The following is a 72,089-nucleotide window of genomic DNA, read 5'->3' as shown; positions in this document are numbered from 1 at the left end:
CACACACACACACACACACACACACACACACACACACACACACACACACACACACACACACACACACACACACACACACACACACACACACACACACACACACACACACACACACACACACACACACACACACACACACACACACACACACACACACACACACACACACACACACACACACACACACACACACACACACACACACACACACACACACACACACACACACACACACACACACACACACACACACACACACACACACACACACACACACACACACACACACACACACACACACACACACACACACACACACACACACACACACACACACACACACACACACACACACACACACACACACACACACACACACACACACACACACACACACACACACACACACACACACACACACACACACACACACACACACACACACACACACACACACACACACACACACACACACACACACACACACACACACACACACACACACACACACACACACACACACACACACACACACACACACACACACACACAAAGACAAGATGAGTTCCTTCACGGTATCACGGCATCTCATTGCATAGAAACACCTCCCACACATACTTACGTGACTGAACACCCGCGTGGAGAGTAAACTTGCATTGGTTGTTTGGTAGATACCCTCCCTCATCTCAAACGCCACGCCCTGTTCCCTCCACCGAACATACTGTTGTTTGTTGATGACGCCACACTGTGGTTACAGAATAAAGAGATAAGAGTTGCCATGTCAAAACATCTAAGTCTTCATAGAATTTCTGAAGCAGTCGGTTTTTTAACTCTTAACTTAACTTCCTAACAGAGTTGTTTGAGAGAAACTGTTCAAATTCACTGAATTTAGGAGGATTCTGCTATCCATGGAAATTAATTGCTATATAAAGGTCTATAATGCATCCCAACAGAAAATACGCTATTTCAGCTTTTTAGTGGATCTGGCAGGTCATTGGACGAGTGGGCAAATGTAGAAACAATAGTCTGATACCCCTTTCTGGTGCAGTTTCATGATGAGGTCCCAATCGAAGCAGCCCTTCCTGGAGTCGTAGCGCGTGCCCAGGTGCCGTCTGACCCGGCCGTCCCAGGCCTTGGTTATGGAGAGGGGGGCAGCGCGCCCAGGGGCAGAGGAGGAGGACGGAGGTTGGACCCACAGCTTGAATATCCTGTCCAGCTCATCTCGCTCCTTATACTACAGAGATATGCACATTTGGGTGAGATTAGTAATGGAAATGTAGGAGTATTTGAAGTATACCCACCTCTTTCATATAGCCACCCCCCCTCAGCCATCAGCTATAACAGACCACCTCCTCAACTACCACTACACCACGACTGGATGATTTACCGAGCTTTGTGAAGCCATTATGCTTATGCAGCGGTAGAATTGTCCCTTATATGCAATAACATGTGCCCCATGACAGTTCAGTCAGTATTTGTGAACACGCACCACTCTCTCTACTAAAGCTAGAAATCAGAGATCTGGGGCTGCTCCATAGACGATGAATAGGGCTCTGAGTTTGTGGGGCCATAAAATGTTTGTGTGAACTCTCTGTAATGTTCTGGCCATGGACTGTTCTCCCCTGCTCTGCCTCTCCCTGTGTCCGTATGTGTTCTCCTTGTCTCTCTGTCCCTCTGTGTTATTTTTCTCTCTCTCTCTCTCCCCTTCTCTCTCTCGCTCTCCTTCGTGTTCCCCTGTTAGTTTTTTGTATTTTTTTTTTTTATTTTTTTTTTAAACAAACACATAAACAAACATGACAACACACGATAAGATATACAAGCATTATTTGTCAGTGCACATCCAATGAAATGAAATCACATTTTATTTAATTGTCTTATATAATAGGATATACCCTTAATACCTGTTATCTAAAAACCTACACACATATGCTCCAGCTCGTACCCCCCCCCTTCCGGACCCCCCATTGGATAATCCATCCATTTTCCCTTGCTCCTAACCAGACACTACCATTATATGCTAGCTTTTATTTTCTCCACCACTTCTAACCACAGTGTCATTTTGGATTCATTGAGACCCAAAATTCTTGCTGTAGATATTTCTTGATAGATCACATCGAGATATGTAATAATCCAGACCTTTCGGCAAATTTTTTCCGGTTGGAACCATCGTGATGCTATCAGCTTTTTAGCCACTGTGATACCCGATAAAACCAATCTCTTTAGCTGTGGATGTACTGCCCACTCAAAAACATCATTCAGCAGTAGTACAGAGGGGTGTACAGGTATATTCCAAGTTAAGAGGTTTGATAGTTGCTGGGTCACCTCTTTCCAGAATATCTTAACTGGTGGGCAGTCCCAGTACATGTGCATAAATGTCCCCTCGTCCCCATTTGTACATAAGGAGCATTTGGAGTCTTGTATAAGACCCATTTTTTTCAGTCTTATAGGAGTCAAGTATGTCCTGTGAATATAGTTAAGATTGATTTGTTGATGGTCCGGGTTCCTTGATGTGAATCGAATATTTGCCCAGGCTGCTTGCCAATCAAAGTCGCTTTCCAGGTCTGGTATATCCCTCCTCCAGACAGAGTCTAGTTGGAGGGTTTCATACGAGGACATTAGTAATTGATGATAAAAATCTGAAACAAAACCACTCGATGTCTCTCTTTCATAGAAGAATTTGTGGTATCTGTGGTGTTCAATTGGTATGTCTAATGGAACACCGTGAGAATTCAAACATAGCCGTAACTGTATGTAAAAAAGCCATGTGGACTTGGTGAGATTAAATTTTTTGCATATTTCTCCATAACTACACAAACCCTGTTTGTTAAAAACATCCCCTAATGAGTGTATGCCTTGCTCTTCCCATATAGGGAATCTTATAGGTCGTTTTTCAATCAAGAGTGCATTGTTATTGAATAAGGGAGTATGATTGTGCCATTTATGTGGGTTAGGATATTTTTTTTGTGTTTCGCGCCATATCCGGATCGCATGAGTGATTATGGGGCCAAATTTCCGTTCGCATTGCTTAATTGGTAATTTGGTGTATACTAAGCCCTTCAGCTTATGTGGAGCTACTATATTTTCTTCTAAATTTCTCCAGGATACTAATGCTTGGGGATCAAACCATGTTGTTAGTGGTCTTAAAGTGTACGCCTTAAAGTAGTGGTAGAAATCTGGAAATGCCATACCTCCGTCTGCTTTGTTTCTCTGTGCGGTGGATCTTTTTATACGTGGTGGTTTTTTATTCCAAATAAATTTGTATGTGGAGGAGTGTAATTCTTTCCAGTAACCCTTTGGAGGGGGTAACGGTAGCATTGAGCTGAAAAAGTTGATTCTAGGTAGGACGTCCATCTTGATTATTGATATACGTGCCTGTAATGAGTTTTTAAGTTTCGACCACCTGACAAGGTCGTATTTGATTTTGTTTTGGATTTTTATGTAATTGTGCTTCACCGTTTGGCTTATGTTGGGGAATATCTCAACTCCCAAACATCTAAATTGTTTTACCATCTGTATCTCTTTTGGGAGGGTTATATTTCTTTTTGCAGGGGCGTTAAGTGGGAGGAAGGCCGACTTCGGCCAATTTATCCTAAATCCCGATAGATCTCCAAAGTCCTCAATCAGCTTGAGAAGATGAGGCAATGATGTGTTGGGGTTTTGCATGAACAGTATTACGTCGTCCGCATATAAACTAATTTTGTGTTGTGTGCCCTTGATTATGATTGGTTCTATGGATTGGGATTGTCTTATATATTGTGCTAAAGGCTCTAATGATAGATTGAATAGTCCGGGACTAAGAGGGCAACCCTGTCTGGCTGAGCGTGATACCGGAAAGATTTTGGAGATGATTGTACCTGTTGTAATCATGGCCGATGGGTCTTTGTATAATACTTTAATCATATCGATGAATCCTTTACCTAACCCCATCCTTTCTAATACTGCCCATAGATACGACCATTCCAACCTGTCAAAAGCTTTCATTGCATCCAGGGCAGTGGCGGCCGGTGGGTGCTTCGCCACTAGGGGGCGCTATACCAAACAGTACAGTACAGTACCACGCAACAGACTCATGGCAAGACGTGAGCGATTCGACTCACGCTCACGGCAATGAATCGGCTCTTATGAACGAGTCGCTCAGCTGTTACTACAACAACACACAACCAGTCAAATAAAGTATAGTCTAGACTAGGGATGGGTATCGTTAGGATTTTATCGATACTACTACTCTTATCGATACTGCTTAACGGTTCGGTACTTTATCGATACTCTTATCGGTTCTTTTTGGTTCTTTTTTTGCAAGAAAAAAAGACAATTAATTAAGAACAGAATCAACATTGCTTTATTATTTATAAATACAACTTTATAAATAAGTATTATAAATAAATATAATTTCTTCAGCAACAGCAGCAGCAATGTTCTTTTATATAACTTTATAAATAAATATAATAAATTAATATAATTTCTTCAGCAACAGCAGCAACAATGTTTTAAATGTGTCTGACTCTGAATTATAGACTTTTTATAATAAACAACAAATGCAAAAGGCTAACAGAACTGTGACACTCATTCACCCTATCCTCTGTCATCCTTCCTCTAGCTCAGTGATTCCCAACCTGGGGTCCGCGGACCCCCTGGGGTCCGCCAGGGGGCGCAGGGGGTCCGCCAGACCACAGATGATTTGAGGTATTCTTTTTTTTATTTTTATTTTATTTTTTTTATTTTTTTTTTATCATCAGAAGCATGAATAGTCTCTCCACTACAATAAAAAATAAAGATAAATAAATAAACATCTAGACATGATTTTTGAACGTTAACAGTAGGCTACCGGGTAGCCGCTAAAACGCGAATCAGTTGACTGTATCACTTTCTGTAGCTAGCCTAGCACGCTAGTTAACTTTCTCGGCTCGTCTGCAGTCAGCCGCCAGAGGCGAAAATGTGTGACAAACGAAAAGGAGATGACGGCAGCTCATCTGCAAAAAAAGTTAGGACCTACAGCAATCGCGAAAATTACATCACCATGGGCTTCACTGAGGGACCAGACAAACGACCTGAGTGTGTGATTTGTGGAGAAAAGTTGGCAAACTCGAGCCTGAAGCCCAGCAAGCTGAAGAGACATCAGGCGTCTAAGCACCCAGAAACCGTTGGGAAGGATCCAGACTTTTTTCGGAGGAAAGAACAGTCTCTCAAGGCGAACAAGCCTGTTGATGTTAGAGTAGCGTGGAGCAGGGGTGGCAGTGATTTACAGAAGGCTACCGAAGCCTCCTTTGAGTGTTCGCTTTTAATTGCAAAAGCAAAGAAACCGCACAATATTGGCGAGCAGCTCATCAAACCAGCCTGCATCAAAATGGTTTAGAAACTGTGCGGCCCACAGGTGGCGGATAAACTAAAATCAGTACCACTCTCGAACAATGTAGTGAAAGACCGAATTGATAAGATGTCAAGTGATTGCGAGCAGCAGCTGTCAGAAAAGCTTAGAAAGGGTCCATTTGCCATACAACTTGATGAAACTACAACTGTCGCAGACGAGGCTGTGCTCATCGTTTATGTGCAATATATTGAAAATGAGGATCTGAAGCAGGACATTCTCATGTCAGTCAACCTTACTACCAGGATATTTTTACTGCAGTGGATTCTTACTTCATTCAACATAAATGCAAACCGTTCACCATTAGGGCCTGATTTGAGAGGATGAATACAGGATTTGAATATTGGCCAAAATTTTGAAATACATATGGTGCAAGATTAGATTTGTTGATTGAAGGCACAAGTCAAAGAAGCATAGTGGGTCTAATTATGATGCATATGCCTGTGTATAAGCAGTTTGTTATTAAAATGACAAAAAAAGGTATTAAACCCAGCTAGGACAGATTCTCTCTGCTACTGATTGGAATTTCCTGTCTCATATTTAGTTTAATTTGTTGCATTGATTTGTTCCATAAATGCAAACCGTTCACCATTAGGGACTGATTTGAGAGGATGAATACAGGATTTGAATATTGGCCAAACATTTTGAAATGCATATGGTGCAAGATGAGATTTGTTGATTGAAGGCACAAGTTAAAGAAGCATAGTGGGTCTAATTGTGATGCATATGCCTGTGTATAAGCAGTTTGTTATTAAAATGACAAAAAAAAGGTATTAAACCCAGCTAGGACAGATTCTCTCTGCTACTGATTGGAATTTCCTGTCTCATATTTAGTTTAATTTGTTGCATTGATTTGTTCCATAAATGCAAACCGTTCACCATTAGGGCCTGATTTGAGAGGATGAATACAGCATTTGAATATTGGCCAAACATTTTGAAATGCATATGGTGCAAGATGAGATTTGTTGATTGAAGGCACAAGTCAAAGAAGCATAGTGGGTCTAATTGTGATGCATATGCCTGTGTATAAGCAGTTTGTTATTAAAATGAAAAAAAAAAGTATTTTATGGTATCTTATTAGGAGGGGGTCCGCGAATTTCATCAGAGATGTTTGTGGGTCCCTGGGGGGAAAAAGGTTGGGAACCACTGCTCTAGCTGCTAGGGAGAAAGGACTTTGGGTGGTGGAGGGAGGTAGAGGGAGGATGTGTGGTGGGCCTGGGCTCACTGGGCTGGGACATAGTGGCTGACGCCTCAGCTTGACGATCTATAAAAGGTTTAGATTGTAGTATTTGTAGCTAAACAATTATTTTGTTTATTAGCCTATTTGTAATAATTCGTTATTAGCCTAGGCAACTCCGTATCTTGGCTTACGGCTGCAGTGTTGCTTTGGATAGGCGGTGTCTTGTATTAGTCAGGCTTTTGTCCCAAACGGCGCCTCATAGCAGTGGACGTGGATGCAGATGGAACACTGCGCGCAAGGCAGTCGAATACGCGCATTTCTGCACACTAATATCATGTTTTGCCAACAGATGTTTTGATAAATTGCTCGTATTGCCACCCTTACTGGCAAATGTTTTGTTGCACTTGTGGCACCAACGTGCGTTGTCGGCATCGACCCTTGTAAAATATATCCATACTTTAGAACGCTTCGCTCTATCCGCCATCACGAGTCACGACTCAGTGCATGCAGACTCAGAGCTGTCTGTGTCTGTGCAGCGCGCTTCAGCACGGAGACAGCACTTTCATTAAGGAGTACCCGTATGTAGCACTACTAGCGAGCGACTCGCGAGGAGTGTGTGTAATAATGACTCGCTGTGGCTCGCTTCTCGTGCAGAGACAGAGAGAGGATAGATCGTTTGCAACTTTTAAATAATAATAATAATAATAATAATAATAATTTCTCTAGAGTATCGATAGCAGTACCGAGGACGTCGGAGCTTATAAATACTCCGGTATTTTCTAATATAGTACCGGTTCCCGTTTAAAACCGGGGTCCGGGGGGCATCCCTAGTCTAGACTCTAATTCACAACTTGAAACACAATATATAAATAGAAAAGTTAGAAACAAAACTCGCCCCGTCTCCAAACACAGGCAGATCTCTCCCTCTCTCCTTCTCTCTCACACACAGCGCGACGTGGAATCGATTCGTTACACAATCAGACCTATTATATACCAAGAATAACTTCAGTATGAGTACAGGGCTGTACACATATTTTGCATATTGTTAAACGAGCCAAGGCTAGCTATTAAACTATCGATATGAATCGAAAATCTGGGACCCTGATGTAAACAAGACAAACGTCTTTCTCTGGTCTGCATCCCCTTAACAATTGTGTGTATTGAGCCGTACTGTATTGTACCCATTCTGCAATCTGTTAATAAAGTTTTCATTCATTCATTCATTCAAACATAGACGATATTAAACAAGCCATAATCCACGTATTTTCAATCCGAGAGAGCTGCAGTAGTTAAATCAATGAGCCATCGACACAGTCAGTGTGGTAACGTTATTATTGCATCCAAGATTGATACACGGCTGGCTAGGCAGTTGGTAGTCATAGTCTTGTGTTATAAAATAAATAAACAATCAGCAATGTCTCGCTTCATGAATGGCCAGCAGTAGCCTAACAGTACTGCTCCTAAAAAAACTATTTACAAACGTTAACGTTAACCACAGAGAGAGAGAGAGAGAGAGAGAGAGAGAGAGAGAGAGAGAGAGAGAGAGAGAGAGAGAGAGAGAGAGAGAGAGAGAGAGAGCGAGAGAGAGAGAGACTCACTGTTTAGTTGACACGTCCAGGGCTTGCCTTGATAAAGTGTATAATCCACTGTCCACTGTGTCCAGACTGCATCCGCCATATAGCTTGTTAGCCAAGTGTTAGCTTGTTAGCAGTTAGCAGCACCACAACACAAGTACTTCATTCCTTTGTCCATTTCCGCTCGAACAGACTGCAAACTACCTGGCGTTCTATCGCCATGCTCTAAGACAAACTCTAACCTTAACCAACTTTGAAAGAGTGCCTAAGCTTAACAGTCTAAAGAACTTGCAGTCACGGCATGATCTAAGACAAACAACCTAGGACCAACCTAGGAACCAACGTAGGAATAAGCTAGAATTGGAACATTAGAAATTGGATTCGGCCAATCAGAGATCGTCTCTGTGAAATTCTGCTACGGAAAAAAATACTGGCGTCGGCCAATCAGAGAGCGTCTCCGCGAAATGCGGCTACAGAAATTCTTGACGCTACTGGCTAGACCGCTTCAAATCGCGCCCGGATTCCAACATAATAGTCATATTTCAACGCACAACGCGTTATGCACTGATTGGCTGTGACGGATACAGCGATCAAACTGTGACGCGCACTCAGAGCGCTATCGCGTCTAGCCCGGGCGGAAAAAAAAAAAAAAAAACGTGATGTCACTTCCTGCTCAGGAAAACGAGTGTTTTTTATTTGAGATAAATACATTATATTGTGCATTGGAAATACAAACATACTTAAAATGAGTAAATATTATTCATTTTAAACATGTTTATATTATTTATAGGGCTATAAAACAAAGAAACGAAAAAGTTTTATTTTCTTCTTCTCTGATTTAACAGCAGCTGGCAGCAGGTGGGTCGGCGCCCTTGCGCCCCTAGTGGCAGAGCCGCCACTGATCCAGGGACAGTATCGCCTTAGGTGTGTTGTCTTCCTTATTGGCATCTAGTACGTGTAGTAATCGTCTTATGTTATCGGTGATCAAGCGACCTCTTATGAAGCCAGTTTGGTCCGGGTGGATTAAAGATGTCATATGTTTTTGTAGTCTGATGGCTAATACCTTAGAGTACAGTTTGATATCGGTTCCGAGGAGGCTTAAAGGTCTATAGCTACCGCACTCGGTGGGGTCTTTGTCTTTTTTAAGGAGGACTGTTATGTACCTTAGAGTACAGTTTGATATCGGTTCCGAGGAGGCTTAAAGGTCTATAGCTACCGCACTCGGTGGGGTCTTTGTCTTTTTTAAGGAGGACTGTTATGAGTGCAATATTGTCATTCTTATGGAAGTTCCCCTCCTTAACTGAGTATAAAATCATATTTAGTAATAAGGGTCCAATTATGTCCCAACAAGAGAGGTACATTTCTGGTGGGATACCGTCCCTTCCAGGAGCCCTACCACTTTGCATTTCAGATATGGCCTCCCTAAGTTCATCTAGTGTGATCGGTGTTTCTAACTGTTTAGCGTCATCCTCTGAAAGTTTAGGGAGAATAATTTGATTAAGATATGTGTCCATTTTGTTTTGATCGAAGGTCGTTTCTGATTTATATAAGTCGGAGTAGAATTCTTTGAATGTATCGTTTATTTTTTCAGGGTCTGTTTCAAGTACTTGTTGTGCTCTAATGGTAGTTATATCTGCAAATTTTGCATTAATTCTTAATCGCATGGCTAATAGGTGACTAGGTTTAGAACCTTGGGAATACTGCTGTTGTCTTGTGCTACGTATTTGTATTTCCGATTGTTGTCTGTATATGGCATTGATCTCTTTTTTTAGTACATTAACTTGATTTTCTAGTCGAGTTGAGTTGTTGTATTTTAAAGAATTAAATAACGCTGAGTAAAGCGTTTCCAATTCAGATCGTTTTTTGCATTGATTCTTGCGCATTTTGGAGGAAAAGCTATCAGTGAAATCCTTGATCATTCCCTTTACCGACATCCATATTATTCTGGGGTCTTGCACCGAGTTTGCATTCTCCTGTAGGAATACTATAAGAGCTTCTTTGAGTTGTGTAATGAATTCCTTGTTATTAAGCAGCATCGAGTTAAATCGCCATCTTGGGGCTCGGGAAGATAGTATACCAAATGTTCCTTTTAGGAGTAAATAACAGTGATCTGATAGTGCATTGGGTATCATTTCCACTTCATAGTTACCAAATAGTCTCGGGGATGCAAAGACATAATCTATTCTTGATAATGTGTTATGTCTCGCAGATCCCCTGTTAGTTTAGAGTTTTTTTACTGTCTTGTATTAGGTTCACTGGAAGACTACAGAGGGCCTCACAAGCAAGATCCAGGTGTTTGTCAACAAATGCCTGCACTACATCCTCAAGCTGTGGTGGCCCATCAAAACCACAAATGAAGAGCTGTGGAGGATAACCAACCAGGACAGCATAGCTACTACGATCAAAAGGAGAAAGTGGAACTGGATAGGGCATACCCTTAGGAAGGACTCAAACAACATCACTAGACAGGCCTTGGACTACAACCCGCAGGGGAAGAGGAAAGCCGGTAGGCCGAGAAACACCTGGGACTAGATCCACAAAGAATGGATTGCACGGTGGGAATTCCACCCTTACTTACAATTCATTATGAATTGAAAATGGGGGACCCTGATGTAAACAAGACGAAAGTCTTTCTCTGGTCTGCATCCCCTTAACAATTGTGTGTATTGAGCCGTACTGTATTGTACCCATTCTGCAATCTGTTAATAAAATGTTCATTCAATCAATCACCTGCGCTGCACCATGCATGCACCATGTGACCCTGAAAGTGAAAAACCACGTCTTATCCATTCTGCCACCTGTAAAGGTTCTAATTGAGGTGGTGAAGCAGGGTTATCTAACTTAGGAGAGTTTACATCAAGGGGCTACTATTGCACAAATACTGACTGAACTGTCCTGGGGCACAGGAAGAACATAATGTGAATTCTTACAATGGGCGACATCCCCTTTTAATGTGTGATTTTTAGATTTAACAGTGACAGCGCTGCAGACAGGAAGATAGACCGACAAGGTCTTGTCTTCTACCTTGAGTAGTGTTGTGTCCAGGCAGGGGTGTGTGGCCGTCTCCAGTGTGTCGGTGACGGACAGAGAGAGCTGTGACGCCACGTGTCTCAGGTTTTCCTCCGTCTGGCCACGGATCTCACTGTTCCCAAACACCTCCAGGAAAACCTCGGTCTTCTCTGTGGAGACGCCATGGTGGTGAGATGAGCTATGAGTCATTATGCAACGAGCCACGTGATACAAATGCTTAAACTATGCTATAAGCTCATAATGTAGTTTTGTAAATGACGAAAGAATCATAAACACAGACCACATTTTACAGGCCCAATTGGTAAATCTAGATTTAAACTAATGAGCCACCAAAAATAATAACTAAGAATGGACTCTTTGTTTTGTCTTCTGTTTAGTAGTTTTGATTTGTTTATCTTATTTATTATTTATTTTTGTTTTATCTGTATCTCTTATTTCTATTTATTTTTAGTTTGTTTTGTTTTTTTCATTTGTGTGTCAGCATGACGGCACTAGAAAAGAAACAAAATGTTTTCTCAAAAATGTGTCTGAATAATCCTGTGTAAAGGATGGGCCGCATTGGAACGACCAGACACCAAAATAAAATCATTCATTCATTTAAACTGACAAGAATTTTCCCATGATGCCCATTGTACCAGATGTCTGGCCCCTCTTGGATCTTTGTCCTCCTTTAGTCCAAATCCATCTCACTACATATTCTAATTGTTCATCTCCGTTCAAATCGTGGTCACAAAAGCAAATATTGACGGTAATATTTTGCTACGTGTCATGATTCAGTCTGATTTCACTTAAAATATCAAAATAAGGTTATTATCAACCACAGGAAAAGGGTACATATTGTACGTTATGTTATAGCCACAAGTAATATATTGACATATTTATGATATTTTTGTTGGGGAACGAACCCGGGATGCTCGCATGGGAGGCAAGTTACTTAAGTATAAATATGACTTATACAATAAGTCAATATATTACTTATAGATATAACATAACTTACATTATGCACCTTTTTTCCTGTGGTCGATTAGTACTTTATGTTTTTTGATGAGACGGTGTTGCAGCCAGCCTGATTGGGTAACGTTATAAATAAGCCACCATCCTTGTGGCCCATTGGGTCTTAGGTTCATTGCAGACAGTGTGGACCTACCATGAAGTCCCATGCTTTCCTGAGGTGTCAGAGCAAGATAAAGGAGCAGTAATTGTCTCGCCACCACCTCCATACAGTTTTCTATCACCCATATCTGTCAGGGAGCAGAAAGAATGCTTAAGTAAAACACTGTACACACAATAGAACAATCTATCCTGTCTAACTATCCTCAGCACTCAGAGACTCACATGAAGGCTATCCGTGTCCCTCAGACTGGCAATGGTCTTCAGAATGTGTCTTGGGTCCCCACTGCCTACCAGCAAAACATTGACTGTCCCCTCCTGCCTCACAGGGCCTGAGAGAAAGAAAGAGAGAGCGAGAGAGAGAGAGAGAGAGAGAGAGAGAGAGAGAGAGAGAGAGAGAGAGAGAGAGAGAGAGAGAGAGAGAGAGAGAGAGAGAGAGAGAGAGAGAGAGGCTAGAGCAGTGGTTCTCAACCAATTTCATGTAAAGGACTCCCAAATGTAAACACATTCGACTGTGGAGCCCCATAAGACTTTATCTCAGGGACCCCCATTTGAGAAGATCTGTGTTGTTAAAAATGATTATGTTCAGAATTCCATACTACACTCACAATGGCCAGTGGAAGTGCACAACATTTGCATGTGAGTTGGATCAATCTGATTTAATATCATCTATATATTTCAAGAAAAATATTAAAACTCTATTTCACAAATAAACACATGGGTCAACTGAGGTAAATGGTTTACATTTACATTTGGTAATTTTAGCTGACGCTTTTATCCAAAGCGACTTACAAGTTTTGTACGACAAGTCAGCAGGAAGTGTTTACTCTCTCTATTACATAGCTGAACAAATTACATACATAATCCATCACCATATTAAATACTACCATTCTCGCGAGTCGCGAGAAGGAGGTTGTCAGATCCTGGTGCGCGTGAGCCTCACCTGTTCCCAGGAGGTCGCGCGCTGGACTGAAGCCCCACCAGGCGACACAGCCCGCGCCCTCTAGTGTTCGTCCAGCGCTCATCCTGTGAAGAAGAAAGTAAAACGAAGCCTTGTTGCGGTTAGCTTTCAGGGTAAGCCATGTTTCTAACTAATGTGTTAAGTCGTTGCAACCAACAACAACACAACGTTTTCACATTCAAGAATGGTGCTGACGTGAGATAGCCAATGTCAACGTTGTTAGCCTAAATGAGAATAAATGAAGCATAGGGCGGACTCACTATGAATTGAAAATTGGGGACCCTGATGTAAACAAGACAAACGTCCTTCTCTGGTCTGCATCCCCTTGGCCTTAACAATTGTATGTATTGAGCCGTACTGTATTGTACCCATTCTGCAATCTGTTAAATAAAGTTTTCATTCATTCATTCAGCTCTGGTTAGCCCCTTTCGTGAATGTGACTGATGCACGCCAAGGTTTGGCCGAGTGAAACCTTGTTGGCGTGCATCCGAGTGAAACCTTGTTGGCGTGCATCACAGTCACGAAAGGGCCTAAGCTCTGGTCAGAACAAGCGACAAACACTTCAAAACGTTAGGTTATTCATATTTTACCCACTTAACGTTAACGTTAACTGCATATCACATAACGTAACACGTAACAGATTGTTATTGTTATACAGATTGTTAATACACTCACCTGCTTTGGCTGCTTATACTGTATGTGAACTCAAAGTTTGGCGTGTGTTGCTAAGCAACAATTAGTAAATGAGTGGGTAGGGGCGCCCTCTGCCGGTGATGAATGATCTTGCAGCATGATTAACCAATGAACATTATTTTATTTATATGAATTATATTTTAATAGGTATCAGTATTAATGCATATTAGTCAGGGGCGGTTCTAGCATCAGACCTTTAGGGGGGCTCAGCCCCTAGAGCAGTAGCATAATTTCACTAAATGCCATGGTCAGGCAAGGAAGGGTGCGGGGTCGGGGAGTCCCCCCCTTGGTGGATTTTTTTTGGCAAATCAGTTGTGCAATAGTCAATTTTGGTGAGTTGTTTCTATATAATTCACTTATGACATTTAGGTAACATTAGTGAACAACTACAGTAATAAGCAGACAACTACAGTATGTAAGTAGTAAACCTATTATTATCCACTGGCCCATTTAGTCCACTCCGATCGGCCCAATTTGGTAGGGTAGGGCTGAAAAAGTTAGATGTAAAAATGAAAATTGCCACAGAAAGATGCTTAGAAATAGCCTACTAGCTCTTGCAGTGATTTCAGTCATCTCCCAGGCTACATGGTCTGTACGGGGGGCCGGTGTGGGCCAGTGTGAGTTGGTATGTGGGCCGGTATGTGGGCCGGTGTGTGGGCCGGTGTGTGGGCCAGTGTGTGAGTCGGTGTGTGGGCCACTAATGTGGGCAGGTGTGTGGGCTGGTGTGTGGGCCAGTGTGTGAGTCGGTGTGTGGGCCGGTGTGTGGGCCAGTGTGTGAGTCGGTGTGTGGGCCACTAATGTGGGCCGGTGTGTGGGCTGGTGTGTGGGCCAGTGTGTGAGTCGGTGTGTGGGCCACTAATGTGGGCCGGTGTGTGGGCCAGTATGTGGGCCAGTGTGTGGGCCGGTGTGTGGGCCGGTGTGTGGGCCGGCAGTGGCGCTGGCAGGATTAAATTCCATAGTATGCATGCTCGCACAGAAAAAGTCCGTCCAGATGATGTAGCCTACACAGCGCTCTACTACAGATACACTACCCAGAGCGTAACGACACACATAGGTGACAATAGTGCGTGTGTGCGTGCGGGCCGGAGTGACTCTGAACGTCTCAGGCTGAATTTGTGTCCCCTAGCCTATCCGTGACATCGAACGAGAGAAACTCAATGCCATTTGGAGCATACCGTAGCGTAGCCTAATTCTCCTAATTCTCTGACACCGTAGCCTATTCTCTGACAATATAAGCCTTCAGAAACGTTTTTTGTTGTCCTTTTAATGAAGGAATACTCTCCAAATCAGATAACACGGACGATTGCTTCTACTGTGCGAGCTGCCTGCCATTGCTGTTTGAATGAAGATTTGCTTCTGTGTCGTCTAAGGCTGACCCTATTAGTCGACTAATCGATCAAAAGGAGCCGTAGTCGACTGCCAACCTCTTAGTCGAATGCAAAAATGAAATAAAAAATTATTCGAATTTTAAATTTTTTGATCATTCTTTCCAAAAGAAAAGAGGCCTAGAAGCGTGGCTAACACTAATGGCACGCATACCAGAGGCTAATTGCCTAAGAAAACAGGCACAGAGGCACTGAAAGAGGATTTCACCCATCTAATGAACACACTAGACTAGACAAATATCAAGATGTATTCATCAGTGGACCAATTGCATGCTTTTGCAGAGGACAAGAAGCCTTTCGTCGACTCCTTCAGACATTAAGCACCCCCACAGCCCAAATGGAATGATACAGTAGACTAGGGCTGGGCGATATGGCGATAGTATATAAATATCGGGTACAGTTCATTAACGATACACTTTCTTTTTATAACTCTTTATTTTTGTTCATTTTCCTCTTTTTTTCTTTCCAAAGTCACATTTTCACATCATTTTCACATAGACATTCTCCCTTTCCCTTTCACAGTAACTTTTTCACATTTTCCATTAGAAACTTTTCTTTTGCAGTGTTTGCATAACAACTTTCCCATGTTTGCATAGGAAAACATGAAACGTTTTCAATATTTTTATTTTATTTTTTTTACCCTGGTGTTTACATTTCTGTGAAAATTGTTCTCACTATGCACTGTACAATCGTCGTTCCTGTAAATGAGGGAAACCTCAGATGCTCACAAATTTAAATAAAGGTTGAAATGAAATGAAAATTAGATGTCCTACCCTCTTTTTCCCAGGATTCATCATTATTATTATTATTATTATTATTATTATTATTATTATTATTATTATTATTATTATTATTATTATTATTATTATTATTATTATTATTACCATTTTCCTTTTTCCTCCTTTTCCCTTTTTTATAACTTTTCCTTTTTAACTTTTACATAAGCATTGTAACAGTAGTAATATGACAACCACCACCACAGGACAGACAAGACAGACAAGACTCACAGGACAGGACAGTGTTGCATGGTGGGGGGGGAGAGCTGTATTTGCTCTTGGTGTGTCGGGTCTGTTTTGATTGAGCCATGGGCAGTCTTTACACATCTAACGGCTCATATGTTGTCCATTTCGACAGCGTCTGTCGTATGTCTCCGCCTTCATTCTCAACAGGAATGTCATTTTTTCCATATCGCTTATCTCCTCCACTATGCCCCTCCATGTCTCTTTTTCTGGAGCGGCTTCTTTGAGCCAGCTCCTTGTGATGGCCTTCTTACCAGCTATTGTCATGATTTTGAACAGGTACAAATCTTCATTGTGTATGGTCTCCTCTGTGATCAAACCCAGGTATATCAGCTGGGGTTCCATGGGGAATTCATAGCTAAGAATACTGTACATTTCCTGTGTAACACTCTTCCAAAATGGTTGCACTTTATCACATAGCCAAAATATGTGAGAGTGGTTGGCATTCATCTGTCCACACTGTCTCCAGCAGGGTTGTTGCCCTTTTAATTGTTTACTCTTAATTTGCGGTGTGATAAAAAATCTCATCACATTTTTCCAACCGAATTCTCTCCATCCTCTAGAGCTAGTGGATGAGTGTTGTGTCTCACATATAGAATGCCAATCATCCTCCATCAAGATTATACTCAGTTCACTTTCCCATTTCTTCTTCACATTATATGAATCACAGTTGTTGCGAGCTTGTAAACTTTTGTACATTTCCGATACTATTTTCACTGGAGTTCGCATATACGCTATTTCCATCATTCCCACCACCCCGTTACCACCTACTGATATCCTATTCTTGACTTCTTCTGTATCATAGAAGTGTCGCAGCTGTAGATATCTAAACAAATTGTCATTTCCCAAGTCGAATCTTCTCTTAAATTGCTCAAAAGACACGAAGTTATGATTCTCTAAAAGTGTACATATGGCTATATATACATCTATCTCTCCACCCGTCAAAAGTGGCGTCCAGTGTTCCCGGTCTAAAGCCTGGGGTCTGGGAAGGCCAAATCAGAAGTCTACTGTCTTCTTTTGATTTGTATTTCCTGACCACCTCATTCCAAACCATCAGTGTGTGGTCCACTATTGAATTATTTCCCTGTTTAGTTGTGTGTTCTTTCCCCCCCAATCTGGCCTGAGGTTGCACACGTCCTAGGTGGGTCTCTCTCTATGTCCTTCCACCTGGCCCTGTATGCTCTTGAGCACCAGTAAACTGCATACCTCAGCTGGGCTGCATAGTAGTATTCCTTTAGATTAGGTAGTGTCAGGCCTCCTCCCTCTTTTTCAATTTGCAATGTTTTGAATTTCACCCTAGGTCTGCCCCCCGCCCATATGAACCTAGAGATCTGTCTGTCCCATGCCATGAATTGGGAGTCGGGGACCTTGACTGGTAGTGAGAGAAAGAGATACAACAGCCTTGGCAGAATATCATTTTGATCACTTCTATTCTGGTACTGAAATCCATCATGTGTGTGGCCCATCTCGACCAGTCCTTCTGTAATTTATCATTAATCTTATTGTAGTTAGCCTCTTCTAATTTGCGCATATCCTTGGTGATAATCACTCCCAGGTAGGTCATTGATTCAACTTCCCAGTTCAGTTTGTAGTCATTCCTCATTCCACTACTGGGTGAGAAGTTGTAAGTGAGAATCTGGGTTTTCGCGACATTCAGCTTGTATCCTGACATCCATCCATACTCATTTAGTATGGTCATTAACTTGGGGAAGGTCAAATTTGGGTTCTGGAGGTATATTATAATATCATCCGCGAAAAGGCCTATCCTGTGTTCCCCCCTTGCTATTCTAACACCCTTAATTTCTTTACTTTCTCTAATGGCTTGGGCTAATGGTTCTACGAAAATCACGAAGAGGGCGGGGCTTGCACAACATCCCTGGCGCGTCCCTCTGAACAGTTTGAACCTGTCCGACAAGCTACCGTTAATCTTTACTCTGGCATTTGGATTGTCGTATAGAGCTCTTATACAGCTGATGAATTGTTCGTCGAATCCAAATCTTTCCAAAACCCTAAACAGGAAGGACCACCTGACCCTGTCGAAGGCATTTTCCGCATCTAAGCTCACTAGGGCTGCCGGGAGTTGTTGTTTTTCCACCTGTTCTATCACATGCAAAGTGCGCCTAACATTGTCCTGTGTCTGTCTGCCTATTATGAACCCCGTCTGGTCCTCGTGAATCAGGTCAGGGAGGATGTCCTCCATTCTCCTAGTCAGTATAGATGTGAACAGCTTGTAATCCCCATTTAACATCGATATGGGACGATATGATTCGCAATGCTCCTTATTCTTCCCTTCTTTTGGTATAACTGCTATCACCGCCTCTTTCCAGGACGGGGGGGGGTGGGGGGCTTCTGCCTTTTCAAGTGTCCAGTTAAAAGAATCTAGCATTAATGGAGCCAGGTCTTCTTTAAAGATTTTGTACCACTCGTTTGGAAATCCGTCGCTCCCTGGTGTTTTGTTTGCTTTCAGTCTTCCTATGGCTATATCTAGTTCTTCCTTTGTGATGGGGGAGATCAATGCTTTATTCTCTATTTTCCCTATACTCGGGAGATCCAGGGATGCTAAAAACTGTAAAATTTTCTCCTCGTCTTCCATCTCGGGTTGCGAGTACAACTTTTCATAGTATTCCTTGAATATACGTTGAATTTCTTCAGGTTTATAAATCGCTTCTCCTGTTTGGGGTTCCCTGATCTTGTGAATAAAGTGTCTACTCTGCTGGGCCCTGAGTCGTTTTGCTAAGATCTTGGTTGCCCTCGGGCCTGATTCATAGAAGGTTTGTTTTGTGTATCTTAGATTCTTCTCCAGCTCTCCCTTTCCCATCTCCTCAAGCTGTGATTTTATCCCCTTCATCTGTTCCCTGTCGCCTGTAGCTGTTCCGCAACTGTAGCTACTTCCGGGGTAGGCCTGATTGGCCCCGACAGGCACGTGACAGGCGCGGCCACGCCCCGCGGCAGCCTCAGGACGCGCAACGAGGCTGCTGTGGTTCACAGGCGCTTTCCGCCTTCAACGCCGCCCGCAGCAGAAGGAGTTCGCGGCGCCTTTCACTGTCTAATAATATTAATCACTGTTCAATGTACTAATAATATACAATATGGCTCACTTTTCCCACTTCAATGACAGAGCCGCTGTTTAATAATATTGTCGCGGCGGAGCTCCGTCGCGGCAGCATTATGTAGCAGTAATCCCCCCTTCTTTACCATCGACAAACTAGCTCAATTGATAACTCTGCTTGGCTGTGGATCCTATGGTCCTAAGTTCGATTCCCTAAATTTTTTTTGTTTTTTTGATAAATGATAAATGATTGCATGACTGCCGACTGCGGCGCGATTATTATGACTGATGACTGCGATCGCGACGCTGTACATATGTCTCTATACTATTTTATTTCATACAACAATGTATGCCTTTCAAATGTTAAATGATAAATGATTGCATGACTGCCGACTGCGGCACGATTATTATGACTGATGACTGCGATCGCGATGCTGTACATATGTCTCTATACTATTTTATTTCATACAACAATGTATGCCTTTCAAATGTTAAATGATAAATTATTGCATGACTGCCGACTGCGGCGCGATTATTATGACTGATGACTGCGATCGCGACGCTGTACATATGTCTCTATACTGTGAGGTTTTTGTCCTTTGCTCACTTACTCGCTCTGTTCCTTTAAGCCTACTCGCTCGGTTTCCATTTGTTTTCTGTTAATCATTTCATTCCCCTATTCACACGCTTCTTCCCAGAGACGTCGTTGATTGGTTCTCCCCCGTCCACACGCTTTTCAATCACATCCCTCAGCTGTCACTGCTTGTCAATTAAGCATTCCCTTATTATTTATACCCCGTTTCCCCATTCTAGTTTTGTTGGATCGTTTTGATATTTCAGTTGCATTCACCGTTCCTGCTGCCTGCTGTTGTTTCCCTGTGCTTTGCCTCCAGGATATTCAAGAAGCATTCCTCTTGGACACCCTTTCTCCGAGGCGACGCGCTCGCTCCATTCTGTTCCAACGCTCTTTACGCACAACGCCTGGGTGAGTTTTTTATGACTGTCTTTGATCCAATTCCGTTTTTCGTGTGTTTATATAACACTGAAGATTTCCAGCTTTTTATCAGACAGTCACTCACCCAGCGTTTAGCCTTTTTTGGATTGTTTCATTGGGATAATATTTTGGCCTAACATCTCCCACTGTGTGTTTACACACCGAAGATATTATCACATTGGATTTGTATTTTGGGACTTCGCTCACAGTGTTTATTTTGCACCGAAGATATCTATCACTTGGGATTGTGTTTGGAACGTTACTCACAGTGTGTATTTACACCGAAGATTCAGTCACTTGGATAACTCTGTTTTCGGGTACAAGTCACCTCTCCTGTTCACCTGCTCTGTTCCACCTGCACTCTGAGTTAACTCGCTCCCTCTCTCTCTCTCGGTCCCGCAACCACCTCGGAGATTCTGCCGAGAGAAGTCTGCAGAGCGGCTCTGACGTCAGCGTCTGCTTCCCCTGACTACCATCCCGGGAGAAGCTGCAGAGCAGCAACATTCATCCTTGCTTGTATTCCAGTCTTTGTTTGAACTCTTCCAAGTCTGTGCTGTTTATTTAGTCTTAATAAACAAGCCCTTGTTTTTGGCAACTCTGAATCCTACTCTCTTGTGTCGTTGCGTTTGGGGTCGGTGTCAAACCATAACATTTACTATTTTATTTCATACAACAATGTATGCCTTTCAAATGTTAAATGATTGCATGACTGCCGACTGCGGCGCGATTATTATGACTGATGACTGCGATCGCGACGCTGTACATATGTCTCTATACTATTTTATTTCATACAACAATGTATGCCTTTCAAATGTTAAATGATTGCATGACTGCGGCGCGATTATTATGATGACTGCGATGTGAAAGGCGCCGCGAACTCCTCTTCCTCCTCTGCGGGCGGCGTTGAAGGCGGAAAGCGCCTGTGAACCACAGCAGCCTCGTTGCGCGTCCTGAGGCTGCCGCGGGGCGTGGCCGCGCCTGTCACGTGCCTGTCGGGGCCAATCAGGCCTACCCCGGAAGTAGCTACAGTTGCGGAACAGCTACAGGCTTCCCTGTCACCCCCCCCCCCCTCCCTGCACCTATTGCTCGAGTTTTCTCAAGTCTCTCTGTAATTGATCATATTTCATCCGCCTATACTTATTCAAGTGTACAGTCTTTGAGATTAGGTATCCCCTCATAATTGCCTTGATTGTGTCCCATAGGATGGTCGGTTTCACTCGGCTGTCCACATTATTTTTAATAGATTCGGTTATCTCCTTCCTGACCTGATTCACAAGTTCCTCCCCATTCAGAATCCCCAAGTTCAGCCTCCAGAGTGTGTCTCGTTTTCTGTCGTTCAAGTGTATGGTCAGATATACCATATTGTGATCTGAGATATCTGCCGTTCCTATCGAGCAGCTCTCCACCCTGTGTCTCTCTCTCTTATCTATTAAAAAGAAGTCTAGCCTAGAGTGTACCTTGTGCGTCGCAGAGTAATGAGTATAGTCCCTTTCCCCTGCATTTAGGTTTCTCCATACCTCCATCATTCCCGCATCACTAATCAAGATATTCAAGTCCTTTGATCTCTGAGAGTTGTGTCTGAATTTACTTGTTGTGTCTAGTGAATAATTCAATATAGTATTCCAGTCCCCTGCACATATCAGTATCCCTTCCGCCTCAGAGGCTATTGTGTCAAATAAGAGTGAAAAATCTTCTGTCGCTCTCGGGAGGGGTGTATGTGTTCACTAGTGTCATCATTACGTTATCTATTTTACATGTAACTATCGAGTACCTCCCTTCTCTATCCTTTTTCTCTTTTATCAGTTCAAAATTGAGAGAGTTCGAAATCAGGGTTGCCACCCCTCTCTTCCTATTATTTTTGCAAGAACTAGAAAATGTATTTCGATATCCAAACTTTTTCAACTTTTCATGCTCTATTTTTGACATGTGTGTTTCTTGCAGGAAGATCACTTGTGTCTTCTCTCTTCTGATTTTTGTCATAATTCTACTTCTCTTAACTGGGTTGCTAAGACCGTTGACGTTCAAAGACGCCATTTTCAAGTTATGGTTTCCCGACATCCCTTTTCCAGTTCTTGCATACATTAGCGGCTGCCCTTACCATACATTTTCTCCCGACATTAAACATGTAACATTTAGCACACATAGTGACCTCCAAACGAGGGGGGAACACCCACTCCTCTTCGGTATTTATCCCGTTGGTATGTGCGAGGGAAAGCCCTTCGTAGGGAGAGGGCCCATCGCTAAGGGTATACGACGAGGTGACAAACTGAAACCCCCCCATCCCTTAATCCAACGTTAACCAATAAAGAAAACCTACGCTAATAAAAATTACCTCGCTCCTCCCGGGCGCTTATTTGAACATTACCACGGCCGTCATGACCGGTCCGAAGGATTCCACTCATTGTTATTTACGACGTATGTATTTGCTGAGTTTCTCTCTCGCCCTCAGTGCTGCTACTCGACCCGTCTGCCTGCCTGGTGTTGGTGCCGGTGCCTGGTCCCGCTTTCCTCGCCTCTGCGTTCCCTCTCCTCCATCCCTCTCCTTTTCCCCTTCCATTTCTTCCACCGTGATGCCTCGCCTCTTCAGCTCGCTGTGCGCCTCGGTTGCGCTCGTGTAGGTCTTGACTCCGGTGTCCCAGTGGATCCTCATGCTGTAGTATGGGGTCTGGAAGCTAATTCCTTTTATCTTTAGTGCTTTTTTTATACAGTTGTACTCCCTTTGTTTCTTCGCGACTTCAGGTGCATAGTCATGGTCTATATAGATTGTCTTGTTGCCCATTTGTATCTTTCCCTTCTTCCACGCTTCTCTCAGCACCAGCCCCTTGGTCAGGTTTTCCTGGAAGATAACAATAATGTGCCTTGGTGCAGCGCCTTCTGGCGGTCTCGTGGCCTGTGCACGGTGGGCCCCTTGCAGCTTGAGTTCTATGTCCGGTGGGAGCGATAGCTCGTTTTTGAGAAACTGTTCGATAAACTTTGGAACCGAGTCCCCCTCCCTTCCCTCCTCCATCCCAAATATGCGGATGTTGTTCTTCCTCGCCCTGGATTCCAGGTCCACCAACCTGTACTGTGCGACTCAGTGTTCCTCTAGACTCGCTCTGAGTGCATTCGACATCTCCGCCATCCAGTCCTCCATTTTGTCCACTCGGCTCTCCACCTCGTCCACTCTTTGATTTAGGCTCTGTATCTCAAAGGCGATAGTATCGAGCTTTGCCTTTATGTCTTCGCTAACTCTCCTGAGCTCTTCTTTTAAGTCGGTTTTCAGTTATTTTATCGCTTCAACTATGCCCACCTGGTCCATGCTCGGCTTGTGTCCCAACTGCACGCTGGCGGCCTGCTGCTGGTTGTTTATGCTAGCGGGGGCGTTAGCTTCGGTGTTGCGTCCTTTCGTCGTCTCGTTTTCCGAGTTATTGAATGTTTTTTTCCTTTTTTTTCGGTTCTTCTCTTTCTTTCTCCCACTCATCTACCTTTCTGTCTTGTTTGAATGTTTACTTTGAGTTCTTGAGTGTCTGAAATTCACTTTGCCCGGGAGCTCGGCTTCTTATGCGTCTGTGCTCTCTGCTGGCATACCGAAAGTCAACGATACACTTTTTAAACGTATCGTGGATATCGTGATGTTTTGCCCTCGCGTTAGAGGCCACCGCGGCTGAGATGAGACTTACAAGCGCAGTGCTAAATGCTTTCCTCTCCCTCTCGCCTCTCCCTCTCACAGAAAAAAAAGTTAGTCACACACACACATGCCCAAATGACGTCATTTACACGCACGCAAGCGCACACACCTAGCCAGAGACAGAGAGGCAGTGGCTCGGTGCTAGGGATGCCCCCCGAAACCCAGGAGTATTGATAAGCTCCGACGTTAACGGTACTGCTATCGGTAGTCTATGAGCGGATTAGCTACGGAGCTAACAGAGTGTACCATCCATCTGCGACGCAACAGTGGCAGCAACAGTGGACACTGGACAGTACACGGAGTAACGTTAACGTTATGTTGTCGAGTTCATACTACACTACACGTATGAACTCGACATAACGTTAACGTTACTCCGTTTCCATGAAGTGTTTAATTAGCAGCAATCTGTTGTTGAAAATGTAACGTTAACCGGAAAACCGGAAATGGAATGCGAGGACAGGAAGCAGTCATGAAATCGTTGTAGTCATATTGTAGTCTTTTAGTCTTATTAACTAAAAGGCTTTAACAAAATAAAAAGCAGCAGCACTATTGGATAACTGAGTCATGTTTGCTATGCATTTCTTTCTTTAGGGGGGTAGGACATTTGTTTCACAGTTTTAGCATGATGTTTTATAGATGGCTAGGTTAAACACAGGTTTTTGTTTTTAAGAGGGGGAGTTTGATTTGATTTGATTGAAGTTTATTTCAAGTATGCAACACAACAAACGAACATCAAGTACAGATATAGCATTAAGCCGTTCAAATAATAAATGTATAAATAAATAAATAGTTACATTATATAATCTAATAATCTAAATCTAATCTAATATATAATCTAAAAAAACAAAAGGCTAAAATGCTAAATATATAATCTAAGAATCCAATAATCTAAATCTAATATATAATATAAAAATGCTAAATGCATGAGTATTTTGTCTTTTTGATGTTAGCTTGCAAACTCAAATACGGTCTTGGTAAGCCTCATAATGAATTGTTTGGGGAAAAAAAGAAAAACATTGTGATGTGTATCGTGTATCGCCGAAAGGTCAGAAAATATCGTGATATCATATTTAGGCCATATCGCCCAGCCCTACAGTAGACTATCTTTCCTTCTTTCAGATTTTTGATACACTGTTTCTCCATCAAGAAAGATTTCTCATAATTTGGATGGCATTTTACTAACTTCAGTGTCAACCAAGAATGATATGCAATTCGAAATTGGCCCCTGTAAAAAAAAGAAATGGTGGAGCTGAAAAAGCTAGAATAAAAAAACAAAAACAACAAGTGACTTGCTGCGAAACATGCTGGTGATGTAGAGTAGGACAGTTTAATTGGGGGAGAGACACAGAGAGTGACAGACAGACAAACAGACAGACAGACAGACAGACAGACAGACAGACAGACAGACAGACAGACAGACAGACACAGAGACAGAGACAGAAAGACACACAGAGAGAGAGAGACAGAGAGAGAGACACACACAGAGAGAGAGAGAGACACACAGCGAACAGGCTCTTGGAATGGGTGTCTGGGAGGAAGTGTCTTTCGATGTTAATTAAACGGCAAGCAACTAATGTCATGAGTGCAAAATTAAAGGACAATAAATCGAATCTAACTGAAATTGTGTAGCACAGACCTTTCTATGGATCAAAACCTCAATATTATTATGGTGTAGTTAATACTTCATGTATCCGGCGGCTAGGTGGTGTAGTGGGCAAGGCGCTCGCGTTACAATCTGCACTGCCAGGCTGGCTGCCGGCTGGCTGCACATGCGTCGGAGGAAAGCATGTGACAGTCTCCGGCCTCCCGGACCAACAATAGGGGGGAGTGCGCAACCAGGAAGGGGGTTGGGAATTGGCATAACGACTAACAGTGGGATGGGAGAAAAATCGGAAAAAGGAGGGGGGAAAAAGATAATAAAAAAAGAAATACTTCATGTATCCTTAATCCCTAGGCAAAAAAAAAGAAAACGTATGCCAATGACGGGAAGTAACGGTATATATGTGTGTGTGTGCGTGTGTGTGTGTGCACTGTGCACGAGTGCACATCTAGGGGCGGGGTGTAGATTGGTCTCCCTGATGTTGACTCCTTAGCCACAGCCTTGGGTTGTTTAATACTGGACGAGTGTTTCATAACGGCCGTTGTGTGGGCCAGTTTCGGGGCCGGTGCGAGTCTGAATGTCCCGGGCTGAATTTGTGTCCCAGTCTGCCCCTGCACATTACACACACTTCTGTTTCAGTATATCTTTTATTAAACTGAGGTTACAGCACTGCGCATGTCCACACATCACATCCGGTCAAGCACCACTAGGTGTCCCTCTAACACAAGCTATAAACATATGCCTGTAACATCTCCTTTCCTTTAGCTGTTTGCAAATAATGATATGCTTGCATCTTGTTTATCAATCACAACTTCAAATTACATTCTAACAACATTGCCTAACTGTTTTTTTTTTCTTTTTCTTTTTTTAAAGTCCAGTCATCATAATAACATTACAACAAATGACATTCTAACATAACATTGTCCAACTTTTCTCTTAACGCTTTCTCTGCCAAGGACACCTAAACTTGTCATTCCCCGCCATGCTAATTCTGCCAATGACGCCGTAACACGTCATTGAGATCAATATTTCAAAAATCTGTGATCGCAATCATATTTCTCCCCCGGAGACTTGAGATCTACTGTTGATCCCCTCTCAACTCTCCAACGGTTCAAGAGCGCCATCTGGTGGCCGATCGGCGGATCGCCCAAACCGGAAACCGGAAACGGAAGCTGGTGCTCATTCCAATTCGGTCTGATCACTCGCTAATAGTCCCGGGACTCGAGCTAGACACAATGGATAGCAATCCGTTACCAATAACTCGATAAACAACATGATTTGGACGTATATACTATTATACAACCTGGAGATGGATCGCATATTTCAACATCCCATAATAGGAATATTTTTGCTCCACGCTCATCGCCCAACGCTACGAGGAAGCTACGGTGAGTTTCAGCGTTTTTTTTTAACGTGTTCGATACAAACTGCTCTAATGATCATATCACCCACACTAGATGAATCATCTAACGTTGGCCACGGAATTATAAACGACCCCCCCCCATCCGGTCAACATCAGATGATAAGTAGTAACTTCTAGAAGCACGTCCATTTGAAATTTTTTATCTTGCGGCGATCGCTATAAAACTGTATCTGATCATCAATATAATGCATTTAGGGCTATAAATCACGTTCTGCAGAAAGCTGCAGAAAACGATAAAAACATACTTATACTTTAGACCGTATTTTAGTATGAATATGTGAATGAAAAAGTATAACGTTGCTACACCCTGAACAATAGATACTTGATGTTGAATGGGCCATAGTAATGTCAATTTAGCAATACAATTAAAAAAGTTATAGCCCTGCAAAGAAGGGGAACGTCTTCTCCATAGACAAATAAGGCTGGCAGAGGATGGTATAATGATGTACATAAGCCTGGCGAAGAAAGTGTTAAAAGAAAAAAAGTTTTACAAGTCCAGTCGTTGTGGTGGCCGTGAGTAGACACCAGGGCCCTCATTCATCAACGTGTCTTACGCACAGATTTGTGCTTACCCTGTGCGTACGATCATTTCTAAGCAAAGAGTGGGATTCATCAATTTCAACTTGAACTTGACTTTGTGCTTATGTCTACGCACAGCTCTGAGCACACTTAGCTGACGCCCAGTGGTAGAATATATTATTACAACAAGGAAATGAGCTTCTGTGCATTAGTTTCAACACTGGCGGAGCGCAGTCAGTCAGTAGCCTACACCCCGTATATTCCGATAACGCTATATAAACCATGCTGCATTCATTCTGAGAGAAAGATCTATTATTCCAAATGCTATTTATAGGGTTTTGACCATAATTACACTACTGTTGCTATTTTACAATGAACTATAATGAATTACGGTTCATACAGAACTTCAGAACTTGTGCTAGCCCCTTTCGTGACTGCGATGTGCAAGCCAGGGGCTTTTGAGCATGAAATAAAATGTCTAACCTTACGTCGTAGTCCGGTGCTTTTTTGGAAACATTATAGTCATAACAGAAACAGATACACCTAGCTGGCTGCTTTGAGCACACAGGGCTAACGTTAGCTAACAAGCAGCTATAGCTAAAACGCTAACTAGAAGCTAACCACTGTATACAGTTCCAGTAGACTAACATTACACCTCTGATTTAAATGTGTCCTTAGTAACTTATACTTGAGGGTTGTACTAGGGTTGGATGCAGTTCCCCGTTGGTCAGTCTGTTTTCCATCTTCTGCTGTGTTTAACGTTATCTGTTTGCGAGTGCTCCTGATGGCTAGCCTAGTACCGCAGGACTTTTATTATTATATGTCCGCGGGTTGGCCAGTACTGCGCAAACTTTTATTAAACATTATATGTCCGCGGGTGGTCTTGTGCAGTGCTCTCGTGGCACTGTCAACTAAAGCGAGCACTCAGAAGACGTGCACCGTTTGCCAGTGCAGTGATTGCAGAATGTTTTTGTTTTTTTGTATACTCGCCAGACTGGCGAGTGGTCTTCATGAATCACTCGCCAAACGTAAAAAATACTTGCATTTGGCGAGTAAAGTGGCCTAATTTCCTCCCCTGGTAGACACCATGGCCTGCCGTGTCAGTACCCCCTGTCGTCACGCCCGTCACCGGTGTCCTCGGTGCGTGTGGTGTGCAGGGATGTTCCTCGCCGCCTACCTCCCCTTGACTTGGGACAATCTGCGTCCCGGCAGAGGCTGTCACTCCAGTGACCTGAGCTTGGTCAGGACTGCTTCGCTCCGGCCGTAGTATGTCCGACTGTTGTGCTTGGGCTGAGCGCTCCGCAACACGCAGATCCACTCGGTTGTGTCTGTAGTGTGTGCCGTCCACATCCACCACAAACGAGTGAGGAGCGACCCTCTGGAGGCATTGGCCCAGGCGCCACCTCCCTGTGCGATCACCGGGCAGAGGCCTCATCCTTATGTGATCTCCAACATTAAGCTCTGGAAGGTCCCTGGCAGCCGTGTCATAGAATGATTTTGTGATCCGCCTTTTCCACCGCAGCTTCTCTGCTACTCCGTCCACCACCCGTGGTAGAAGCAGGCTGTCTGTGACCGGCAGTGAAGTCTTGAGCCTGCGTGCCATTAAGCGCTGGGCCAGGCTGCTGTCCATCCCCTCGGTGGGTGTGTTACGCCAGTGAAGGATGGCCAACCATGTATCCGTGCCATCCAATTTTGCCCGCTTACAGAGTGATTTGACAATCTTAACTGCCTTGCGTTGGATTGAGGATGTCGGGGTGAAGACGTGACATGGGAAAAACCCCAGCTCGCTGCAAACCTCCTGAACCGCTCGCACGCAAACTGTGGGCCATTATCTGAGATCACCCTGTCTGGCTGTCCATAACGTGCAAACTGAGCTTTGTATCGTGTGATGAGTGTGTCAGCAGACAGATCCGGCAGATGATCGATTTCCCAGAAGTCTGAGTATTGATCTACAATGATAAGATAGTCCTTGCCCGCATATGAGAAAACGTCCATGCTTACTGCTTGTCACGGGCGTGCTGGTACAGTATATCATGCGACATCATAGATTCCTTCTGCTGGACCCGTGCATACTCGTTGCATGCGGAGCAGTTTGCCACAAAGTCCTTTATTTCCGCTCTCATGTTTGGCCAGAAAAGGGTATCCCTGGCCCGCCTGTAACATGCCTCCCCAACAATGTGGCTAGTGTGTATGCGTTTGAGCAGTTCAGACCTCATGGCTTTTGGTATAATGACACACTGTCCCCTGTATAACACCCCATCTTGAACACTCAGCTCGTCTCTGAAGGGCCAGTATTCCCGCACTGCCAGCGGAGTGTCCTCTTTAAAGTCTGGCCAGCCACTGAGAATCACAGACGCCAGCTCCTGAAGCACATTATCTGTCTCTGTGTGCTGCACAATCTGGCCAAATCTAAAAGCCGTAACATTCAGGTGCTGCGCCTGGTCCAGTTGTGAATACTCTGCCTGGGTGCTGTCCACAGCGCACACAGCATGCTGCACGTACGGGGTGTCAGACCCATGGCACGGCAGGGTGGCCCTGCTCAGGGTGTCGCTGACATACTTCTCGGGGCCAGGCTTGTAGACCACATCAAGATTATAGTTCTGCAGCTGCAGCAACATAACCTGGAGACGTTTCGGTGCACTCAGGAGGGGCTTCTTGAATATTGTGATCAGCGGCTTATGGTCAGTCTCTGCGGTGATAAGTGTTCCTGCCATATAGGTACTGGTGGAATCTCTGGCAGGCGAAGACTATGCTCAGACACTCTTTCTCGATCTGAGCGTAGTTTTGCTCTGTCTGCGTCAGTGCCCTCGAGGCGAAAGCCACGGGCTGTCCCCCTTGCAACAAACAGCCCCCCAGCCCAGCCCGGTCATGCTGGCGTCGCTCTGGATCGTAACAGGCTTTGTGATGTCGTAATATTTGAGTACAGGTGTGCTGGTGACCATTCGCTTCACTTCACGCACAGCATCTTCGTGTTTGGGCATCCAATGCCACATGACGTCTTTATCCAGGAGCCTGCGGAGCGGCTCACAGACCTCAGAGAGTTTTGGCAGAAACCTTGCTAGATACGTCACAAATCCAATAAAGCGCTGCACCGCTTTCACGTCTGTGGGCGTCGGCATTTCCAGCACGGCACGTGTTTTCTCTGGGTCAATTTTCAGTCCCTCCGCAGACAGTATGTGGCCGTGGAAGTGTACGGCCTTGAGTTTGAATTGCAGCTTGCGCTCACTCAGCCTGAGTCCCACTGCTCTGCATCATTCCATGAGAGCACTCAAGTTTTTGTCGTGGTCCAGTTCGGCTTCGGCATCCGTATCGCCACATCCGACCACCAGGATATCATCAGCGATCGGTTCGATACCGGCCAAGCCCGTTAGCAGCTCATGTTGTTTGCGCTGATAAATCTCAGGCGCAACAGAGACTCCGAAAGGGAGCTTGAGCCATCTCATCCGACCCCACGGCGTCCAAAAGGTCGTCAGACGGCTGCTCTCGTCGTCAAGCTTGCACTGTAAAAAGGCATCGCGAGCATCCGCCAGTGTGAAAAGGCGGGCCTTAGGCAACTTGTACAACACATCTTCCAGTGTAGGCATATGGTAGTGAGACCTCCGCAGCGCTTGGTTGAGAGGCTTCGGGTCGATACAAATCCTTATTTTATCTGGCTTTGCCACCGTCACCATGTTACTTATCCATGGTGTGGGCTCAGTCACGGGCGTAATGTTGCCGACCCTGACATGTCTGTCAAGTTCCTCCTTGACTCTCGCCTTCAGAGCCACTGGGACATTCCTTGGTGCGCACTGCACCGGCACCACCTCAGGATCCAGCTCAAAATGTATCACTCCCGGGACAGACTCGATTGGGTCATTAAAAACGTCATGATAGTTTCTCAGCAGCTGAACTTTTGTGAGGGGCATAGGTGGACTTATATCAACTTTATTAAGTTCATCCGGAACCATGAAGCTCACGAGGCCCAGACGTTTGCACGTGCTCCCCCCGAGAAGAGGCTTCTGCTCGGTGTCGACTACCTCAAATGTGAGATTGTGCTTTTCTCCCCGGATGACACATTCAGTGTGAAATTTTCCCAATGATGGCATGATTTCCCCAGAGTATAGTTTCAACCTGGCCGTGCTCTGGTGTAGCACCGCTCTGGGTGACAGCTTCTCTTTAATCCTGCGGCCCATGACATTGCAGGTAGAGCCTGTGTCCAGCTGGCACTGCTGCCTTTTCTTATTTAGGCCTAGATTCAGTATTTGCAGTATTTACACATTCAGTGACTTGAAACAGTCTATCATCTGTATCTGAGTCTTCCCCCTTCTTGTCATCATCTTCAAGCACATTTATCTTTTTTACTCTGTCAGACCTGCTACCAGCCTGGCATACCTTGGCAAAGTGATTTGCTATGCCACATATCCGGCAGGTTTTACTATAGGCTGGGCACTGCTCTCTGCCCCGTTTGTGGCTCCCCCCACAATATTTACAGCTCCACTGGGGTTCCCTCTCCACTGGTGCCGCCCTCCTTTGAAATGCGCGCCTCTCGCTCTGCCTGTCAGCGGCATTCACACTGTCTGTCTGCGCTGGCGGGGCCATCACGCTCATATGTCTCTCGGTCAGTTCAGCGAGTCGACAGATTTCAGTCACAGCTAGTAACGTTAACTCACGTTCCCGCAGTAAGCGCCTCCTGGTGCCTTCATTTGCGACACCCAACACAAGCCTGTCCCCGAATCAGCTCGTCCTTCAGTGCCCGGTATTCACATGCCGACGCTCTCTCCTTCAGCCTCGTCAGGAAACAGTCTATTGGCTCGTCAGTCTCCTGTTTGCAACATCCAAACATGTATCTTTCATAGATCACATTCTTCGCCGGCTTGAAATGATCCCTCAATGCGCGCAAAATATTACCTGGGTCCTTACGTTGATCATCCATCAACGCGAGGCTGTGTGTATACACATGACGGCACTCACTCCCCATTAGCCGTCTCAGCGTGGCTGCTTGGACTGGCTTCGGCTTTTCATTCAGACCGGTAGCTAGCAAAAAATCATCAAACTCTGCACTGAAAACATCCCAGTTCTTCGCCAAATCCCCAGACATGCGCATGCCCTCGGGCGCTGGGATGCTGTTGCTCGCCATGGCGTGGTTTTAATTCTTATACGTTTATTTATACGTTTATTCCTTTCGGAGCTACCACTTCTGACACCATGTTTCAGTATATCTTTTATTAAACTGAGGTTACAGCACTGCGCATGTCCACACATCACATCCGGTCAAGCACCACTAGGTGTCCCTCTAACACAGGCTATAAACATATGCCTGTAACAACGTCTGCAGTCCCTCCCACCGGCCCTCTCTCTCTCTCTCTCTCTCTCTCTCTCTCTCTCTCTCTCTCTCTCTCTCTCTCCCTCTCTCTCCCTCCCTCTCCTCGCTGGTTCTCTGCCTGTCAAACCCCGTTTGAGGAAGTGTCGGGTTACACTATGCCTACGTCCCCGACACACACGCAGTCAAGTTTGTGTATGTGTGTGTCCCCGACGAGGGAGAGAGATGGCGCACACACATTACACACACTTCTGCAGTCCCCCCTCCGTCCCTCTCTCTATCTCTCTCTTTCTCTCTCTCCCTCTCGCTCGTTCTCTGCCTGTGAAAACCAGTTTGAGGAAGTGTCGGGTTACACTGCACTACAACCATAGAGGGGGCGTTACTGCAGATCAATGCTATGTCGACGTCACAGAAATCGTCAAATCAGAACAGTTTAGTTGAGTGAGGGAAGATCTCGTGAACTCGAGACTAGACTGATGAGTCAATATGGTAATTAGAGACACAGACCCATTGATACTAACCTGTATTACTATAAAACCATGCTAAACACAGAAAAAAGGCATTTATAATGCATGTCCCCTTTAAATCAACTTTCCAGACCCCTGTCAACTGTCAAATGATGTCAACTGTCAACCTGAATTAACATTCAGTATTCAATATGGTCTGATATTAACATTCAGTATTCAATATTGTCTGATTCAATATTAACATTCAGTATTCAAGTAGAACAGCTAGCTAGCCGTTGTGGACACTCACCTTTCCACAGCAAAACGGTAGGCAAGGCACCTTGGTTGAGAAATGGAGGCTTCAATCTATGTTGTTTAGTCTATCTGTTCAGTACTGTTTCAAGATGCACAATGAGATCTTCTGAGAGAATTGATGAATAGATACAGAAATGTTCTAGAATGTTTGATTATGACATCATACTGTGACATCACAAATGTTCTAGAATATTCTATTATGACATCATACTGTGACATCACAAATGTTCTTTGTCATTGCCGCCATCTTTAGTGTTACAGCCCCTCACACTCCAGTTCTCAGGCTGCAGCTGGTTATTAAGCGAAAGTAACCAGGCTTCTCTGCTGGCTGTGGCACCAGGGGAGTTGAACAGTTCTGGCTCTGCTAGTTTCTTTTCTATCTTTTGGCGCTTTTTTGGTGGACAAACCACCGCACATGTGCACCGTGACTCGTGACTGGAGACTAGCTCTGCTAGCACACATAGCCTACTGTGTACAGACGGTTTCAAACTGTATTTTACATTAGAAAGCAAACAAAATAATTGGACAAGAGAAAAATAAATCTCAATTTGGTCAGTATTGTCATTTGGACAAGCAAAGCTGTAACTGAGGGGTACAATTCCCTGACTGTATTACTAGATATGATACTTACTACCACTACCTTTGTACTTAATATTCGGCCACCCAGTACTCGGCATAAATATATTATGATGAACACTGTCACGTAGATGAAACGGATCCAACACAAATGTACGAATTAGAAATAGGTCTTTATTTCTACACAGCGATGGTGTGTAGAGCAAGCACTTAATCAAATCAATCACATTTATGAATGGGAATTAGTATGCACTTTTATGGCAAGAGTATTCGTCGGTATATCAATAGAGAATGTCCAATCTCTGAAGGCGCAGGTGGTACATATACGACCTGGAATAGTTTAAGGAATAACAGCAATGATACTTTAATGATTATAGACTGGATACACTAGGGGGGGGTTAATCCGGTCGCTTGTAAGCCGACAGGAGTAGGAAGGGGGGGGGGGGTAGAGTCCGGCCGCCTCATCCGGCCAAGGGTATCCCAGGTGAACCCACTGTAGTGCCGTTCAATGCGCCGGCGATCCTTGGACCACAGATGAAAGCAGGTGGACTCTTTGTGGGCCGGCGTCCTCCGGTCCACGGAGGAGAGACGTGAAGCGACCTCGTCTTGCAGAGCGTCTCCTCACCTTGCGTCCTCTCCAGGGGGGGGGGTTCCAACACACGGCAGTGTCGGGGGTCTTTATCCATGGAATAATCAACGTATACAAAGCATAATCCGTGCCGGGGAAGGCGGGCTGTCGTCGGTAGAATAATCCGGTATACAGGTCCACTCGCTCGTCGGCTCTGGGGCTCCTCGGGTGTAGCTTCACGTGGGGTCAACCACCCTGGATAAGCAGCCAGTTCTCTGCCCGAAACGATGGGGTACTGACTACGGTAGTATTCTCACCGTACGAAGCACTATATATTAACAGACTATTATTAGCTTAATAGACTACGTCCAACTCGACGATATAGTGCCAAATATGACTATTCAAATATTAATATACACGATGTCTCAATACCGATGGTAAGCCGAACTTGGCCTTACTCCCACACGTGGCGTCGCGGGGAGGCTTTACGTCTGTGACTCTATTGGAGGGTAAGAAACTGGACTGAAAAGGAAAGTCCTACTTTAGTAGCGCAGTATATATACGCACTATGAACAAATAGTCCCATTAGTGGTGCGGTAGCCAGATTCCTACGCGGAACTAGGACTTGTTCGTACATGTTGAGCGGTACGTTTGAACTGGGTCTGAGGGGTATGGCAGCCTGGCACCAAGGTCTCGACCAATAGTAGAATGGAGACTATTATGGGATGTTCAGTAGGCTAGAATGGATATTCAATGCATATTGTACAAGGAATATACAAGGGATATCAGGGAATATTAGAGAATATACAAATACAATTAAATATATATATATAAATAAATATATATATTCGGTTTAATCTGGCCCTTCACAACAGCCACCCCCTGATTGGTCCCAGACCTAATCAGTTAAACAGAGACAGATTAATCGCGTTGTCTATTTACACATAAGGGTTTGCTGTAGGGGTCAGTCAACTTCACAAAGTCATAGGGTTATAGGGTCATGGTCATCATTGATTGTGTCTGGGAGTCGGGGCAGTTCTATGAGCCTCGCCACGGGACGGGTGTAAGTGCGACCCTGGACAAGCACTTCAGCTGCTCGGACCTTGCCGTCGGCACCGGTGATCACTTTGCTTACGCGGCCGGCCGGCCACATAGCTCTGGGCAGTGATTGATCAATAATCATGACGACTGTTCCTTCTGTCAAATTGTCTCTCTCCTTTACCCACTTCTGGCGGGTCTGTAGAGATGGTAGGTAGTGCAGTAGGAAACTGCTCCAAAACTTGTCGGCTAATACTTGGCTGTACCTCCACATTCGTCGGCCGTTCGCTTCTTCAGGCCGGTACATTGTCTGGGGTAATGCAGGATCTAGCCGCCCCATCAGGAGTGTGTTGGGGTCTGCGGAGATAACAGTGCTCAATCCACAGAACACAGGCTTCTTATTCTCAGCCTCCTCCTGACTGGCTTCCCTCGGGATAGGCGTGGGCCACTCTCCTTCCGGGAGCTTTAGGAATGCTGGGCCGTCACTGTAGACATTGCGACGGGTGAGGTCATCTAGGGGCATCCCCCGGGTGATGACGTCAGCTGGGTTCTGTTTTGTATCAACGTAGCGCCACTCTGTTTCTCCGGTTAACTCTTCGGTTAAGTCTTGAATCTCGGTGACTCTGACTCCCACGAAGACTTTGTACTTGCATGAGTCCGATTTGATCCAGGCGAGTACTGTCGTGGAATCTGACCACAGGATTGTTCTAGACACCGGTATGGTGAGCTCACGTTGGATGAGCGTGGCTAGGTGCGCTCCGGCTAGGGCTGCGCAGAGCTCTAGGCGTGGGATAGATTGTTGCTTGCGTGGGGCTATTCTCGAGCGGGCGAGGACAAATGCTGTGTAGATCTCTCCCCCCCTTTCTTGGGCCCGCAAGTAGGCTACTGATCCGTATGCGACCTCTGAGGCGTCACTGAAGACGTGTAAGTCCATTTTACATGTCTCTGGCCTCACCGTGGGTGGGAAGTAGCTTCGGCGCATATTAACGCCTGGGAGTGAGTGGAGCTCCATCTCCCACTCTCTCCAGGTGGATGCAAGGTGTGCGGGAATGGGGTCGTCCCAGCCCTGGTCCTTGTCCCACAATGCTCGTACAATCATTTTTGCCCTGGTGGTGTACGGTAGAATACATCCTAGCGGGTCATATTGTCGGGCGAGTGTTGTGTACACACTCCGTCTGGTGGTCGGCGCCGCCGCCGGCCTTCCCTGCTCCGTAGTCAGGGGCTTGTGTCTGTAGTGAAGCGAATCTGTTTTGAATCGCCACACCAATCCCAGGGTCATCTCCTGGGCTTCTCCCGGGATTGTAGCCATCCAGGTCTCGCTGCTGGCTGCCTTGTCCTCGGAGGAGAGGCTGCGCAGTACTTGCGGATCGCTGCTGGCCCACTGCCTGAGATCAAAGCCGCCTTTGATCAATGAGGCGCGGAGTTTAATCAGGAGAGCCTCGGCTTCTTCCTGGGTTGAAAGGCTTTGTAGACAGTTGTCTACGTAGAAGCTGTTCTTTACGCTGTGTCGGACCTCTTCGTCCGCTGCTGGGTCCTCTGCTACATGTTTCTGTAATGCAAATGTAGCACAGCAGGGGCTGCACGTCGTTCCGAAGGGGAGGACTTCCCATTGGTAGATGGCTGGGTGCTCATCTCCTGGCTTCTCTCTCCATAGGAACCGTAACAGGGGCTTGTCCTCCTCTACTAATCTCACCTGCAGGAACATTCCTTTAATGTCCCCGCTGATGGCCACCCTTTCCTGGCGGAAGCGGAGTAGAACGCCGAGTAGGGAGGGGCCGAGTGTGGGACCGGGCAGTAACTCTTTATTCAGATTTTGGGATCCGATCTGGTAGCTGCAGTTAAATACTATGCGGTCTTTACCGTTGTGATGGACCTTGTGGTGAGGCACGTACCACGATTCAGTGGTCTGGTCAGCCTCTTTTATGTCCATCTTCGTGACGTGTCCCGCTGTGATGAGCTTCTCAATCTCAGCGCGGTATACACTCTCTTGGGCGGGGTTCTTGGCTAAGCGCCGCTCCGTGTTCAGCAGGTACCGTTCTGTGGCGTCTGTCTTGGCGTGGAAAGTAGGCATTCCTTCTCGCCGCAGGAGTGGCGTGGCGTATCTCAACACGCCGTTGACCGGGACTCTCTTGGTCCCTGTCTCGAGGAGGTGAATGGCGTAAATGTCATCTTTAGAGCGAATGTCTTTCTTTCCGTTCTTAAAGGGCATTTGTTCCAAGGTCCATAGCCGCTCTACGTGTTGCAGGAGTGCGGTTTCTCCCTCTGTGACTCGGGAGTGGAGACATCTAGTGGCTGTACTTCGGTTGAGAGATTTGGCGAGCGGGCCTTGGAGAGTCCATCCCAAACGGGTCTCGACTGCTGCAGGACAGCCTCGGGGTCCGGTATGAACCCGGTCTATCGGGACAATGAGGTCTGCATGGTCGGAGCCTATCAACAGGGTCGGCATAGCATTGTCTATGAGCGGGATCGGTAACTTGCGCAGATGTGCATATTTCTCCATCAGCTTGGCGACGGGGTATGTGTACCGCGACAGTCCTATTTCTTGGCTGGTGAAAGCGTCTGTAATCTGGTACCGTCGCTCAGGCTGGCCGCTTGCTGCGATAGAGAATGAGACATTCTCGCCCTTTATCGTCTTCAAATCTCGTCTTATTGTCCGAATTGTCATTTGGGTTTCGCTTCCCCGCAGCCCTAGCTGGGCCGCAGCGGAGGCGAGCAGCAGGGTCTTCTCTGACCCGTCATCGAGGACGGCGTAAGTGTCCAGGACTTTATTCTGGTAGCTTAGTGTCACACGCACTACTTTTAGGAGTACTCGGGCTCCACTGCTGCTGGCGGGATCGATGTACATGACGCTCGCTTTGCTGCTGGATGGTGCGGGTGAAGGGCGCCGTCTGTTACTGTCGTGAAGTATGTCCAGATGGGCTCCATCGCACTTGGTGCACCTTTTCTTTAAGCGGCATTCGGCTGCCATGTGTGAGTGCGCACAGCGAAAACAGCGCTTGTTGGACTTTATCCATTGACTTGCTTCCTCCGCGTTCAGCTTGGGGAAGGAGTCACATTGCGCTAGCCAGTGTTCTTTCTCACAGTAGGGGCACACTATCTTCCACTTCTCCGTTCTGGAGGGGGTACTGCGGCTCCTGCTGCTCGGTACTGACTCCGATTGGTGCATCACAGTCACCGATCTTCTTCCATCATTTAGTCGTCTGGTTCCTTCTCTGGAGCCAGGGGTGCTCCGTCCGAATGTATCTAGCCGTAGGCTGCTGACTTCTCTCGCCAGGAAGTCTGCTAGATCGAGGAGGTTCGGTTCGGGGCCATTCGGGTCTCGGTGGTCCCTCTGCCGCCTAAAACGCCCCTGTCGAGCGGGCGGCAGCTTCTCCAAGATCCTTTCCACATTTGAGTTGGCGTAAAGTTCATGCCTCCCCTTCTCTCTCTGCGCTCCCAACATCCCTACCAGGGACTGCACTCTGATGGACAGGTCGTCCAGTGCTCGATTGTCTATTGCTGGGGGTAAGCGGTCGATGTGTCGGATCTCCTGGATCACGTAATCCCATATGCGCCCATACCTCTGGTCCAATGCTACCAGCGCTGCTGTGTATGGGGTGGTGGAAGTCGCGTAGGCGAGCGCTATATTATGTGCGCGGGGTACCTTTAAGTGCTTCAGTAGGATGGCGTATTTATGGCGTTCATCCAATACATCCACCAACATGGTCTCCAGACACATGCGGAGTTCTGTATACTGGGCCCGGTTCTCTTGGGTGAAGTCGGGTACCATAGGCGTGCCAATGTATGACGCTGACTGTGGATACATCGGCGAGCGTTGGGGGAGAGGTCTCCTAGGCGAGTCTCCTCCCGCTCCTTGGTATGGGCTGGTACCGGCAGTGTACCATGGCCCGCTTGTCCAGGTGCTGTTCCTCGGTGCGGGTCGTGCGTCGTGCTCACCCGGGTATAGAGTCGGGGGTCTGTAGCGCAGCTCCGCGGGAGTATAGCCTGGGCTGTACCGGACCTCCTGGTCCGGTAGAGTACTGTGCTGTCGTCGGGCGTGGTTCTCCTCCTCTTCCTCTTCGTCTTCAGTTAGGTCATCCAGTGCTTGTAGTCTCTGGTTTAGCCTCTCCACAGGATATGCTGCTCCTTCCCGGTTGCTAGGTCTCGCTTGGACCGGTGGGGGGAGGTGGTCTGTGGGGGGTATAGACCTCGTCTGTTGGTCAAGTTCAGGGTTGTTTACTCGGCTAGGGGATGCCGCCCTGGAGGTGTGTCTAGACGAGTTCCTGGAGCCTCTGGCGGAGGGAGAGGGTGTTGTCCGTCTGATCAGCTGTTCTATTAGTTGCGCTTGCTGTCTGTCGCGCTCTGCGTCCCGTAGAGCACCAGCAGCTGCTCGCTGGCTGTCTGCTCGGTCTCGGGCCACATTCTCTTCTCTCTGAATGCGTCTTATTTCTAGACGTATATGCTCTTCTTCGCTCCGCTGCTGGATCTGCAGTCGGTCGCGTTCAGCAGCGGCGTTCAGGCTGATGAGGAAGGCCTGCTGTAGGGTCCTCTCTGCCTCGCTGGGGGAAGGCGGTTGTATAGGGGAGCCTTCCCTCGGGGTACTCCTTGCGGAGCCTTGGAGCTCTATCTCCACGGTGCTCTCCCCGTCTTCTTCCGTGCCGAGTTCTCTCTCGGTAGCGTTGTATTGGTCCTCCCGGGACTCATCTGGGACTACTTCTTCAGTACTGGCGGGGTGTGAAGTCATGTCTGGTTCCCACTGGTCCCCACCGTGAACTTGGTCAGTTACATTAGAACCCGTAGGGGCCTCTATGGTCGGGGTAGTCTGGGCGTTGGGGTTAGACATACTTTTACTTTCTAGTTTTACCGCGTTTACTGTTAGTAGAAGACTAGGTTGTTGACTGACAGCGTAAGCCTCTAAGTACTGAGGGAGCCGTCGTTCGCGCTGCGGGCGTTGGTTAGGAGGATCGTTTCGTGGAGTGTTCATCATAGGCCATTTCAATATTAATAACACTATATTAATATTACACTAATTACCCTCCGGCTCGAAGGACCAATTGTAACTGAGGGGTACAATTCCCTGACTGTATTACTAGATATGATACTTACTACCACTACCTTTGTACTTAATATTCGGCCACCCAGTACTCGGCATAAATATATTATGATGAACACTGTCACGTAGATGAAACGGATCCAACACAAATGTACGAATTAGAAATAGGTCTTTATTTCTACACAGCGATGGTGTGTAGAGCAAGCACTTAATCAAATCAATCACATTTATGAATGGGAATTAGTATGCACTTTTATGGCAAGAGTATTCGTCGGTATATCAATAGAGAATGTCCAATCTCTGAAGGCGCAGGTGGTACATATACGACCTGGAATAGTTTAAGGAATAACAGCAATGATACTTTAATGATTATAGACTGGATACACTAGGGGGGGGTTAATCCGGTCGATTGTAAGCCGACAGGAGTAGGAAGGGGGGGGGGGGGTAGAGTCCGGCCGCCTCATCCGGCCAAGGGTATCCCAGGTGAACCCACTGTAGTGCCGTTCAATGCGCCGGCGATCCTTGGACCACAGATGAAAGCAGGTGGACTCTTTGTGGGCCGGCGTCCTCCGGTCCACGGAGGAGAGACGTGAAGCGACCTCGTCTTGCAGAGCGTCTCCTCACCTTGCGTCCTCTCCAGGGGGGGGGGTTCCAACACACGGCAGTGTCGGGGGTCTTTATCCATGGAATAATCAACGTATACAAAGCATAATCCGTGCCGGGGAAGGCGGGCTGTCGTCGGTAGAATAATCCGGTATACAGGTCCACTCGCTCGTCGGCTCTGGGGCTCCTCGGGTGTAGCTTCACGTGGGGTCAACCACCCTGGATAAGCAGCCAGTTCTCTGCCCGAAACGATGGGGTACTGACTACGGTAGTATTCTCACCGTACGAAGCACTATATATTAACAGACTATTATTAGCTTAATAGACTACGTCCAACTCGACGATATAGTGCCAAATATGACTATTCAAATATTAATATACACGATGTCTCAATACCGATGGTAAGCCGAACTTGGCCTTACTCCCACACGTGGCGTCGCGGGGAGGCTTTACGTCTGTGACTCTATTGGAGGGTAAGAAACTGGACTGAAAAGGAAAGTCCTACTTTAGTAGCGCAGTATATATACGCACTATGAACAAATAGTCCCATTAGTTGTGCGGTAGCCAGATTCCTACGCGGAACTAGGACTTGTTCGTACATGTTGAGCGGTACGTTTGAACTGGGTCTGAGGGGTATGGCAGCCTGGCACCAAGGTCTCGACCAATAGTAGAATGGAGACTATTATGGGATGTTCAGTAGGCTAGAATGGATATTCAATGCATATTGTACAAGGAATATACAAGGGATATCAGGGAATATTAGAGAATATACAAATACAATTAAATATATATATATAAATAAATATATATATTCGGTTTAATCTGGCCCTTCACAACAAAAGCCATTACTTTACATTACATTCATAATTCATCCAGCCTCCCTCGCAGCCGGATCCTGTTCTGATATTGCAACGCCTCAATACCACTGCCTGGTGGATGGTTGGGCGAGTTACACTCACGCCAAACCAGAAGTGGCGATCGGTGCATCGAGGAAATTCCTCCGCCAGAGATATATTGTGGCGTTGTTCAATATACACACTTGAGTGCATTTGGATCGCTTTCTAAACGCAATAATCGATATGATTTCGGCGTTTATTGCGTCATACAAACCGGAAATGGATCTAGCAGTCAAATAATTGGGATCTTTTCCTCCAGTCTCATCGGCGAACGGTAAGAGGACACTAACGTTACTTTCAGCTTGATTGTCCATTTCTTTGTTTGCAATCAGTCTGATCAATATATCAACCCATACTAAATAAAGCCGTTACTGACGATCAAGGAATTATCCTTCACGCATGATGAAGCATAATGTATACCGATCATATACATTTGAATTTTTTAATATAGCTTGTATAGGAAAGAAACGCCAATCGATAATCTATCCTTCAGGGCCTATAACTAGCATTTTTGGAATTACAGCAGAAAATCTTAAAACATACTTATATTCTCAACGGTATTAACACAACAATGTATGAATGAAAGAATATAACGTTCCCACATCCGGAAAGATAGATACCCGATGTTGAATGGGCCATAGTAAATGCAGATATAGCTATAATATTTAAAAAGTTATAGCCCTGCAAAGAAGGTAAACATCTCCATAGGCTTACAGCGGTGGCAGAGAGGGCATAATTATGGGCACAATGCATGGCGCCCAATGTGTTAATAAAAAAAAATCCGATATCGATTATTAAAATATATCGCGATAATTAGCGTTATCGTTATATCGCCCAGCCCTAACCACTTGAATGTGTAAACACCATGTCTCATGCCTCACCATAGTGTGAACAATACCATCTTATATATCTTTACATATTGTTTTCAAAGGCATTTCTTTTTGTCTCATGACAAAGAGAGAGAGAGAGAGAGAGAGAGAGAGAGAGAGAGAGAGAGAGAGAGAGAGAGAGAGAGAGAGAGAGAGAGAGAGAGACAAATGATCAACCATATATCCTTTGCTATTTTAAGCTTGTTCTGGAAGAAATTACTGTGAGTGTCAACCTTTAGTAAAGTCCTGTCTTTAGTTATCCTAAATAAATCTTATACAATTGATATCGTGCGTGCGTATATATGTGTGCACATTGCTTATTGCTGCCACGCAAAATGAAAAAAATATGTTGCGGCCTCAAAATAGTATTTTGTTACCTCATCCGCGGGCGTGCAGCCCCGTCCCATGAGCAACGCACCTCTGATTACACCAGCACCATGGAACTAATGACCAATTTGACAACGTTCTCTGTCAGAATAGTCAGCAATTTTATATAGTGCTAGCTAACGTTTCAACATACTTGTCTTGTTGCCCATCAGCACTGGCAAATTATGCACTATTACTAAACTAGTTACAGTAGGTAGCAAGCTACATCTGCTTCCACGTCTTGTGTTGAATGTCGGACTGGGACTTGACATGACATTACCAACGTCTTTGAAAATATTACATTTATTACAAAATATTACATTTTTTTCAGCTTCCCTAAAAAGGGTCTAGAACCGCCACTGATATTAGTAGGCCTTAGTAAGAAAAAGAATATGTCAAATATGAATTTATTAGTGTTTATTTCTGAAGCCACAGAACATAGCCAAGCCTGTATATTTATAACACTGTTGCACCACCACACATCATTAATTACAGCACTATAAAACATACAAAACAAGCATATTATATTAGTTGTTACTCATTTAAAACTATTCTGTAGTGTTTTCACAGATATGACAAAGAACCTCACCCCCATATTACACCAACGATTTCTATTCATCACACATGGCTTGAAGTGTGCCTCCACACTACGACAGAAATGTAGAGACGATGACAATTTATTAAATGGCCTTGTTGCACAACTTAAAATAAACAAATATAGGATAATTGCACACCTAGTTCATATAATAGGCTAATGCTATACTGCAAGTATTCAAATAAGATGCAAACAGACACTGGAAATATGATCCCATGCCTCCCACAGTCCACTGCTACACAATATTGTAGGAGAAACACTGTAGAGAACAATGAATTCAGTCCTTCATTTAGCCTCACAAGGCTGTAGGTCTACAGTGTGTATGATCACATATACAAAAGAGAAACTTTTCAGCTATACATTTAGACAGCAAAAGAAGTGTCAGTCAGAAGTTTTAAATACAACCAAATGGCAAAATCACACATACACATGCACATGCACACGCACACACACACACACACACACACACACACACACACACACACACACACACACACACACACACACACACACACACACACACACACACACACACACACACACACACACACACACACACACCAAAAACCTCCCTGCAAAAAAACAAAAGGTATGGCAACTGGACATATTAATTGAATAAATATCTGGATAAACATTTAAAAACAAAATTGTGTCTTTTGCAAACACAGAAAGGTATGTTTTTTTAGCGAGGTTTAGCCTTGACCGCCGCGTCGACCTCTTCCTCTGGCAGCAGAGTGTGCCACTGGGCTACCGGTCGTCTGGGATTGGCCAACATGTCGGACCAGTGGCGCAGGCCGACTCCCGTGGCTCCGTAGCCCATGAACGACTTGCCGATGGCGTCGTTGCTGCCCAGCTTGTCGTAGTCGAACACCGTTATGACAACCTGCACTTTCTGAAAGAGAAGACGGGGTTCGTCAAATCACACAAAATACATGTCAACCAGGGCTGACCCCTCGTAAGTTGACAGAGACTTCCTCGTAAAAAAAAAGAAAAGTTAATAAATCGTGCTGAATGAGTTATTTCCTGCACATCTCTGATAAGTACTAAATTTAAAGTGGTCCTTCTGCATGATGTGGGAAACGTAATTCTACAGATTTGTAAAATAGAGTATAATAGTTATAATATAATCCGTTAGCCAAGGAAGTTCTATGACTATGAGTTGACTAAGAATTTATTTAGATGAGTAAACAGCCCCAACCTCAACACATCCAGATGTTTTACAATGAGTGATGTGATGAAATGTCTTACACAAAGGGAATCTGTATCTGTATCTGCTCAAAGGGGACGTCTTACCAGTATCTGCTCAAAGGGGACACCTAACTATCTGCTCAAAGAGGATGTCTTACTGTACCTGTATCTGCTCAAAGGGGACGTCTTACTGTACCTGTATCTGCTCAAAGGGGACGTCTTACTGTACCTGTATCTGCTCAAAGGGGATGTCTTACTGTACCTGTATCTGCTCAAAGAGGACGTCTTACTGTACCTGTATCTGCTCAAAGAGGACGTCTTACTGTACCTATCTGCTCAAAGGGGGACATCTTACTGTACCTGCTCAAAGGGGACACCTAACTATCTGCTCAAAGAGGACGTCTTACTGTATCTGCTCAAAGGGGACGTCTTACTGTACCTGTATCTGCTCAAAGGGGACGTCTTACTGTACATGTATCTGCTCAAAGGGGACGTCTTACTGTACCTGTATCTGCTCAAAGGGGACGTCTTACTGTACATGTATCTGCTCAAAGGGGACGTCTTACTGTACCTGTATCTGCTCAAAGGGGACGTCTTACTGTACCTGTATCTGCTCAAAGGGGACGTCTTACTGTACCTGTATCTGCTCAAAGGGGACGTCTTACTGTACATGTATCTGCTCAAAGGGGACGTCTTACTGTACCTGTATCTGCTCAAAGGGGACGTCTTACTGTACATGTATCTGCTCAAAGGGGACGTCTTACTGTACCTGTATCTGCTCAAAGGGGACGTCTTACTGTACCTGTATCTGCTCAAAGGGGACGTCTTACTGTACCTGTATCTGCTCAAAGAGGACGTCTTACTGTACCTGTATCTGCTCAAAGAGGACGTCTTACTGTACCTGGATCTGCTCAAAGAGGACGTCTTACTGTACCTGTATCTGCTCAAAGAGGACGTCTTACTGTACCTGTATCTGCTCAAAGGGGACATCTTACTGTACCTGTATCTGCTCAAAGGGGATGTCTTACTGTACCTGTATCTGCTCAAAGAGGACGTCTTACTGTACCTGTATCTGCTCAAAGGGGACGTCTTACTGTACCTGTATCTGCTCAAAGGGGACGTCGAAGCTGAAGCTCTCGTTGAAGTACGGGTTGAGGGTGTTCTTTTTGACCGTCGTCTTCTTTTTCTTGATCCGCTTCCCGTTCTGCTGCAGGACAATCTTTACAAATGGATCTAATGGAGAAGAAAGCAGGGAAGAATCTGCTGTAATCTGTTGTTTCTGTTCAAGAATCTGATGATGAGCCACTACCTTTCTCAGGATGTGGCGTTGCTCGGTCATAGTAGAAGGACACCATTGCTGAGACATTAGATGAAGGAGTAAGGGTACCGTATAATATACCCTTAATAATATAATATTATTAGGTTGAAAAGCCACTTGTAGCTTATTGGTTAGTTCTACCTGATAAGCCACCAACATCCATCTTCTTCAGGTTCTTTGCCTCCATAATGTTGACCGTCAGCTTGCCAGCAGTGGGCACATAGCGTAGGGAGATGCAAATATCACCCAGTTTTTCTTGCTGCAAAGAGACACATTTTGACAATATTATTATAGTATATGAGTCAGGCAGAAACTGAGGATTGAAGTAAAGTGAGATTTTCTATGAATCTTTTGAAGCTGATCTGGTTATTTTCCTGAAATTGGTGTGGCACACATAGTTTATGAGTGCTGATGCGGAGTGCATTATGCCTCGCATTCACCCATTCAAGGCAACCATGTCAGGTGCCAACCTGCTCGTCTCACTCGAGGACACTTCAATACGCTGCCGGGGGAACAGGGATCGAAGTGGGAACCTTCAGATTACCAGTCGACCGCTCTACCTCCTGAGCCACTGTCACCCCCCCAGTATAAATGCGGTCCATTTGATGTCAAGCTCATTTTTATATACTGTATATTTGATATCACTTTCATATTATTCACACAGAATTGTTTAAAGGTGGCTAAACTGAAGCATTGCATACAGTACCTCCTCTTTCTCACCACTCTCCAAGTCCCTCCACTGCTGCATCGGTTGTCCCAGATCCACACTGTTCATGGGGATCTTTATCTCTCCGATCTCGTCATGCTTGGAGAAACGGTCAAAGTCGTAGACTTGCAACACCAAGGTCTTCCCGCCCAACTCTGCATATGGGATCTTGAAAGAGGATGGTATTATCAAAAAGTACATTCACAAGGGGAATATACAGTATTGTATCAAATAAAATAAGAAATCTACATTGGAACATGTTTTCCAAGATGGCGGATGATCCAATATATCACACAAAACCAACCATGTTTGTCTACATGTAATGCTTTTTGGCAAACCCAGACAAATAATGAAGAACATGTGAGGACAGGAGAAAAATGAAATGCATTATTTGAATTTAGATAATTTTTTTTAAATGTAGGGGGAAAGATACATTAAAAGACGTAATTTGGGGCGGTCAGGTGGCGTGGCGGTTAGGTGGCGTAGCGGAGATTGCGCTCGTCACCAATGCAAGAGACTGCGGTCTCGACTCCCGGAGTCAGCATTGCCTTGGCTTGGGCTGATCGCTATACTAACTCGTTTGGCTGGGTTAGGGGGAGGGAAGCCGTGGGTGGGAAACTGGCGTTGTGGACAGTGACGCCTACAGGTCAGCAGGGGCGGGGCTAGGGGGTGGCTACTTGGGCTCAAGCCCCGAATGTTTTCTGAAAAGCCCCGAATCTATTTAAAAAAAAAATTAAAAAAAATTTAATTTAATTATTGTTACATGAAAATATGTTTGCACCAGATTTAGCAGAAGCTAATTCCCATCTGTGGTCTATCCAGCTGCTAACTGTATTTGAGTGAGTTAAGTCTTGGTGTCATGGTAGACTCAGACCTAAGCTTTAAATCACAATCAACAAGTTGACAAAAACTTAATTCTTCCACCTTAGAAACATAGCTAAAGTACGGCCATTTATAAATCAAAAGGACGCTGAAAACCAGATCCATGCCTTTATCTCAAGCCAACTCGACTACTGTAATGCACTCCTTACCGGCCTCCCGAAAAAATACGATGATAACTATTTTATTGCAATGCACTATTGCATTATTTTATTCTATTTTACTAACTATTTTATTGCACTGCACTATTTTACTTTGTATCAGTGAATCATAGACGCCTGGCCATAAGAGCATTCGGAGCATCTCTGCTCTCCCACTATTGAACTTGGGGGAGCAAAGGTATGCTCTTGCTCCACCACTTTTTGATCATATGAAAAATATGATATATCCCCCCCCAATATATAAATCTAACCATAACTACGTTATGGTTAACTGAGTTTTATAGTGAAAAGAGCAGCTTTATTGGTCAAGATTGAAGGCTCTATATTGCAGGAAATTGCACATACAGGTTAATTAAATTCAAAAAAAATTATAAAAAAAAAAAAAGCGGGCACCGATCTGGGCTAAGCCCCGGATCTCCTATAATCCTAAATCCGCCCCTACAGGTCAGGTCTGGGCGCTTGCTCAGCGGGGGCAGGACTTGAGGAAGGCAGCGTGACCTCCCACGCGTTACACTTCACCAATGAGAGCCCTCGCTGCCAGGTGAGAAGAGAGCCACTGGCTGTCACCGCACGTGTCGGAGGAAGCGTGCAGATACTTCAGGGTTCCCTTGTACCGACCAGTAGGAGAACATGCGCACAACAACCAGGTAGGGTAAGGGGGGGGGGGGGGGGGGGGGGGAATTGGCACAACGACTAAAATTGGGACGGGGAGAAAAACAGAGAAAAAATCGGAGAAAGAGATAAAAAAAAATTAAATAAAAAGACGTCATTTAAGGCATGAGAGTCTAAAGGCGAAGGGAGTAGAGGCAGAGGCCCAACTTCTGCCCCATGAAGAGGGACAAAAGGTGATATCTCATCAACAACCTGGAACATCCACACAAGAACCGTGACAAGAGACATAAAGACGAGAGGAAGAACAAGCGCAACGACAGACAAGAGACATGGCGAACGTAATAATCAAACACAAGGCGCTGGTGTCGCACCTTGAAGATGAAGGTCTCGTTGAAGACCGGACACAGGTTCTTGCGCTGGACCTTGGTCTCATGCTTTTTCTTCTTGTCCGGTAACAGGAAGACTTTGACGTAGGGGTCTGAGGTGCCCCCCATATCCATGGCAGCAAGTTCCTGAGCCTGCAGGATGCCCACGATGAGCTGTGGAGACAGGCAGACAAAGAGAATGTGTCAGTGGTCAGTGGAAGAAGCTGGGGTTAAAGGTGCTATGGATAACATTCATCCACTAGACGTCGCACTAGAGCACCAGCGTGTAATTTATCCAATCGGGTGCATGCCATGTTTAATTTCAAGCCTTTATCTAAACACGAAAGACAACTGAGCTTTCCCTCATTTACAGTCACGTTGAAATTAATGCAGGGAAATGGGAAGTAGGGAGGGTATACTTCCATGCAACATGTAAACAACAACATACATTTTGGACTGGCCAAAATATTTTTATTTACTTTTTATTTATTTTTGTATTACTCTAGGATTTTATCTATTTAAAGTAGGATGAGAAAAATTCTTAGTCGACTAATAATCATAGGATTTGATTGACTCTATTATGCAAATATAATCGAATTTCCCACTCATAATTACGTGCTTAGTCTTGCCAGTCAAATCCATCGATCGCGCTGCTAGTATCCAGAGAATCGGGATCACTGATATACGACGACTATGGGTTTTTCTGTTTCGCTGCACATGAAGGGACCTACTGTACCTGGGCATCTGTGAAGCTGTAGTCCAGGGAGAACTCCAGCCTCCCCAACTTCTCCTGCTCTTTCTCCTGTTCCTCCCCTTCTTTCTTCCCCTCCCCCTCCTTCTCTCCAGCCTCTCCTTCTCCTTCCTTCGCCTGCTTGCGGCGTCCCGCCTTCCTCTCTCTCACTTTCTTTGGCTTCTTCTTTTTCCCAAAGCATTTCTTGAAGGCGCAGAAGGCGAAACATCCCACCAATGTCAGCACCAGTATGACGATGGCAGCCACCGCCCACATGGGAACTACAAGAGAAAGAGGTAGGCACTACTCACTATTCACCCTAAAGAGGACGAGTATCTTTGTTATGGTTGAAAAGGACTGTAAGAACTCTCCTATGCACCATAGTCACACTTAAGTACATTATGTACACAGGAGACATGTTGTGAACGATGTGAAAAAAAACTCTGATTACCCCAAGACTGGTCAAATAAAGTCCTTACCTCACATCAGATGTTCTGCAAAAAGATTAATCCAATTCCTGATCGCCATTCCAAATATCGATCGCGTTTATTGATCCAACGTTATACCTCGAAACAGATAATCCACGCTGCTTTCGGTTGCCTCAATGAATGAAATAGTCTCAGGTTACATGGCTCAGAAGTAAAATGTGGAGCCCGGAGTTTTTTTTCTCGTGCATTTCCATTGACTCCATTCCAATGGGTGCAATACCATCCGGGAGACGATAGGGGGCGGTATTTGCCCTTTTAGAGCTCAGAGCCAGTCCCAATGATAACGTGAGGCTGGATGGATGTAAAATGAATGGATATCGCTAATAAAAGAAATAACGATTAAATAACGAGATTTGTCGTCATTGGCACTCAACGCATGGCGGCCAACAACGAGATTTCTCGTCGTTGGCACCCAATGTGTTAATGGTAAAACAACAACAAAAAGTATCTGTACTCCTCACGCCCAGTTCCTCCCATCTGCTAGGAAGGACTTACGTGGCAAATGTCCCAGCTCGTTCATGAACTTGTTCTTCATGTGGTCATAGTCGTGACCGTTGTGGTGTTCCGTGTGGTTGTGGACGTGCTCGTGGTCGTGCTCATGGACGTGCTCATGCTCGTGGTCGTGGTGAGTGTGCTCTGGCACCGCCTCCGGCCCTGGTTCGGAAGTTTCCGCAGCCCGACGGGCCCGGACCCCCGCGCTGGCCAACCTCATGTCAGCTGGAAAGCAACACAGTCTTTTCAACTTCGACATGGAGCCTAACTATGGTGTACAGTTTATTCATGTTGTGATAAAAGTGTTTCCTTTAGCATGTTTGGTTGAAGTTGGGGACGGAGGTTCTTTTTGATGCCAGAACAAAGGTTTGCTCCAGTTTCAGCAGATGTTGTAGTTTTTAAAATCCCCCTGATTTGGAAACCTATATCATGATGTATGGAATAACTGTTATGGCCCTGTATTTAGTTTGGGTAAGCAACAAGCTCAGACGAGCAATCGTCTCTACATTTAGTTTACAAATGCGGGCAAATGTTCAGCAGTGAGGAGGATGGGGTCAGCAGTGCTGAATGAATAATGGAAAACAAAGGTTAGTTACTATCCTCCTGTAGAGGTCATGTTGCTGCCTGTAGTGCTGAACTAACACACAGGTTAGTTACTCTCCTCCTGTAGTGCTGAACTAACACACAGGTTAGTTACTCTCCTCCTGTAGTGCTGAACTAACACACAGGTTAGTTACTGTCCTCCTGTGGTGCTGAACTAACACACAGGTTAGTTACTCTCCTCCTGTGGTGCTGAACTAACACACAGGTTAGTTACTGTCCTCCTGTAGTGCTGAACTAACACACAGGTTAGTTACTCTCCTCCTGTGGTGCTGAACTAACACACAGGTTAGTTACTCTCCTCCTGTGGTGCTGAACTAACACACAGGTTAGTTACTCTCCTCCTGTGGTGCTGAACTAACACAGGTTAGTTACTCTCCTCCTGTAGTGCTGAACTAACACACCGGTTAGTTACTCTCCTCCTGTGGTGCTGAACTAACACACAGGTTAGTTACTGTCCTCCTGTGGTGCTGAACTAACACACAGGTTAGTTACTGTCCTCCTGTGGTGCTGAACTAACACACAGGTTAGTTACTCTCCTCCTGTAGTGCTGAACTAACACACAGGTTAGTTACTCTCCTCCTGTGGTGCTGAACTAACACACAGGTTAGTTACTCTCCTCCTGTGGTGCTGAACTAACACACAGGTTAGTTACTCTCCTCCTGTGGTGCTGAACTAACACACAGGTTAGTTACTCTCCTCCTGTAGTGCTGAACTAACACACAGGTTAGTTACTCTCCTCCTGTGGTGCTGAACTAACACACAGGTTAGTTACTCTCCTGTGGTGCTGAACTAACACACAGGTTAGTTACTCTCCTCCTGTGGTGCTGAACTAACACACAGGTTAGTTACTCTCCTCCTGTGGTGCTGAACTAACACACAGGTTAGTTACTCTCCTCCTGTGGTGCTGAACTAACACACAGGTTAGTTACTGTCCTCCTGTAGTGCTGAACTAACACACAGGTTAGTTACTCTCCTCCTGTAGTGCTGAACTAACACACAGGTTAGTTACTCTCCTCCTGTAGTGCTGAACTAACACACAGGTTAGTTACTCTCCTCCTGTAGTGCTGAACTAACACACAGGTTAGTTACTCTCCTCCTGTGGTGGTCGTGTTGCTCTCTGTAGTGCTGAACTAACACACAGCGCTGTTTACACACGGCGTAATCCTACATATTAATGTGATCGGCACGTCCAACACCAGAGCTTCATGGAACAACTCTAAGCCAGATGCTCCACACGGCTGACCCTAATCCCTCTGTTCCCCCCATTCTCTCAGCCCTCTCACCCTCCTCATAACCATAACCACGACCACGTATATCCACCCTCTCACTCATCCTTCGCACTGTATTCCTCCTTTAATAACTGGAGTTACAATATTAATGCAAAATCTCTCAAGACCCTCAATGTGTCCTAAGTAACATGTACCACTCTATTCCATCACCACAACACGTTTCTGGACAGATGGCTCCATGTCGAGGCATTTAAAATACGAAGGCTGGTTTGTTGCGCAGTTCACACCAAAACTTGACGGTTTTCCCACAGCTTACATGAAGCAGATGAGTTCTATACTTACTTTACAAAATTAGAGCGTAATACTTGTGTGCCACTAATACATAGTGTGATGTCATTAAGAGCATTTTCTTTTTTCAAAACATTTGATATAGTATGAAATATCAGGGTAGTGTTGATCACAGCACAATGGAACAGAGCGAGAAGCCATTTGAAAAGCAAAGATTATCAAATGATCAATTTGACATGCATAATATAAAATCTTAATATTTATAAATGCCAATGACATTTTTTATGACTTATGCATAAAATTACAAATAAGAGAAGCGTTTTTTCTGCCAGTATCAAAATAGTTTAATGTGACTGACGTAGATGACAAGTAGTTCTTCAATCACTCAAATCAATACAGAACACAATATTTGATCTTACCTGGTGATATTTCCTCTTATATTCTTCTATATCGACAAAGTTGTCAGAGCAGCTTTTATCTAAACGTTCTAGTTCCCCCCTGGCCTTCTGGAGCCCCTCACACACCCATCCTTCTCTGGTTCTACTATATGCCAGTGACTATGACTGTCAGGCTCCCCCCCAGCCCATTCCATCTAGGCTAAAGGGCTGTCAAATCACTAAGGCAGATTTAATCCCACCCCAAACCCTCCCACCCTCCCTCCATACAAGAATATCACACATCTGTTGCTTTATGTCTCTGACACTCCATCAGCTTCTGCCTCTTATACTGCTTTTCCTCAAGGATCTCAAACATAAACAGTTTGACATGCTCCTTGTTGACATGATGACATCAGAAGGTAACCGGCCCTGTTCATTAGGTTGATGAGGCGTTCTGGCCCATTCTGCAGTCTGGGGTTTATGCATTAGAGCGGAGAGATTGAAGTGCATTCTTCCTCTCTCTCTCTCTCTCTCTCTCTCTCTCTCTCTCGCTAATCCTCTCCGTGGTCAATCTATCTATCTGTGGACTACTTTCATTGAGAGTGGATGTTCCACCCTGGTCCTCCCTCGGCTTACCATTAACAGTGCAAAGCGCAGATCCTGGTTTACTACTGGTGCTAATCTCTTGGCATGTCGCCCTGTGTCCACTCCCCTTCATCCGGACATCTAGTCTACATGTAATAGTGGTGAGAAGAAGATCCTGTGCAAGGCAGCCCCAGGAGACCTCCTTGCATGGCTCCAAAGCGAATGGCTTCGGCCTGGGATAACCCTTACAAGTAGAGATGCCGGGAGACTTTTCAAGTCGATATACAATGGGGGAAATAAGTATTGAACACATCAGCATTTTGTCCCGTAAATATATTTCCAATGTGGCCATTCAAGTGAAATTTTCACCAGACTTTGGTATTAACTCAGGGAATCCAGACAAAAAATCTAAACATTAAAGTCCATACGTAAATAAAGTTATGTGTAATAAAGTGGAATGACATAGGAAAAAAGTATTGAACACACTAACTGAAATTAATTCAATGCATAGTGGAGAAGCCTTTGTTTGTAATGACAGCTCCAAGGATGCTTTCTGTATGATGTAACTAATCACCCGCAGTATTCAGGTGTGATTTTGGCCCATTCCTCTACACAGATAGTCTTTAAATCTTGAAGATTGCGGAGGGGCCTCTTGTGAATCTGGATCTTCAGATGCTTCCACAAATGTTCAATTGGGTTTAAGTCAGGTGATTGACTGGGCCATTCCAACAAGTTGATTTTCTTTCTCTGAAATCAACTGCAAGTTTCCTTTGCTGTATGCTTTGGATTGTTGTCATGGTGGAAGGTCCACCCATGTGTCATCCTCAGCATCCTGGTGGATGGCAGCAGGTTCATCTCAAGAATCTCTCTGTACATGGCTCCATTCATTGTTCCTTCAATGATATGAAGTCTGCCAGGAGAGGAGAAGCAGCCCCACACCACGATACTTCCACCTCCAAACTTGACTGTTGGTAGTGTTATTCGGGTAATGTGCACTGCCATTTCTCCTCCAAACATGGTGTGTTGTGTGACAGCCAGAAAGTAACATTTGTCTCATCTGACCAGAGTACATGCTCCCAGTAATTCACTGGCTTGTCCAAATGTTGTTAGGAAAACTTTAAACAAGCTTCAACATGTCTTTTTTTCAGTAGTGGAGTCTTGCGGGCTGAGCGCACACAGAGGCCATGGCGGTGGAGTGCATTGCCTATGGTCCTTTGTCACAGTTGTACCTGCTGCCTCCAAGTCTTTCTGGAGCTCTTTCCTAGTGGTCCATGGCTCTCAAGTTTCAAGTTTCAAGTTTCTTTAATAGTTGTCATACAGAAGTACAGAATACTTTTGTACAAAATGCTTCTTACTGTTGCGCTCCAGAGACTGTGCATGACAAGATAAGTATGAAATAAAAACATAGTAAAAATTAGAAGAAAAAAAAAGAGGTCACAGTGTTCAGTTTAGACATATGTACAATGTTCGTAGACGTAGTTACCATACAATATACAATACTGTGCAGTGTACTAATATACAATACTATATAGTGCAAGGCATAAATGGACGAGGTGCAGTTTAGGTACAATTCACAGTAGGTGTACGAGTTGTAGTGCAAATCCTTTATCAATAAATATAAAGTGTAAGTGTGTTTGTGTGATCTAAAGTGTGGAGAGTGGGTGCTGCAGTGTGTTGTTTGTTTGAGTGAGTGTGTGTGTGCGTGTGGGTGTGTGTGCTGTGTGCATTTGATGGTTGTTGCATAGTGATTATTGTTCGTTTAGCGATTATTGTTCGTTTAGCAGCCTGATGGCCTGGGGATAGAAGCTCCTTCTGAGTCTTTCTGTGCTCGCCATAAGACTCCGGTATCGCTTGCCTGACGGCAGCAGTTCAAAGAGGCAGTTGTTCTGGCTACTCTTCTAAGTATCCTTCTGACTCCCTGATCAGAAATGTTGCGAGCACCTGTGCATGGCCGGTTGATGATGGAGTGATGTTGCTTCCACTTATGGATAATACCCCCAATGGTGCTTACTGGAAGATTCTGAAGTTGTGAAATACATCTTTAGCCAATTTTATTTTCATGATTTGCAACAATCCGTTTGTGAAGGTCTTGAGAGCTCTTTGCTTTTACCCATCATTTGATGTTTTTTAGATGATGTGATTTATAGACATGCAGCGGCTTCCACTCTTAAGCCCTTAGACTCTGTTTATCATTCAGCCATTAGATTTATCACCGGTGATAGTTATGGTACTCACCATTGTATCCTATATAATAAGGTCGGGTGGGCCTCTCTGGCAGAGAGACGTAAGTTGCATTGCAATCTTTTTATCTATAAAACCATAATTAGAGATTGTCCAAATTATATTAGTTCTTTATTGGAATGGACCACTGGACCCTGTCGTACACGATCCAGTTTTTGGCTTACACTTAGAGTGCCTAGAGTTTGTACTGAACTTGGTAGATCTGCTTTTGGCTTTTTTGCCCCTACATCATGGAATACCCTGCAGGAAACACTGAAACTAGACACTCTAGTGTCTATGGGTCGGTTTAGAACCTTAATGACCAATCAGGTCACCACAATATGTAATTGTTTTTAAATTATTACCTGTTTTAATTTTGAGCTATTTTATTCTTTTTAAAAGATGTTTTATTATTTTTTTTTAATGTATTTTAAAATGTGCTCTCAATTATTCTGATTGTCTGATGTCTTTATATTTATGAACACACTGTGACACTTGTGTATGTAACATCTCGACGGCACTGTAAATGAGTTTAATTACTCAGTGTATTATCGAGTATAAATAAAGATTGAATGAATGCACCTTGGTAACAAAAAAAACATTTTATAGCCCATCAATATATTCTAACCCAGTTGACATTATTAGCACAGATAGGAGGTAGAGTTGCCTCATTAGTTTTGGTTTTCAGCTAGTTCCTTGCTGTGGTGTACTGCTTTTTCTTAGTGTGTCCAATAATTTTTTCCGGTTTCATTCCACATAACTTTATTTACAGACTTTAATGTTTAGATTTCTTGAGTTAATACAAACGTCTGGTGCAAATTTCGCTTGAATACGCTCATTGGAAATACATTTACTGAACAAAATGTTGATGTGTTCAATACTTATTTCCCCCATTGTATGCAATATGGAATAGTAAGCTTGGTAGGGTTACTATACGTTTACCTGGTCCACCTGAATGTATGAACACAGATGCCTTGGATCCCATAAATATGATATTTATTATGAAAGACGTACAGCAGGGACAGCAGCACCAAAGCTCTTTATTTCATGGAATGCCAATTATGCCATAAGTCGGTTTTAAAAACACATAGCATGTTGCGTTATATTCAAGATAATGACTCAAACAAACAATTCAAATAATATTATTTTAAGTTACGGTTATTTTATTTTAAGATCTTACATTTGTTACAATTTAGTTTGTGTATAAATGGGAAGAGATTCAGTAAACAATAAATACAAATTGAGCAAAACAAAAACAGGTCTGTTTGTGATGCACATTGTTGATACGAGTGCACCACTGAACCTTGCTTCATCACATAACCTGTAATTTACTGCTAACGGCATTGACGGTGCACTTTTTGAATACCACTAAAGCAACATTTAAGGCTGTTATTTTGTGTTAAACATTAAGCCTCCCACCTGACCCAACAATGACTAAGCACATTCTAGTCATAAAGTCCCAACGTTATCTATATGGCATTCATCTGTGCGCGCATGATTATAGAAACTGCACAGGGTGTGTGCTCGTAAAAACCGCATGACTGTTGAGATGACGGCCTCTGTCTGAGCAAAGACATTTCAGTTGTAGCAGAATAAGAAAGGACTGAGGGTTTCTCAATACAAAAACATCCAATATAGTCATCTTTTATTTAATCAATTTGAAATATATCCCTCACATCAATTTCAAAACATGAAATTCTTCAAAACAGTTGACCCAAAATGGTAAGAGTTGAGACTCATGTCCGAAATAATGACAGCGATTTGAAAGCATGTTTGAATGCATAATGGAGCTTATACAGCTGGAATGCTTGACCAGTTTAAAAAGAGGTATTTAGCACCGGAGTTGTGAGGTCATTACTGTTCATAGTTGCTAACAGGAAATGTTGAGGTATTTGCCACTATATAGCTTTTCATGGCTCTACTGATGTACTGTGCATAGTGTACTGGGAGGTGTGTATAAAGAGGTCTACTGAGGTCATTGTAACAGAGGAAAACACAAGTATATTTGGGGGAAGGGGTGATGCCCTGTAGAAAACTCCAGCTCTTAAAAATGGAACCAGTCTCATTCTATGGCTGCGAGTGTTACAGAGTGTGTTTGTCAAACAGGTACTCTCCCATGCCACCGGGGGTTTCGGTGGAGGTGAGGCGGCCCAGGCTGCCCACGTAGTCGCCCAGTTTCTTCATGGCGTCGTAGCTGTCGATCACAAAGTGCCGGTCGAGGAAGTCGCACAGCTAATGTGGAGGTAAGAGGGAGATTATGTAAAAACGGTACACGGTTGACCCCGCTATACATCACAGGAACAAAGGCTATATGAATAAACTGATCCATCATATCTTTTCAACTGTTATCTAGTCTACTATATAGTCTGAACTCAGAAACATTGGATGTGTTAATATGTAACTAGTGTCCAGATGCTCACTATCAGGGTTCAGCTCAGGAGTTGTTATATTAACCACACAGTGGCCCCAACATCCTATATTCCATTGCAAACAGAACGTCTTGTGAGAGGGATAGCTAGTCAAAATAAAAAACAATTTCACTCAGTTATTTCAACAGCTGTTTGGTCAAATCAAATCCCAACTGAATTTTTTTTTATAAATAATTTTGGTGATCATTTTTAAATAGTTTGATAAAAATATTCAAGAGGTCTTGCTGTTTTCATTGAGAACAAGTGCCGTTTACTCCCCTCTCACGTGACGACACTATGCGTTTTGTCCATGCGGTGATATTTCATATTCATAGTGAAATATAAGTGAATATGCTGTGGTGGATCCGAACTCAATTATATCGTAGACGGATCTTCTGATCAATATAGTTTTAATAATAAAAACAAATAGTACAAAGTACATGTAGGTTAAATGAGCTTTGGCTAAGAGGAGTGCCCTCATCATGGCCAGCTAGGAGACACTGAGGAAGAGGGGGCCGTAGCCCTTTGCCTCTCACTTTAGGTGTGAACTAAGCTATTGTTTGGGGCAACCAAAAGGGATTCCTCCACAATGCACAACCAGATATAATGTGATCTCATACTTACATGGGGATCTACGTTAGACTCCGCTCTACGGTGCACCTCAAGGACCGATGCGTTGAGGGACTTCTGATAATCCAGGGAGAAGGACATTGCATCCAGGCCGCCCCTCCACTCCTCTCTACTCGGTTTCTAGAATAGAAGGTGAAAGTAGATCAGGAACTAGAGATGGACGGGCGATGACTAGAGGTGCAAATTAAATGAATGCTGCACTGTGACTCGTCGATATGAAAATCGAAGTGAATCAGTAAAAATTTGCATTTATTTTCATGCTTAATTTAACAGTGTGAACAAATAACTTTGTACGATTTTTTTTGCCAACTGAAGAGTAGTCACAGATTCATCCAACAATTATTTTATTGATTAATTGGTGTGTTCATTTTCATCCAAAAAAAGACGATTTACATTAAGTTTGTTGTTTACATTAATTTGTTTTACAATCTTAGTGCTACTGAATTAAATTATTATTCTTTTGTATTTCTGTCAACTAGACGCTATGGAACATTTAACTGACACCAATGAAATGTTTAGAAGCGTCAGTGCAGTAATTTTAAAGCAATAATTTATAGTATCAAAATGAACTGAACTGCGGTCAAAATGTATGTTTTTTTTTGGAATACATCCAATCTTGTTCTGGATAATCTGAATCACAAGATTGAATCATTACACCCCTAGTGAAGACCAAATGACATGCAGAGGGAATGAAATGATTTTAGACGTACAGCAGGGACAGCAGCACCAAAGCTCTTTATTTCATGGAATGCCAATTATGCCATAAGTCGGTTTTAAAAACACATAGCATGTTGCGTTATATTCAAGATAATGACTCAAACAAACAATTCAAATAATATTATTTTAAGTTACGGTTATTTTATTTTAAGATCTTACATTTGTTACAATTTAGTTTGTGTATAAATGGGAAGAGATTCAGAAAACAATAAATACAAATTGATTAAGTGAAGACCAAATGACATGCAGAGGGAGTGAAATGATTTTAGACATCAAAAGGGGACAAGCACTGATCCTCGACCAGTCAGACCAAAAGTTCATGTGGAAACAAAGGCAAATTCTGCAAAGAAACAGTAGGAAGTAGAGAAGACTTTGTGGACTCACAGCAATGGTCTGGAGCAGCACCTGACCCCCTCTCATGTTCTGATAGTCCAGAAGCTTCTCCGCCTGCTCCCTCTCCTTCACGGAACGCTCCAGGAAAAAACTGGAGAAGCTTGGCAATGCAATGTCATCTCTGTCAAAATACATCCCCTAGAAGACAAGGTGGGGGAAATGGACAGACTTTTTAGAAAGCAAGGGACAAAAAAAAATACAGTAAATCTACTATACTGCAGTGAGACCATATTATTATTATAGTAATGTTAGAATGTTGTAGAATTTATGAAAACATTCCTGGACCTCTGGACTATTTTCTGCCATTTCAAGTAAGGTTGTTGAGGTCTTACCAGGGCGAGGTAGGTGTAGGATGCCGTCAGTTTCACATTGACCAGCTTGTTGATGTCGTCCTCGCTCTCTGCATGGAGGTTCTGTTTCACATTGGACTGCATCTCTGAGACAAAGTAGGTTAGGTTAGCACAACAAACACTGGCAAAAGAAAAACGGAGTAAATATAGGAATACACTGTTGCCAATCAACCACAGAGCTTCTATACAAGAGCTAGTATAAGTAACTAATATTTGTGCAGTATGTTACATATACCCTGCTAGTGCTAGGTATGCAAGTCTAGCAGGGAAAGGGGAGCCTGAGCGGAATAGTTTGCCACTGTTGGTCAGAACAACTCACACTGAATGTTTATGTTCAAACCAACCATGGTTGAGGTTCCTCTGAAAGTCATTTTGCAGTCCTTTAGCATGAATGAATGAACACTAACAGATTGCAGAATGGGTACAATACACACAATTGTTAATGTTTAGTTTGTGATACAGCTGATACTGTATAGTATATATATATATTTGGGTATTTATACTTTATTAATGCCCGTGTGAGAATTATTCCTCAGCATTTGACCCATCCTATAGCAGTGGGCAGTCACAGCGCTCTGAACTGGGACCAATTCTAATGCCAGTACCTTTGGTCAAGGGCATACCTACTGTAGCGTGCGTGTCTTCTGTGGTGGTGCTGTAGGACTAGGACACCAACGCAAGCATGGGGAGATATGGCAAAACTCCACACATAATTCAAATGAAGGACCTTCTTGCTGTGATACACGCAGTGCTAACAACTGTACCACCGTACTGCGCCAGACTGTTTTAATTGTATGCTGTGTAGTCTATTATTATTAGCCTAGTATTTTCTTGTATCGGTGTGCTTCAATTCCCATACCCATTTCATGTAAGTAACCGAACCTATATTGTCTGTATTTACTAGGATGGTGAAGAATTAGTATTTTATGAATCTATGCTACAAGTCTACAACTTCAGACTTTTATTTTGTATTTGAACCTGACGGTCAAGTGCATTAAAATTACATTGTATGTAAACAGCGAATGGTTAGCTATGGCTCAGTAATCAATCATGTTTGGCTCTCAGACTCAACCCACCTGAGAAAACAGTAGTTAAAATAATAATAATAATAATGCAGCTGGCTAGACACTTACCTCTGGTTGTGCCTCGACGCGAGACGGTCTTTGTTTGTACTAGTTACAGTCCTGCTCGCTCCACAGTTTGGGTGATACGCGAGCGAGATTACCACGTTAGCTTGCTGTGTTGTCACGGTTGACACTAGTTTTGACGTCGAAATCACGTAATTCAGAACGCCCCTTTAAAAGGGGCAGACCCTCTTTGGCCATACCATTATGGAGATATAGCGCCACCTCTTGCCCCGGGAACGCATATATTTAATTTGACCAAAGATCAGAACATCTTTGCTTAGATATTCATATATTTTTCATAATTTTAAAGGTAGAATCTGTAATGCCATCAAACAATGACTTCTGGGGCGCCCCAGTGGCGAACCACACAACGCGCTGAGTCGCAGCACGGCCGACCCGGGTTTGATTCCCGGACCCGTCGTTATTTGCCGAATGTCTTCCCCCACTCTGTCTCCCGTTCCTCCTCTCTCTCTTTCTACTGGACTGCCCAGTAGTAAAAAGCGATAAACGCAAACAAGATTAATCTTTAAAAACAACGACTTATGGGCAAAAGAGCCCCCTTGGTATTGCACTTTGTTAACAAGTGTTTGCCTAATGGCTCAATGGTATAGCAAAACTATAATGGAATAGTGACACGCACTAATGATTATTGAGGTACTGATAACAGGAAAAAGCTAAACAGGTGTGGCACACTCCAACTCCATATGCCTTTCTCTTTAATTAGATGACATCTTGGCCCTCAGGCCTTCTTCAAGATTAAGAGTAATGGTGCATTAGAATAGATTCATAGAACATGGTCACTTAGGCGTAAATTGTAGGCCACAACCCAGAAACACAATTGATGGTGATTATACAATGTTCATGTTCAACCATATAGGGTGAGAAAAACAAATCAAGGGGTCTTCAGTGAATCAAATCATTCTTAACAAACAGTGTTTTGAGTGTTTTAAAATGTGTGGACACGTTTCCATTTAGTGGGCGAGAGTGTAACAGGAGTCACCAATTGTGCTGGTCTGACTCTGCAAGCCAGCATGCTGTTATCGCTTTAATTGGTGCTGCCTTGTGATTGACTGGGAGACCCTGTTCCTTTTCTGTTGAGGTAGGGCCGCCCACAGGAGGTGATGCAGTCCAGAGGTATGGTGGTGGTTGGTGAGAGCAGTTCAGACTAGGGATGTCCGATATTATCGGCCGCTATTGGCATTAAAATGTGATATCGGAAATTATCTGTATTGGTTTAAAAAAATATATATATTTATTTATTTAACCTTTATATCGGAAATGAAAAGTTGGAAAATATCGGTATATCGGTATCGGTAAAAAAGCCAATATCGAGCATCCCTAGTTCAGAGGTATGGTGGTGGTTTGTGAGACTCGGAGTATGGTGGTGGTTTGTGAGAGCAGTTTAGAGGTATGATGGTCATTGGTGAGAGCAGTTCAGAGGTATGGTGGTGGTTTAAAAAAAAAAAAGTACCTTGTGGAAAAAAAATCTAATCTACGAATTCCAATCTGGCTTCAGAACATCCCACTCCACTGACACATGCCTTCTCTATTTGAACGACCACATCAAACAAGAGGTGGACGTGGGAAAATACTGCGGCATGGTCATGCTGGACTTACAAAAGGCCTTCGACACTGTCAATTGTGATTGACAAGCTAAAAGCAATTGGTTTTGATAGTCTATCAGTGAGCTGGATGCAATCCTACCTGGAGGGGAGAGAACAGATGGTGGAGGTAAACGGTACTCTATCCCCCCCCCCCTCCCAGTGAGCTGTGGTGTTCCACAAGGAAGCATACTAGGACCGTTACTGTTCCTAATTTATGCAAATGGCATGTCGTCAGCTTGTGACTGCAACTTGTTCCTGTTCGCGGACGACTCAGCCCTGCTGGTCTCTGACAAGAACAAGTTACAGGTTGAAAAAACCCTCAGCTTGGAACTCGGCAGAATCTGCACCTGGCTCGCTGATAACAAACTATCATTACACATGGGTAAAACAGAGTCCATTCTCTTCGGATCAAATAACAAACTCAGCAAGACCGACGGCTTCTCAGTTACAGTGGGTGACAATATTGTCACAAGGAAAGATGAAATTACATACCTGGGTTTCATCCTAGAGGCAAATCTTTCCTGTGACAAAATGGCATCCAATGTAATAAAAAAAAGTCAACCAACGAACTAGATTCTTGTACCGGATCTCCTCTCTGGTAAACAAGAATACCCTGAAGACTCTGGCAGGAGCACTCATTCAAGGGTACTACAGTACGACTATGCGTGCGCCTCATGGTACCAAAGCACCTCAAAGGCGCTAAAAACAAGATTACAAACATCACAAAACAAACTGGTCAGTCTACTGCTTGACCTTACTCCTAGAACCCACCTCACCCCTGCCCACTTTGACAACCTAGGATGGCTTAGTAGATGACAGAGTACAGCAACTTGCAATGGGCCTGGTCTACAAGATACACTACACCACTAAGGTACCCATGTACATGTCAAAATACTTCCCAAAGGTCAGTGAATACCACGACCACAACACCAGAGGGAGCGCCACAAATCATGTTAAACCCAGATTCAATGTGGAACGCCCTACCCACAGCTCTAAAGGAATGTGAATCACTACCCACCTTCAAAACCACTCAAAGAGCACCTACGGGAGACTGCAATTCGAAACTGGCCCCTGTAAATGTCCAAACCCAACCCCCTCCAATGTACAGTTCCCCCCCCCACCCCGCCTACCCTACCCAACCCACCCCCACCACACCTAACCAACCCCCCCCCTACCCAACCTCCTCCAATGTACAGTTTCTTCCCCCTCAAATGTATATACTCTCTTTTTAGACTCTTTTTGTACTCATAAACAGTACTGTATATTTGTAGATCTGGTATGTCATAAATGTCTAGATGTAACAGTACTGTCTATCTGTATGTCGTGTATGTCATATATGTTATGATGAATTGAAAATGGGGGACCCTGATGTAAACAAGACGAAGGTCTTTCTCTGGTCTGCATCCCCTTAACAATTGTCTTTATTGAGCTGTACTGTATTGTACCCATTCTGCAATCTGTTAATAAAATTTTCATTCAATCAATCAATCAATCAATCAATTGATATTGATATTGAATTCATTATGATTAATTGAAAATGGGGAACCCTGATCCCCTTAACACTTCCTGCGCCAAAAACGTCATACAACGGGTTTCAAGTTCATGCTAATTCTGCCAGATCACGGCGTACAACGTTATTTTGATCATATTTCATATTTTCGCCATGGTATTCATATTTCCCTCACGGAGGCAGGTCTGATGCTTTGGGACTCGCCATAACTCTGCAACGCTTCAATACTGCCACCTGGTGGATGATCGGCGAGTTGCCAAACCGGAAATGCCGGTTGGATATCGGTGCGTCTCCTAAACACGTCTGGCCACTCGCTTATCGTTGCGGGACTCAAGACACACGTCCATGTGTAGCGATCGCTGCCATAACTCAATAATCGACATGATTTGGGCTGTTATTATTATTATACAAACCGGAAATGGATCGTCTCGATCCCCATCAAATAACTGGGATCTTTTTGCTCCAGTGTCATCGCCCAACGGTAATAGGAGGCTGCCGTGACTTTCAGCGTGAGTGTTTATTATTATCCATACAAACTACTCTGATCTATATATCACCCATACTACATGAAGCATTTAACGACGATCACGGAATTATAAACGACCCCCCCCCCCCCCCTCGCGTTCACCCGCGCATGATCAGTCATAACGTTTAGGATCATGTACAGTTGACATTTTTAATATAGCGTGGATCGGAACCAAACGGCATTTGATAATCTATATATGCATTTATGCCTATATCTCACATTCTAGGAATTACTGCAGAAAACGATAAAAACATATTTATACTCTAGACGGTATTTTCGTATGAATGTGTGAATGAAAAAGTTAAACGTTCCTACATCCTGAACGATAGATAATCGATGTTGACTGGGCCATAGTAATGTCAATTTAGCAATACAATTTAAAAAGTTATAGCCCTGCAAAGAAGGTGAACATCTCCATAGACTTACAGTGCTGGCAGAGAATGGTATAAGCTGATCAAACTCCGTGGCAGTTAATGTGTTAACAATTGTGTGTATTGAGCCGTACTGTATTGTACCCATTCTGCAATCTGTTAATAAAATGTTCAATCAATCAATCAAACAATTTTGTAATTTAGCTGACGCTTTTATCCAAAGCGACTTACAAGTTCTGCACAACAAGTCAGTGTTAGGGTAGCGTTTAACTGAGCCCAAAAGCAGAACACAGGGAGAGGAGAATGGAGCGGTTTAGGTTTGTTTAATCCGATAGGTACCATGCAGACAGGTTACAGTGAATACAGGAATGTACAAAGGTGCGAGCAGGAGCACTCCTCGTGTTCCGTAGGAGCGTTCAGGCGGGTGGTGTCTCGTGAGACAGTGTAGGCCGGCGGCAGCTGGTCCTGGGCACAGGGAGACAGAGATTAGAGCAAGGCAGGGAAACAGACAGAGAAGCAAGGTAGGTTACGTCCTCGTACCTAGGTAGGTATAGCAACACTCGGACGGTGAGTGGCAGGAACCGCAGGGCTCATATCAGCGCCGGTGATGACCTGATGAGTCTCAGGTGTGCAGATAGGACTTAGCTGACAGCATGTGGAAACTGCGACAGGAAGATGCCCATATAAGGGTGTGGAAGTAGTAGGTGAGAGGGAGGCCCTGGCTGTGATTGTAACAGTCAGCAGGAAGCAGTGGCGGCCGCACCCCCTCAGGCCCTGCCCTGGTTATATGAGAGAACAAGAAAAATAATTTTTTAGTTTTTAGTTTTATAGCCCTATAAATAATATAAACATGTTTAAAATGAATAATATTTACTCATTTTAAGTATGTTTGTGTTTCCAATGCACAATATAACGTTACTATATAAAATAAAAAATACTAGTTTTCCTGAACAGGAAGTGACTCACTTTTCTTTTATTTTTTTGTATTTCTCGGCCCGGGCTAGACGCGATAGCGCTCTGAGTGCGCGTCACTGTTCGATCGCTGTATCCGTCGCAGCCAATCAGTGCGTAACGCGTTGTGCGTTGAAATATGACTATTATGTTGGAATCCGGGCGCGATTTGAAGCGGTCTAGGCAGCAGCGTCAAGAATTTCTGTAGCCGCATTTCGCGGAGACGCTCTCTCTGATTGGCCGACGGCAGTTTTTTTTTCCGTAGCAGCATTTCGCGGAGACGATCTTTGATTGGCCGAATCCACTTTCTATGTTCCAATTCTACTTCTAGCTTATTCGGGAGAGAGTTGTGTTGTTGTGACTGAGATGCAGCTATTTAGAGCGTGACTGCAAGTTCTTTCGACGGTTAAGCTTAGGCACTCTTTCAAAGTTGGTTAAGGTTAGAGTTTGTCTTAGAGCATGGCGATAGAACGCCAGGTAGTTTGCAGTCTGTTCGATGCGGAAATGGACAAACTGTCTTGTTGTGGTGCTAACAGCTAACAAGCTATATGGCGGATGCAGTCTGGTGGACAGTGTTCTGGATATACATCATCAACAGCGGATTATACACTTTATCAAGCCCACCACGTTTCAATTAAACAAAGTGAGTTGGAGGGACATGCACAATGGACAATGCCATGGAGTGGATTATACTTTATCAAGCCCTGCTGCCTGCTCTGCTGTCAATTTAACAACAACAAGCTGGTGAGTCGCGATCTTTTTCTCTCTCTCTCTCTCTCTCTCTCTCTCTCTCTCTCTCTCTCTCTCTCTCTCTCTCTCTCTCTCTCTCTCCGCGGGTAGAGCATAACCACTCAGACAATGAATGGTAACTTGTTTAAAATGACAATATATACATGCTTCTTATTGAATCGATCTGAGAGAGAGAGGGAGAGAGAGAGAGAGGGAGAGAGAGGGAGAGAGAGAGAGAGAGAGCGAGAGAGAGCGAGAGAGAGAGAGAGAGAGAGCTGTGCGTGTTTGTGTTGGGCTATTGGAAACGTGGTTGCATTTGACTGACTGTGATCATATATTGATCGATGGCAATGCAATGGTGATAATATTCGCCAATGCGTGCCTTGTACATGTTTGCAAAATGTTTGGTATAGCGCCCCTAGTGGCGAAGCATCCAGCAGCCGCTACTGGCAGGAAGGGTACTACTCTGGCAGCTAAGGGTAAATTATTTACCATGGCATGGATAATGTGTAGCCTAGTATTTAATATAAAATAACAGCATAGAAATATGAAAATAACAAAACAACTATTGATTCATTTCTAATCAAATACATAAATAAATTCTATATTACAAGATTTTGATATTAGACATAGTAACCATTTGAAGCTCAAATTGTGTATTAATGTAACATGCTAGAGACATACAGTATGTTACAAAAGCAATTTGTTAGTCCTGGGTCTGTGTCGCCTCCTGTGCCTTTTGGTTTTTTGATTTGATGTGTAACGGAACGTAGGCCAAAATCGGTCACCCTCTTTATCTGGGAACGCCCAAACCCAACTTCAAGTTCAAGTTCTTTAATAGTTGTCATACAGAAGTACAGAATACTTTCATACAAAATGCTTCTTACTGTTACGCTCCAGAGACTGTGCTAGACAAGATAGTATCAAATAACATAATAACATAATATAGCATGAATTTAGAAGAAGAAAATGAGGTCACAGTGTTCGGTATAGACATATGTACAATGTTCTGAGTTACCATATAATATACAATACACAATACTATGCAGTGTACTAATGTACAGTACTATCTAGTGCAAAGCAGAAATGGGATGAGGTACAATTTTAGGTACAATTTACAGTAAGGTGTACGAGTTGTAGTGCAATCCTTCATCCATAAATATAAAGTGTGGGGAGTGGGTGCTACAGTGTGTTTGTTTAAAGTGGGTGTGTGCTATAAGTGTGTGGAGTGGGTGCTACAGTGTGTTTGTTTAAAGTGAGTGTGTGCGTGTGGATGTGTGTGCTATGTGCGTTTGGTGGTTGTTGTTGTGTAGTGTTCATTCATTGTTCGTTTAGCAGCCTGATGGCCTGGGGATAGAAGCTTCTTCTGAGTCTTTCTGTGCTCGCCTTGAGACTCCTGTATCGCTTGCCTGACCGCAGCAGTTCAAAGAGGCAGTTGTTCGGGTGACTGGAGTCTTTAATGATTCTCTTAGCCTTGCCCTTGCAACGCTTGTAGTAAATGTTCTGGAGGGTGGGGAGCCCCCCTCCAATTGTGCGTTCGGCTGAACGTGTCACTCTTTGTAGTCTGCTTTGGTCTTGTGCAGTGCTATTCCCAAACCAGGAGGTGATGTTGCCGGTCAAGATGCTCTCTATTGTACATGAGTAGAAGTTCTTAAGGATCTTCTGGCTGACTTGGAACTTCCTTAGGCGCCTGAGGAAGTAGAGGCGTTGTCGTGCCTTCTTCACAACACTGTTAATGTGTGTGGTCCATGTCAAGTCCTCGGATATGTAGGCTCCGAGGTACTTAAAGCTGTTGACTCTCTCAACCGGTGCCCCGTCGATGCTGAGGGGGCTGTAGTCCTTGACCCCCGACCTCCTGAAGTCCACAATCATCTCCTTTGTTTTGCTGACGTTCAGGGAGAGGCTGTTTTCCTGGCACCATCCCGCCAGGACCTTGACCTCTTCCAGGTAGGCCCTCTCGTCGTTGGCAGAGATCAGGCCCACCACCACTGTGTCGTCAGCAAATTTGACGATTGTATTGCTACTCCGCTGAGCCACACAGTCGTGTGTGTACAGGGAGTAGAGGAGGGGACTCAGAACACAGCCCTGGGGGGCCCCTATGTTGAGGGTGATGGATGAGGAGGTGCAGTTGCCTGCTCTCACCACCTGGGGTCTGCCAGTCAGGAAGTCCAAGACCCACTGGCAGAGGTCATAGCCCAAGCCCAGGTCCCTGAGCTTGGCTATGAGTATGGAGGGGACTATGGTATGGTATGGTCACGCCCCATCTCTTGCGGCATTCTGGATCTTTCCTCACAGCGCCACCATATTTTGACGTCGAAAGGTAGGTGAAATCATACTTATTTTAGAGTATATATATCAAATTTCATGAGTATTCATCTATATTTAGTCATCTAAAGACTACTAGATGTGAACGTTTGTACCACTGCGACTTTATAATTGTTTGAATGTGTTCGGGGCGACGCTGTTTTCCAAGTAAAAGTAGCATCCTGTTCCTTAAACATGAACTCCCACTCGCCCCAAGATGAAGTCAGATTGTTTGGTTATGTTGCTAGCATATATAGCCAGTGTTTTGTCCGACGAATGTGTTGTACATTTGTAATCTTAATAAGAGATCTAAGTTTGCGCAAAAATAATCGAAGGGACAACAATAATTTTCGCGGGGAAAATAATGAACTGGTTTTCTCTCTCTCTCTCTCTCTCTCTCTCTCTCTCTCTCTCTCTCTCTCTCTCTCTCTCTCTCTCTCTCTCTCTCTCTCTCTCAATCTCTGTATAAAAAAAACATCTGAAGCATAGACAGACAGTGACAAAGTCCAGAGACAGCACAGCAGACACGGTAGGTTTGTGTGTGCTTGTTGTTTCTCTACAGGTGAATGGAGGTGTGTGTGTGTGTGTGTGTGAGGCTGCCATGCTGAACTGGGTGAAGGTAAGGTTGTGTGTGTGTGTGTGTGTTTGCATGTCTGGTAATATTTCAGCATAATCATTTTGGTTTCATCATATTCAAGTTCATTAACAATAGGCAAGATGTTCTCGATACCTTCCATTGTTCTTCATCTTTTCATCAGAATTTCACTCATATCCAACAAACCATAGCAATAAACTAAATTCATCATTGAGGTCAACAACCTCCTTATCCATATTCAAAAAAACAATTCAAATCTAATTTAATTTCATCATAAATCACTCGCATAAGTTCCCTCCTAGCACTGTTTTTTTTAAATAATGTGCTAAATAAATCAAATAAAATAAACTCGTCAGTCGTACAATAATAATAAAGTTCATATTATTTTACTTTCTTGTTTAAAATATTTGTGTGTGTTTGCAGAGCATGCCTAATATCCGGCAAATGCGGAAGAGGGAGAGGAAGGTGCGTCTGTGGGCCCCGGAGGCCATGGATCAGGCCATTGCAGAGGTCAGAGCAGGAGCTCTGGCCAGGGCAGACCGACAGCGGCAGCGGGCTGAAACATCAAGGACTCCCACAACCTCCTCCCGTACCCCGCGTGGCGGCTCTCTCCCCAGCCGCAGAAGAGGAGTGTCCCCCGGGGCTGCTCCCACCACCAGCTCCGGTCTTGCCATCGCCGGTCCCTCAGCCTCCATGCCCCCCTCTTCTGCCTCCCACAGTCTGCTGCCCGCCTGTAGCCTCCACACCAGCACTCGCCTGTCTGCTTTGAGAGGGGAAGATCACCACCCCTCCACCTCTTCCTCCCCAACAGCCATAATGGATGGTATTTATTTATTTGTTTTCTTTTAACAGTTATTTGGGAGACAACATTCTCAGTTAGCAAAAAAGTATACATTTTCATATGAATAAATAATCATGTTTTATTGTTTCTTAATCATTTTCTCAGAGCCGGCAGTCCCACCGCAGTCCCACCGGGTGTCCCAGCCAACTTCCTCTCCCTCCCACCGTAAGCTTTTTCAAACAACTGTGAAAAAAAACATGATCTACAAATGTCCATGGCCAAAAGGAACCGGAAGAAAAACTCTTATTGTACCTGCCCCTACGGCCTACACACACACAGTACACTGATAGACTGTTCATAGCGCAATATTTACCAAACCAAACAAAATAATTTTTTTGAGTGGTGCTCCCTTTTTGTGTCTGCAGCCTCCTGTATTCCTGGACCAACAGGAGCATCGACGTCCTCCTCCTCCTCCCACGCCAGACCCACGACACCCATCGGCATGTTACTTATGTTTTTTGAGTTTGTCAGGGCAAACTTATGAATTGTTATTTATTTTGTCAAAATTTGCTGATTTTATACAAATTGCTGTGGGGCACTTAGAACTGTGGTCCATGTGTGAAAAGTACTATATAGATAGTTATTCATATTTATTATTGGTATATTGTAATCAAGCAGCG

General features: G+C 44.3%; 3 protein-coding genes across 3 annotated transcripts in view; all 3 read right to left on the bottom strand.

The window, feature by feature from the left end:
- Positions 1–13,284, bottom strand: part of dnaaf3l (dynein axonemal assembly factor 3 like) — a gene marked incomplete at both ends in the record, with an annotated part of 27,771 nt that extends 14,487 nt beyond the window's left edge. The window contains 6 exons of the mRNA XM_084322978.1: positions 623–745; positions 1,034–1,234; positions 11,144–11,298; positions 12,297–12,390; positions 12,485–12,591; positions 13,203–13,284. Coding sequence (XP_084179104.1) covers positions 623–745; positions 1,034–1,234; positions 11,144–11,298; positions 12,297–12,390; positions 12,485–12,591; positions 13,203–13,284 — 762 coding nt within the window. The remainder of the gene's footprint in view (positions 1–622; positions 746–1,033; positions 1,235–11,143; positions 11,299–12,296; positions 12,391–12,484; positions 12,592–13,202) is intronic.
- Positions 13,285–44,854: 31,570 nt separating this feature from the next.
- syt5b (synaptotagmin Vb) lies at positions 44,855–51,331 on the bottom strand (the record flags this gene model as incomplete). The annotated part of the gene is made up of 7 exons (XM_084323866.1): positions 44,855–45,064; positions 46,460–46,593; positions 46,820–46,934; positions 47,385–47,552; positions 49,408–49,575; positions 50,138–50,412; positions 51,115–51,331. The coding sequence occupies 7 exons, from the start codon at positions 51,329–51,331 to the stop codon at positions 44,855–44,857; spliced, it is 1,287 nt and encodes a 428-aa protein (XP_084179992.1).
- Positions 51,332–58,041: 6,710 nt separating this feature from the next.
- On the bottom strand, positions 58,042–62,175 carry LOC311236220 (ferritin, middle subunit). Its single transcript, XM_084323868.1, has 5 exons — positions 62,045–62,175; positions 60,894–60,997; positions 60,553–60,699; positions 59,446–59,571; positions 58,042–58,645 (listed from the first exon to the last, which is right to left on the bottom strand). Exons 2-5 carry the CDS (start codon positions 60,993–60,995, stop codon positions 58,496–58,498), a joined length of 525 nt encoding a protein of 174 aa, XP_084179994.1. The 5' UTR covers positions 60,996–60,997; positions 62,045–62,175; the 3' UTR covers positions 58,042–58,495.
- Positions 62,176–72,089: the final 9,914 nt, after the last annotated feature.

The sequence above is a fragment of the Notolepis coatsorum genome (assembly GCF_963971535.1).
Source record: "Notolepis coatsorum genome assembly, chromosome: 10".
Lineage (NCBI taxonomy): Eukaryota > Metazoa > Chordata > Actinopteri > Aulopiformes > Paralepididae > Notolepis > Notolepis coatsorum.
Note: the sequence above shows the minus strand (reverse complement) of the source record. Positions and strands in the feature narration are given on the sequence as shown.

What these genes read in the sequence shown, in the direction of transcription:
- LOC311236220 (XM_084323868.1), bottom strand. Translation starts at nt 60,995, where the DNA reads ATGCAGTCCAATGTGAAACAGAACCTCCATGCAGAGAGCGAGGACGAC. An exon ending in CCTACACCTACCTCGCCCTG is followed by an intron (nt 60,700 to 60,893) that starts GTAAGACCTCAA and finishes CTTGTCTTCTAG; the next exon opens with GGGATGTATTTTGACAGAGA. An exon ending in TGCTGCTCCAGACCATTGCT is followed by an intron (nt 59,572 to 60,552) that starts GTGAGTCCACAA and finishes CTTCTATTCTAG; the next exon opens with AAACCGAGTAGAGAGGAGTG.